Source organism: Solanum stenotomum, chromosome 4 (genome assembly GCF_019186545.1).
Source record: "Solanum stenotomum isolate F172 chromosome 4, ASM1918654v1, whole genome shotgun sequence".
NCBI lineage: Eukaryota > Viridiplantae > Streptophyta > Magnoliopsida > Solanales > Solanaceae > Solanum > Solanum stenotomum.
The window spans coordinates 2,643,976-2,715,183 of NC_064285.1; the positions used below are offsets into that span (position 1 = coordinate 2,643,976).

General features: G+C 32.3%; 8 protein-coding genes and 1 long non-coding RNA gene across 9 annotated transcripts in view; 4 read left to right on the forward strand and 5 right to left on the reverse strand.

Annotated features, from left to right (window-relative positions):
* Positions 1-1,675: 1,675 nt before the first annotated feature.
* Positions 1,676-6,593, reverse strand: LOC125862521 (putative inactive disease susceptibility protein LOV1). The gene is made up of 3 exons (XM_049542616.1): positions 6,371-6,593; positions 1,956-4,858; positions 1,676-1,796 (listed from the first exon to the last, which is right to left on the reverse strand). The coding sequence occupies exons 2-3, from the start codon at positions 4,800-4,802 to the stop codon at positions 1,749-1,751; spliced, it is 2,895 nt and encodes a 964-aa protein (XP_049398573.1). The 5' UTR covers positions 4,803-4,858; positions 6,371-6,593; the 3' UTR covers positions 1,676-1,748.
* A 4,537-nt stretch (positions 6,594-11,130) lies between these two features.
* On the reverse strand, positions 11,131-14,680 carry LOC125862523 (glyceraldehyde-3-phosphate dehydrogenase B, chloroplastic). Its single transcript, XM_049542618.1, has 9 exons — positions 14,486-14,680; positions 14,279-14,386; positions 13,493-13,657; positions 13,217-13,384; positions 12,562-12,722; positions 12,328-12,389; positions 12,083-12,132; positions 11,589-11,995; positions 11,131-11,460 (listed from the first exon to the last, which is right to left on the reverse strand). The coding sequence occupies exons 1-9, from the start codon at positions 14,582-14,584 to the stop codon at positions 11,328-11,330; spliced, it is 1,353 nt and encodes a 450-aa protein (XP_049398575.1). The 5' UTR covers positions 14,585-14,680; the 3' UTR covers positions 11,131-11,327.
* Positions 12,624-13,621, forward strand: LOC125862534 (uncharacterized). Its single transcript, XR_007446057.1, has 3 exons — positions 12,624-12,749; positions 12,854-12,924; positions 13,482-13,621. It is a non-coding gene; the product is annotated as an uncharacterized LOC125862534 (long non-coding RNA).
* A 994-nt stretch (positions 14,681-15,674) lies between the features above and the next one.
* LOC125862532 (uncharacterized) lies at positions 15,675-19,676 on the reverse strand. Its single transcript, XM_049542630.1, has 5 exons — positions 19,385-19,676; positions 17,899-18,019; positions 17,424-17,520; positions 17,135-17,221; positions 15,675-15,889 (listed from the first exon to the last, which is right to left on the reverse strand). The coding sequence occupies exons 1-5, from the start codon at positions 19,443-19,445 to the stop codon at positions 15,755-15,757; spliced, it is 501 nt and encodes a 166-aa protein (XP_049398587.1). The 5' UTR covers positions 19,446-19,676; the 3' UTR covers positions 15,675-15,754.
* A 1,772-nt stretch (positions 19,677-21,448) lies between these two features.
* Positions 21,449-25,360, reverse strand: LOC125863053 (catalase isozyme 2). The gene is made up of 8 exons (XM_049543195.1): positions 25,184-25,360; positions 23,708-23,804; positions 23,283-23,560; positions 22,412-23,188; positions 22,235-22,324; positions 22,080-22,147; positions 21,896-21,989; positions 21,449-21,798 (listed from the first exon to the last, which is right to left on the reverse strand). The coding sequence occupies exons 1-8, from the start codon at positions 25,196-25,198 to the stop codon at positions 21,739-21,741; spliced, it is 1,479 nt and encodes a 492-aa protein (XP_049399152.1). The 5' UTR covers positions 25,199-25,360; the 3' UTR covers positions 21,449-21,738.
* Positions 25,361-46,858: 21,498 nt separating this feature from the next.
* On the reverse strand, positions 46,859-50,295 carry LOC125862985 (U-box domain-containing protein 15-like). The gene is made up of 4 exons (XM_049543124.1): positions 49,936-50,295; positions 49,390-49,506; positions 48,445-48,858; positions 46,859-47,942 (listed from the first exon to the last, which is right to left on the reverse strand). Exons 1-4 carry the CDS (start codon positions 50,278-50,280, stop codon positions 46,881-46,883), a joined length of 1,938 nt encoding a protein of 645 aa, XP_049399081.1. The 5' UTR covers positions 50,281-50,295; the 3' UTR covers positions 46,859-46,880.
* A 3,384-nt stretch (positions 50,296-53,679) lies between these two features.
* On the forward strand, positions 53,680-56,774 carry LOC125862416 (G2/mitotic-specific cyclin-2-like). Its single transcript, XM_049542477.1, has 11 exons — positions 53,680-53,746; positions 53,867-53,969; positions 54,056-54,103; positions 54,205-54,253; positions 54,329-54,481; positions 54,557-54,685; positions 55,485-55,574; positions 55,666-55,887; positions 55,963-56,061; positions 56,161-56,339; positions 56,455-56,774. Exons 1-11 carry the CDS (start codon positions 53,692-53,694, stop codon positions 56,603-56,605), a joined length of 1,278 nt encoding a protein of 425 aa, XP_049398434.1. The 5' UTR covers positions 53,680-53,691; the 3' UTR covers positions 56,606-56,774.
* Positions 56,775-60,908: 4,134 nt separating this feature from the next.
* Positions 60,909-66,676, forward strand: LOC125862368 (O-fucosyltransferase 16-like). Its single transcript, XM_049542416.1, has 10 exons — positions 60,909-61,299; positions 61,426-61,476; positions 61,570-61,660; positions 61,837-61,913; positions 62,985-63,073; positions 63,223-63,406; positions 64,193-64,374; positions 64,824-64,926; positions 65,350-65,681; positions 65,767-66,676. The coding sequence occupies exons 1-10, from the start codon at positions 61,126-61,128 to the stop codon at positions 66,263-66,265; spliced, it is 1,782 nt and encodes a 593-aa protein (XP_049398373.1). The 5' UTR covers positions 60,909-61,125; the 3' UTR covers positions 66,266-66,676.
* Positions 66,677-68,610: 1,934 nt separating this feature from the next.
* LOC125863252 (uncharacterized) overlaps positions 68,611-71,208 on the forward strand; it is a 5,211-nt gene continuing 2,613 nt past the window's right edge. The window contains exons 1-3 of the mRNA XM_049543431.1: positions 68,611-68,997; positions 70,621-70,712; positions 70,841-71,034. Coding sequence (XP_049399388.1) covers positions 68,708-68,997; positions 70,621-70,712; positions 70,841-71,034 — 576 coding nt within the window. The 5' untranslated portion in view covers positions 68,611-68,707. The remainder of the gene's footprint in view (positions 68,998-70,620; positions 70,713-70,840; positions 71,035-71,208) is intronic.

Consider the following 71,208-nt stretch of genomic DNA (forward strand, 5'->3'; position numbering starts at 1 on the left):
GAATTAAAAAAATAAATTTAATATAAAAAAAAATACTAAATAGTAATAGAAAAATATTACTATTCTGTTAAATGAAAAATGGAATGAGGAGCCGACATAGTATAGTGAGCCCATGAGTTGGGCCCCCACAGTTCAACAGAAGAGTAACTTTTTGATTGGACATATCAGTCACCATATAAATGTTGATTGGTTTTTTAGTCTAATACAGAAAAAGTACATCTTCAAAGCAGGAGATTACAAATGGTTAAAGAAGGAAAAAGTAAAAAGTTCCTAAAATACCCTTGTCATACAAGCAGACATGTTCACTAAGCATGCCTGCATGTAGACTTCTAATAAGTAGGACTCCCTCTGTTCCAATTTATATGACTTACTTTTCTTTTTAGTCAGTCTCAAAAAGAATGACACATTTCTATTTTAAGTAACAATTTAGCTATAAAATGTCTATTTTACCCTTAATAAAATGATTTACAGTCACAACAAATTTCTATCATTCATTTTGGACCACAAGTTTTAAAAGTCTTCCTTCCTTTCTTAAACTTCGTGCCGAATCAAAGTACCTCATATAAAATGGGACAGAGGGAGTAGTAATTTTCACTTCAGATCGCTCACAAAAAAAATAATATTTATATTCAAATAAAACTCTATTTTTTTACTGTATTATTATTTTAAATATTACTACAAGTTTTTTTTTTTTATGTCCAACGCCCCCATAAAGTCCGTCTCAGACAGCGTACTTGACCAAATCCTTCGTAAAAGGCTGCCAAACTGACTAAAAGTATTATCAATTATAATGACAATTTAAAATATTTAAAAAATATATTTTTTTCATCTCAATTTATGTGGCACTTTTTAAATTTTGAAATTTAAATAAGTCTATGTTTGATCGTAAATTTTTCATACATGTTTTAAATATTTTGAATTGTCAATTATTGCGACTTATAGTACTTCTACCATAGTTTATAAATATATAAATTTCATTTCAAAAAATTTGAAGATTCCATGCGTAAATTGGCAGTCAAATTTAAACTGTTTGATTCTCAAAAAATAAAAAATGTCACATAAATTGAAACAATACAGTCAAAGATAGATTTGGTTAAATCTCAAAATCCAAAATGTGTCACATAAATTGAAACAAATGGAGTAATATATTTTGTTGTATTCTCTTATTATATAAGTGGGAGTTGAGGGTCTATTGAAACAACCTCTCTACCTTCTGAGATAGGGTAAGGTCTACGTCATTCTACCCTTCCCAGACCCCACTTTGTGGGACTACACTGGGTATGTTGTTGTATAATGTCTTTCCTAGAGGCATTGCACAACGAGTGAACTAATCAATATTAGTAGGAGAAGCAAATTACAGTTTTCTCTCTAAAGAGAGACATTTAAGGAAATTAATACAATGTTTCATGGATATGAGCCGAGGATCTTTTGGAAACAATCCCTCTACCTCCATGAGGCAATGGTAAGGTTTGTGTACACTCTACCCTCCCCAGAGCCCACTTAATGGGATTTCACTGGGTATGTTGTTGTTGTTTCATGGATATCAAGAACGAGAAAGTTCTGTATATATTAGAAATTACAGGCGAATCACACGTAATCATTGCAAAATTTAAAATTTTTACAGAGGATAATAAGGGCCTCACTGAGTAGACTTATAATACATAACTTTCAAGTCTAACCGATGATGAATGGTAACACAGCTTTGATTGAAGTAGCCTTGGAGATTCATTGTTCAGAATCTTAGCAAGCTACTCGTTGGTGTGACTTACATCAGAAGTATGATCAGCATTCTCCCACTGCCACGAAGAAAAATGTGTTTTCGTAAGTCCATTGATCAACAAAATCTCGAGCAAGAAGCATAAATATTCAAACCTTGTATATTATGGAAGGAATGGTGCTCGTAAACTAGTTATTTGTCTCGACAATCACATAGAGAGTTGAAGGGAGAAACTTACCGGCAAGGGGGTTAAATCATAATCTTTGAAAGTGAGAATCAAATCCCGACCCCTCATGAACTGATGGACATTCTGTTTGAACTCCTCTGGCATGTTGGTTATGATCAATTCCCTGAGACTTTGTTTTTTCCTCAGTCTTTCGGGAATGCTCATCAGTTTATTACAGCATCGGATATTTATCTCTTTGAGCTTCTCCATTGCCGCTTCCTCCACATTCCACTTTTCCAAGTTCTTCAGTTTCCAAATCTTTAGAACCAGAAGCTCTTTGAATCCTCCCTGAGGGCACACCAATTCCTTCCCCATATAGGAATCTGATAGAAGCCTGAGGACATTAAGATGTTCAAGCTTCCCAAGAATCGGCATAGGATCCTCTGTCAGCTTTGAAAGAGACAATGTGACTACTTTAAGTCCTTCAGGTAAGTCAGGCAGATTTGGTAATTTACCTAGCAAGTTTAGGTGGGAAAGATTGCTCAGACTTGACAGAGACAACGACTCGTCACCAAAATGTGATGGATGTCCTACATCATTTATGGATCGTAACCTCAATGATTGAAGAGAAGTTAAATTTGAAATCCAGTTGAGAAGGTGGTCACAATTGCTCAAACAGAAAGTAATGCCTGCCTCTCTAAGATTACACAACCGATCCAGTCCATTCTTCACTGGGCTATCATCATCTACGGACAATCCCCACAGTGTAAGGAGTGTAGGCAAAGAATCGGTATCTGAATGCTTTGGCATGTCAAGACGGATGTGACTGAGATTGAGATGCCGCAATTTCTTTGATTTCCACATGGAGGTGGGTAAGTTATTTATGTTAGTGTGCTTCACATCTAATGTCTCAAGATATGGCAAGTCACCAACGGACGAGGGAAGAGCATCCAAGAAAGTCCATCTTAATCCTAAGTATCTCAAGTGAAATAAATCACCAAGATTCTCAGGTAAACTTGGCTTATACACTCCTTCCAAGTCAAGCACCCTCAGCAATCCGAAACCCTTAGTAATTACGCGACTTAGAAGGATGCCTACTTCCTTGGCTGGGATGTCTTTCATCTGGAAATTGAATGATAAGTAAGAGCGAAGATGTTCAAACCGGGAAGCATCACTATAAATATTCTTACTGCTTGCATGCTCAACAAGCCTTCTAACATTCAAGGGAAATGAATCTTCTGTGCTTGTACTGCTGTGAACATGGAAAAGCCTGATGTTCTGGGCATTAGGCAACAGATAGTCATGGAGAACGCCTAGTAACCGACATCTTCTGGGACTGCCATCAGACCTAAATTTGGATATCTGAATCAAGCTCCGCTTGACTAGATAATCAAAGTTTTCTTGTACCACATCCTCCGGGAATTTATCTGGTTTGGGGTTTACAAAACCCTCTGAAAGCCACAAACGAAACAGCCTCCTTACCGGAATGTCGTACTCTTTAGGGAATAGCACCAGGTAGAGTACACACAGTTTCAAATGGTCAGGCAGATTCGTATAGCTAACGGATATAATGTCCTTTGTTTTCCAGTTTCTGCACAGTATCTTTTGAAGATAATGAAAGCGAGTGGTATCTCCCTCGGTCGACAACATGCTGCCAAGAAGGACAGTATTCAGGGGGAGACCACAGCACACCTTAAGAACTCGGTCCTTCAATACTTGATGTTCCTTTCCTTCCTCCCAAGTATCCCAACCAGCTTTCTTCAGGAATAAGTTCCAGCTATATTCTTCACTTAGCGTTTTCTTTTGGATATAATTCGGAGGAGAGACACAATACATCGGATTAACAGTGGTGGTGATGAGAAGTAGTATACTTCCATTTCGATTGTCTAAGAAAACAGATTTCAGTCCTTCCCACATTTGATCACTCTGTACATCATCCAACACAATCAAGTAGTTTTTTCCAATTAACCACTTCAAAAGTCTAGTTTCCAGCTCATTGGTAGCTAGATCCACAGCGTCCTTGGATTCCCCCAGCTGTTTTAGCAAGTTCTGCAATACATCTGATTTATTAGACTCTTTTGAAATGGTGACCCATGCACATCCAGACTTAAAATGTTTTTTGATTTCCCTCCTTCCGTATACTGCACGAGCCAAAGTAGTCTTGCCTGAACCCAACTCACCAGCAATTTCAACGATCCGGGCCTTTCCTTTATCAGCTGTCTTGATTAGTCTTTTCACTAAGTCATGCACTTCTTGTCTAATGTCAAACATCTCCAGTTCTTCATCAGCATAAGAATTTGTATACATGAGTCTGGCTTCTGTTTCACGGTCTAACCTCACAGACCCGTCGCTGCTGCACCTCAGAGGTTTATTTGTAGACATGAGCTTTGCTTGTTTTTCAAGGTCTAACCTCGGAGGTTTTCTATCTACCTCCAGTACTAGTTCCTCTTCATCTCTCTCTGGGATCGTAGCATAACTACATTGTGCCATTGCACGATTCTGATCACCCATATAGGTAGTTGTCCCATTGCTACACGCATGCTGTTTGCCAGTACCTTTGGGCTTTTCATCGATCACCCGTTTAATGTCTGAAGGGATTCTTTTAATCTTCCTTCTCAGCTTGTGACAAGCCATGATGTTCTTGGGAACCAGAGAGTGATTCATAAGGAAGCCCCATTTCCTGTTCTGACGGGCGATACCAAGGGTAAAAGACTCAACAGTGTCCTCAACATAGTACAGACTACACAGACACTTTTCAGCCCAACTCTTAAATGCATCACTATTTCTTTCCTCCTCATTTGTATCAGCAATGACGCGTTGCATTTTTATTAAGGCTTCCTCTATCACCGTTTTGTCTGTTATCTCGTCAGACATCTTTAGTTTCTCTACCACCACAGAAGCTATTGCTGCCAGCTCCATTTGTCCACAAGGATGCAATAGGCAAGAACAACAGCGAATATTATGAAGATCCAAACCTACAAGTTGATCCGGAGAAAATTGTCAAAAAACCACAACAACAACTGGTGAAGGTACAGTATACACATGCCTTACCCCTACCTCAGAGAGCTATAGAGGTTGTTTCCGATAGACCCTCGCCTCAAGAAAAACAGCCAAAATTGTTACAAGATCAAGGACCTGATATTCACTTAAGACTAGTTTAATTAAAACAGTGAACTAAAATAGACACTTCTTCTCCTCATGTTATTGTAACCAGGATTGTCGTGTTGATCTCACACTCAGATATAAACAAATTAAGGATGAACCGTTAAAAAATACTAGCTAGCATCAAACAATTTATCAATATATTGTATTAATTTATCAAAAATTCACTACTTTTTGAAGGATCCAACACGAACCCATCGATATTTTTGAAGAGTCTAAGAGCCCGTTTGGATTGACTTAAAAATTGATCAAATCTACTTTTAAGTCAGTTTTTTACTTCTGGAAGTATTTGACAAATATAAAAAATAACTTAAAATAAGTCAAAAATGACTTAAAATAATATATGAAGTGTTTGACAAGGTAAAAAATGACTTAAAATAAGTCAAAAATCAAAAGTAGATCTCCCTTACTTTTTATATTTTGACTTAAAAGTCATTTCAGTTTGACTTTGTATTTTTGACTTAAAAATTACTTTTTTTAAGCTAATCCAAACGGGCTCTAAGCAACATAGGTCTACATCACACCCCTTGGTATGCGGACCTTCCCGTGACCCTTCGTAAACATGGGATGTTTTACGCATCGTGCTTCCCTAAATGCCAATTATCCAAGACATAGATATAAGGACCTCTAGAACATTAACCAAACCCATCTACAGATTAAGTCACATTTACATCAAATTTTATCATGAAACTCAGAATTCAAAACTAAGCCCTTCACCATACAACAACATACCCAGTCCCGGAAAGTGGGATCTTGGAAGGATAGACTGTATGCAGATCTGATCTCTAGGTAGAACAGTTGTTTCTGATAGACCCTCAACTCAAGATAAAAACTGTCTAGGAAAAAAAGTAATGGAAATAAAGGAAACAACAAATAATAAACAGCGCAATACTACTCCGTACAATAAAATAATATTATAATCAAACTACACGAAACAACATATAATAAACAGAAATCAAAGAATAAGAAACAAGAGTAATACTACCCCTACTAGAATGGACAACAAGTTAATACCCTAAACCCTTCACCATATTAACAGAAAATTGACTATAATTATGAAATAAGTACCCATAAACTGTAAATCAACATCTACACAACATATACATCAAAAATAATTTTAACCATATATAAATAAAAAATGAGTACAGTACTTTTGAGGCAAAACATACTCTTTTAAAAATCCAATGAATTGAATACTAAAAATCTTTAAAAAATTAAACTCATAAAACTTAAATTCTAAATTTACCTTTAACAATATAGTAGCAAAACAAGAAACAATTTTATGAACAAACCAACATTAGATTTTTTTGAGAGAAAAAAAATACCTGAAAAAAGAGCTCTGGTAAAAACACTCTTTGAGAATGTCTATTGAAATGTGTACCACAAAGACTACCAATTTTTTTTTATGATTCAGAAATCTCTAAGGATTAGTGACGCACAATTCGAAAAATAGTAGTAATATTTTTAAAATGAAAAAAATTCTGAAGACAGTAATACATAATTTGAAACTCGATGAATAATGAACTCGTAAGGAAGAATATGGGAAGTTGCAATAGTAATGTCTCTCACCTCTCATTGAATGCTGTCATGGAAATAGTCAAAAGTCTAGCAGATTAGGTGTAAGTGTTCCGAATAAATTTTATTGGAAAATATCTTTCATGCATTAATTGAGTTTTTTTTTTTTTTTTAATGTTAGTTAAGTAAGTAAAAGAAATCTTTTAAATAAATATTACGAGAGGTATGGGTGGAGATGAAAGTTGTGGGGGTAAAGGTGAATTTATATTGGGTTTAATTCTTTTTCTATACTCAAATAATATATTTATTTTTAGGGAAAATGCGTAAGTACCCCCAGTCTATGCCCAAAATCTCTGAGACACACCTAATCTTTACTAAGGTCCTATTACCCCCTGAACTTATTTTTTAATTAATTTTCTACCCCTTTTCGGCCTACGTGGCACTATCCTTGAAAAAAATTGTCAACACGCGCTGGGCCCACAATAAATAACTTACAATTCAAAAAATAATTAAAATAATATTATTTAATTAATTAGATGTTTAATTTAGTTCAGGGGTAAAATGGTAAGCCAACTTTTCATCTTTGGAGCTTCCCACTTATAATAATACTAGTTCTCGACACGTGCTTTGCACGTGCATATTACACGTTTAAGTTATTATTTAAGTTATTAAAAAAGGTAAATTATTAAATTTTAATCGGGTACATATTCAAAATATTTAAATGGATTATAAGACAAATATTTGAAGTATTTAAACTTTTTATTAGTTTATTAAGAATAGAATATTTTAAAAAATATCTATAGAATTTTAAACGATGTAACACATAATTATATTGAAAATTGCTCAAAGTGGTAATAATGAGGTGACTTATTTAGTATATAAATCTTTATATGTTGGTGTATATTGTATCCTACCATTTAAATTACTTTTATCATGATTAAAACTATTGTCGCCAATATGACATAAGGGTCAACAATGCATTTTAAAATATATCTTGATTGTACATAACCCATCATAGATGCATACGATGCCAACAATAACATTTACAGAAAATAAAATGATAAATCCTTCTTACAAATACTTATCATATCCTAATAATCACGATTGAACCTGAAAAAGCTCTATTAAATTTATGTGTCAAACTGTTAATCCAAAGACAATATAATTTATACATTCTGATTATAAAGCTCTAGATCTTATTAAAATGAGAATTTAAAATCAAAACGTAAGGACAAAGACAAGGGAATGAATGTAGTCACGATTATAATAGGGTGTACACTAATTTATCCGAAGAGTAAAGTTGTATAGACTAAAAAATGTTCTTGGTATACTCCTATTAAAATCTATAGTGTATATAAAAATTTTCTAATGAAGTTCACCTTTTTTCTCATTGTATATGAAACTTCAGATGTTGTCCAAAAGAAAATTACATTATAATTAAAGTGTGAGTTACAATAAATAGCAAACGAAAATAGATATAATTATTGTATTACACAAATCAAAAAAAGTTATTTAGATGATGATATCGACAAAACTATCAAAGCAGATAGCGTCCTATTACAATTTACAATATGTAAGACGAAAAAAGAATAACTCTTCCCTAAATAAAGAATGAGAATTAGCCAAACTATTACTGCATATTCTGTCTAAATGATGAAACAAACTTTACCATCTTGTAAAATAATTGGATGGATAGTTGTCATTTACCTTCGAGTAATTTGGTTGTCATATGAAATTTAGTTTTTCAACTTCCTTTATCCATTTTAGAAATAGGAGTGGTTTTTTACTATTTTCTAGTAGTTCAATTGGAGAAGTCTAAAGGTTAGACTAATTTTAAATGTCCTACATTCATTGTAAATGAATGTGGTGTGCATTGAATTTCATCTCTTAGAATTCTTCATGCTTCAAAAAAAACGTGGGTCATTCTCATTCACATATCTTACTTAATTCCATCATCATTAAATAATTTAATGCACATTGAATACTTTTAAAACTGATTCCATCTATATATAATTAGTTATTAGAATATATATTTGGTTTTGTAAAAAAATAAAATAGAAATAGTATTTTGAAGGTAAAAAGGTATTTCAACTTTTCATTTTGATGTTCCCACTTTTAGTATAATATGATATGATATAATTATCTCACTCAAGCTTTGTTGATTACTCCCTCCGTCCACTTTTAATTGTCATGGTTTCCTTTTTAGAGTCAAACTATAAAAACTTTTGACTAACATTTTACGATATATTTTTTCATTATATTGATATGCAAAAAATTACAATTTATAGTACTTTTCGTATAGTTTTTGAATATCTAATTTTTTTGTTTAAATATCAAATTAATATACTGGACACGCGCCCATATCATTGAGTAGTTAAATTTAAAAAATCATATTATTATTTTAAGTTCTATGTTTGAGTTATGAAAATAATTAATGTTGAGTTGTTGACTACGAAGAAAATGTTCTTGTCCCATCAAAAGCCTTAAATATCTTTTTGTACTTTTTGNTATTGATATGCAAAAAATTGCAATTTATAGCACTTTTCGTATAGTTTTTGAATCTCTAATTTTTTTGTTTAAAATATCGAATTAATATACTGGACACGCTCCCATATCATTGAGTAGATAAATTTAAAAAATCATATTATTATTTTAAGTTCTATGTTTGAGTTATGAAAATAATTAATGTTGAGTTGTTGACTACGAAGAAAATGTTCTTGTCCCATCAAAAGCCTTAAATATCTTTTTGTACTTTTTGGTTTGCCTCGATGCCTTATTTTAAGTTCTATATTTGGCTCTAACAATAATAATCTTATTATGCATTGACATATACACATTCATTATAGTAAGAAACCGATGATAAATTTATACAAAGTAATTGAGAAAAATGAACATACGTTATATATCAACTACTGTTTATTTTAAAGGTGAGGATTATACATATTTCTATTTTATAAGTCTATTAAAATTATATTTAAATTTACATATATAAGCGATAATGAAACTTTAACAAAAACGAACAACCTTTATTTACTAAAGCTAATTATTATTTGGCAATCAAGGCCAATAATAAAAAAGTTTACAACTAATTGCTTGAAATTTTAGTATGGTCTCTTCTTTGATGGTGTAAAATGTGTATTTACCTCATTGAACTTGCTTAAAGTACGATTCATTTCATCAGTAGTTGCTTTCTCTATCATATATATTTGTAGTACATTTATAAACAAAAAAAAAAAGGAAAAACATAAGATTATCATTTCAAATGAAACAAACAGAAGAATGTACCTAAAAATAAAATTATACATAAAATCTATATTTATAAAGATAAAACCACAAATTTGGCTCAATCTTTGTTGCCTAAATACATATATGAAAATTTTAAAGAGAAAACAAGTTGTTTAATACCCTCTTAAGGGACCATTGGGGGAATTATCTCCAGACAGGTGATCTTCCTTCATCATGGTAGATGTTTTCAGCCATATGCCAGATTTGTAATAATATATTATCTGAACTTTTGCTTGTATGCCGGCAACCACGAATAAATAGCAACTTTGCTACCAAGGCAACAAGCATATTTGTCCAAGAAGCTAAGATGGTTTCATTCTTTGGATTCCATCCAGCCTACTTCCTCTTAATTTGTGACTATCCAAATGAGTGTATGTCTGTCATGGTACTCTGATGTAGCCATTTGAATTTCATACAATGAGCCTATTTATTTATAGTGATGTAACCCTTTAAATTCCGTACGTAACTGATTATAGTCTTCATGCACCCTTTCAAATTTCCTAATTAAGTTATTAAGTCTTTTCAACTTTCAAATTAATTGACAAAAAATGTTGCTCAATAATATTATTTAATTACTTTTTAATTTGTTGTAAGGACTAAATGGTAATTCAACTTTGAAGATGGGAAGCAGCTTCCCACTTTTAATAATATATGATGATATGATGATGATGATTCACAATCCGTAAGGGTGATCAAGTTGAACACTCTACATTGAAAAATTATAACTTTTGATTGTTTCCAGGGAATAACATCCACAACGTAGTAATTAAACAGTCTTATCTCTCCATAGTTTATTGATTTATTGTCATTCAAGGTTTGCAGTTGTTAGCTTTCGCATGACACCATGTTGTTTTGATCTCAACATTGCAAGTTGCAACCTAACATAAATAATATATTTTCTCTCTAGCATTTTATAACTTTTTACATAAAGTGATCATACAATTAGGTGCTTATCCATGTAAAAGAATCAAAAGTAACTGTAAGGATGTGTTCAATATGAAGAAAAAATGCAGATGCTTGCAAAAAAACTTCATGAGCATGCATAGGACACACAAGTTCTTCTATGGTCATGGTGTCCAAATTCTTGTACTCGTCAATAGAGACGGTAGCATAACTAAATATTGAATCAATGGATCATAGAAGTTTTATTGTCTCGTTCATCCTTCAAGTTTTCACCATATTTTCTCCTCTATGTTACCCCGGGTTTCATGACCGATGCATTGAAGCAAAATATCCTAATCGAATGTCATTAGTTTAGTTAACGAGGTGAAATTAAGCAGAGATCTTGAAATGTAAAACAGAATTCCTTGTTGAAATGCATCCTGGTTAGTGGTGAAACCAGTCTATATGACTGTACACATGATTTCGAAACTGTGTGATTTTACTGTCATTCGTTCATTTATAAATTTTTGAACAAGGGAAATAATTTAGCTTCAAAAATCATCCATGCGGAATTTCAAACAGGAAAAGAAAGCAGAGAGATTATTCGTAGACTTTGCATTCTTTGTCTGCAGGGTTTGTCTTGCAGTAGTCCTCTAAGGCGTCTCCGCTCCCTTCTGCAGCTGAACCGGGCCATTTGTTTGCTACCAGATGAGCTAAGTCGACCACACGTTGGCTGCAATTTTACCAAGTATGATCACAAGTGAATCAACGGTATATGTGTGCATATGCATGTGTATTTTTAATGTAAATGAGTTTTCAGGTTGGTTGTATAAGTATGCGAAATGATTGTGTTCAGTTTACCTGTATCCCCATTCGTTGTCATACCAAGCGACAATCTTGACCATGTCGTCTCCCATAACCATGGTTAAAGAGGAGTCGATGGTGGTGGAAACATCACTGCATCGGAAGTCAACTGACACAAGAGGCTCATCACAAACAGCCAATATGCCATTCAACGGACCGTCAGCTGCCTTTCTGAAAGCTGCATTGACATCTTCAGCTGAAATTCCTTTCTTTTCAACATTGATAACAAGGTCAACAACCGAAACATTAGGTGTTGGCACTCGGAGAGCAATTCCATTGAGCTTTCCCTTGAGCTGAGGTAGCACTAGTGACACAGCCTTTGCTGCACCAGTGCTGGTCGGGACTATGTTCAATGCTGCAGCTCTCGCTCTCCTCAAGTCACGGTGTGATGCATCCAGAAGCCTCTGCATACAACATAATCAAATCTATTCAATGTCATTGGAAGCTGCACGTTTCACAAATTCCCCTTTTGTATCGTATATAATGATTACCTGATCTCCGGTGTAAGAGTGAGTTGTTGTCATGGTTCCCTTAACAATACCTTCAAAGTGAATGGAAATAGTCAAACAACATATTCAGCGTAATCCTACAAGTGAGGTCTGGGAGGGTGGTGTGTACACAGCCTTACCCCTACCTTGTGAAGGTAGAGAGTCCGTTTCCAATGATATAAATAGTCGAACATTTAAAACCACATAAATTTGAACAATGTTTTCAACAGTATTAATCTGCTACTTACCAAATTCTTCATCCAGGATTTTTGCAAAAGGGGCCAAGCAGTTGGTGGTGCAAGAGGCATTGCTGCATTTATAAAGATAGAACATTAATTCGATGTCTTCTTGAACATTAAATATACTCCCTCTGTCCAAATTTATATGACACTCTTTCATTTTTAGTCAGTCCCAAAAAAGAATGACACTTTATTTCTTAAACTATGTGTCCAGTCAAACACGTTCACAGAAATTGCACTGACCTTACGATATTGGCAACCTCGTGAGAGTAGTCTTGTTCATTCACTCCAACAACATAGGTAGGAATGTCAGCACCTTTTGCTGGAGCAGTGATGATAACTTTCTTGGCACCAGCTTGGATGTGCTTCCCAGCACCCGGACCATCAACGAACACACCGGTTCCCTGTGAGTTTTCAAACAACATTATTAGGTAACTTAATAGGCATCTTTCCTCAGGATTCATCATGTTGAATGCTGGACTTGTTATTGATCAATCTCAACAAGTTAAATCTTGGTTGATTATATTCCGTTAAGCAAATAATGAGTAACTTTTGGAGGATCAGGCACACATCTGACAACATTTTGGAAGGGTCCGAGCAGCATAGGTATGCATCAGTCAAATGTTATGATGGGATGAATTATGACATTAGCTACGTTAATTATGTATATTAGCATGAAATCGAGAGCTAGTAGATGTGTTAATGATTCCTAAACTAGCAGAAAATCCGACTAGTTGAGTAATAGTACAAGTTTAGCTTAACACATCGGTAAAGAGACTGTTTCTGATAGACCCTCAGCTCAGATATTACAAGTACTAAAAGTAGAATCTACCAATAACCGAGGGATCAAAAATGCTATTAACGTGTCGTTTATCAGAGTTTGGTACAAGTTGTTTACCTCAATAACAATGTCAATACCAAGCTCAGCCCATGGAAGCTTAAGAGGATCCCTGCTAGAGACAACCTTAATGTTCTTTCCATCAACACTAATGGTTTCATTATCCACTATTTTCACATCAGCCTTGAATGTTCCCAACATGGAATCATACTTTAGCAAGTGAGATGCCTGCATTAACATAATATTTGCAATACATTTAGCATTGGACCGCGAAAATTTTGATAGTAAAACCAACAATTGCTATAAATGTGCTGATTTTTTGCAGGTAAAGCTCACATTCTTGACACCACCACTGTCATTGACGACAACGACATCTAGTGGTGAGTCCTTGCGTCCATGCCAACAACGGAGGAAGTTCCTGCCAATTCGTCCGAAACCATTGATGGCAACCTTCAATTTGGCAACAGTTTCTCCTTTCACAGGTCCTGCTGATCCTGTGGTCTAATTTGGGATAAAAGTAAATGAGTTTCAGGAAAAAAAGGTACAAAACACTACTGTTTTTCCGTTAAATTTTTCTATGATAGACGGTCAGAACTTCATTTAGGCCCTAAATTGATGAATGATGATCCTACATTTATTTCGTATCCTCGTGAATTGACATAGGTCATTGGTTTGGTTCTGGCTGTTTTAACTACATCTTTTAGCGTAATTGGTTATTCCTTGCCTCGAAACCAAATTGGTTATTAGAAGTGAAAACAGAACACACCTTGAATTCAAGACTACTATTTGTTATCTTAGTGTTTCTTATCTCATGTTTCACTCTATATGACAATGTTTGAGTATGTACTAAGTGTAGGTGAAAAAATAAAAAACTTAATAGAGCTTGTTACGTTTAAACATGACATGATATTTCTATGGCTATAAGAACATGCCAATAACAGTAAAACGAGACGTTATGGTGAAAAAGTTACAAATATAGAAATACGTCATTCTTCTCAGAACAGACTAATGAGGAAAGAGTGTATATTCATAAGTATTGAAAAGATCAATATTCTGTTATGTTTAGTGTTTTGCTTCGCGGTCTAAAGCAGATGTTTTACTGAGTACAGTAAAAATGCTTACCTTGGGAGTGAGTTGAGCAGACACAACATCAAAGAAGGAAGACTCTCTGTTACAAAATGTCACACATCCACTCGATCGAAGACCAGAGAACTCTGCTACTTCAAATTTCTACAAAAAAAAAAAAAAACAGATAAATTAACAAACACATTTACTAGAAGAAAGAATCTTCTTTTTTTTTCGAATTTTATTTGGAGAAAAAGTAAATACCTTAGAGAAGCATTGAGTAGGGAAAGAGTAAGAGTTCTTAGATAGAAGCCTTGTGCTTGTAGGAATTCTTGAAGGAGCCAAAGCTGCATGAGAAGCCATGGTTTTGTATATTTGACAAAAACTACTTAAATCCTTTGCTATATATATATACTTTTCAAGTTTACTTTTTTTTAAAATTGTTGAAATTAACTTTTGGTTACAAATTGAGGTTCAAAAAATGAGTGGTGCATCATCAAGATTTGATAAGAGATAAGATGATCTATGTCCTCATGTATATATGTATGTATTTTTTTTTCCCACCTTGATCATCATCAACAATCTCAACCACAAATTATTGGAAAATTTCATGTTATCCTTATTTACTTACCATAATTGTGGAAACAAATTAAAACATCCTTCCCATCATTTTACATTAAGAAAATGCATCACAAAGAGCAGAGTGATAGCAACGCATGTGACACTCTTTCTTTTTTAGTTTACTTCAACCAGAACGACTTCACTTTATATTGACATGTTTGTTACCGCAAATATCTATCACGAAGTCGTCTCAGGTTCAAATCTTCAGAGAGATTAAAAAAACTAGATGATTTCGTTTCAATTGTTCAAAACCTTGATGGATAGAGTTACCTAATACTTATGTTGATGAAAGATAGCAAGAACCTAGTGGAGTTAGCCAACTTGCGAACAAATTGACTCAAACACCACAATTATAATTCTTTTTAAAAGAATCACAAATTTCAAAAACAAAAATCCTTTTTAATTTTATTTTTTTACATGTTTAGTGAAAAACCATCACCAAAAATGGAAAGGAGGGAATATTTACTTATTTTGTTTGGCATTATTCTGGGCAACTGGAGAAGTAGTACAAGAATAATACCACTATCCATTCATTAGAGGACAGGACAATTTAGAGATGGTCTTGCAGAAGGATAATATTTTTTTTGGTATAGAAAAGAACTCTATCCACAAAACACCAGTGGTCCTCTGTGATTCAATAACCAATCACTTGCAAGTTACTCGATACTTGTGCTCGTGGAAGGTAACAGATACTTGGTAAACCAATGGAATTTGCTGGTGAATGATAGCAAATTCACCAAACGTTTCGATTGTTCTCCCACTTAATTATCCGTGTGTTATGTTAAACTTGTATTTTCACTTCATATTTAATGGTAATGTAGTTTTCAAATAGTCCAGATACAATGCTCTTGGAATTTGATCAATGTCTTCAGAAAGTTTATCCATTTACATGAAAACCAATTGAAGTGTTGTTTATACAACACTTTCAACTTCATCTAGGTTCACTGCAGCTCCATTTTCTGCATCCCCGGACCTCAACTGGTTGGAGATGTCGTCAATAGCATCATTCAGCTGGACGATCTTCTCCGTTAGTATCTTGCGTTGTTTCTGCAGACGAAACAGCATGCATACATTAGAAAAACGTAAAACAGGAATAAGAATATTGTTCTCAAACTTAGTTCTTTAGTCCTTCGGCAGCTTTTTTTGTAACCTCCGGAAGCTATATGATTCAAGCAAAGTAACAAACTCAGATAAAGGTGATAGGTTTGATGCAACAAGCCTGCTCCTCTTTCTTGCAATAGACAAAGAGAGAGAAACCGTGGAGAAGAAAGCACGACGTACTAGTATAGATCACCTAACTAGGTTCATTTAAAGACCAAGAAAAACATCGTCTTTTGGTTAGCTCCTCGAGATTGAATAGAGTCACATTATAATGGAGCTAACATTTGCTACTGTTGTATGTTTTGCATCTCCTAGATGCCAGTAATGAAACATCTTACTTAACAAAAATAAAAAATAAGAAGACCAATTGAGTAGCATCTATGTATAGATAAACGAAAGCCTTCTAAAAGGGGAGTGTCAAAGCATCGTTTAAGTAGTAATCAAATAACACTTTAGTTCTAAAACCGTAGAACATCTTCACCCAAAGGTGTGGCCCAATAGTCAATGAAGTGGGGTAAGAACCACGAGGTCTCAAGTTCAAATCCAAGGGAGACAAAAAACACAAGGCGATTTCTTCTCATTTATCCTAACTTTAGTGGACAGAGTTACATGGTACTTGCTAGTGGGAAGTGAAAAGTATCCCGTGGACTTAATCGAGGTGCATGTAAGCTAGACTGGACACCAACGTTATCAAAAACTTAGCAGTGACTGGTCCCAGAGTATTTTCTCTAGCCTGTCTTTACATCTCTTGCAAGGTACTTCGTCTCATAAGTTCATGACTACATAACGGAACTCACATAAACTAACAAATAACTCTATCATCACCCTTTTGTCCAACTAAAATACTACTTAGGAGAACCAATTGAAGCGGATAGCAGTAGCTAGTTATACAGAAGTAGCGAAGCACCAAATCTCAGCAATCAGGATTCAGGACCATTGCCCATTCACCTTAAATCTTTATAGGTGAAGATCGAGGAAGGAAGACTCAAAAGCAACAGATAGCTACACCTAAGAGTATTACACTTAAAAGGAGGGATTTATTCAGCCAGAATGGAGGATTCTGATATATAATAGGTGGATTGTTGTGTGTGTCTACACTCACACGAAGCGCGTGCATGCACCACAAAATAAAAGACACTATTTCTCTCTCTTACTGCTTCCTCATAAAAGACGTACATAATATTAACTTACCTCCAATGCTTTTTCTTCATCATATATAAACTTGGGCAATTTTCTCATGAGGTCCTTCCTATCTGTTTCGGCTAATGCCTTGCTTATCTGTAGAAGAGAAATTAAAGGGCAGTCAGCTTACTGCTCCCAGGTACACCGCAAGAGAAGAAATGCAGAGAAGGCATTTATCAATGAGTGATGTCGCAAATTCACAAGTATTTAACGAGCAAAGACGACCAAAGGCAGTGACTAATACAAGTGCTACAGCACTTTACCCGAAAATAAGCTAGTTTTAACTTAGAATGATTACCTCTGGTGCGAAGATACAACCAAGTGCACCAACGATTACTCCTCCTAAAAGAAATCCACCTACAAAGATGCTTGAATTGCTTGGCCTTCCACCATCACTGCCAATTGACAAGAAAGACAAACATCCCATAAAGTATGTTCTCCTATCGGTGGATCACCAATGTATGAAAGAAACAAAACTACAACACTCTTTTTCCTATTTAATGGAAAGAGCCAGGTTTGCTTCTGTCACTCAGGTATCAATTGGATTTATAGTTTTGCAGAATAACGGTCAGACCAAACTAAATAATTGAAGGACCAGGAAGGTTCTTTTGAGTTGATTTGGTTTAATTATAGCTCACATTAACTTATTTAGATGAAAATATCATCTACCTGAAAGACAAGTGAGTGTGACAACCAAACAAAAAGAAGTGTGATATATCATCAATGTATAAGTTGCATACAAGTAGAGAACGTAAGAACAAGAGAAGCAATACCTATATTCTGCTTGCACGGTTAATGATCTTCTAGATGAGGATGATTTTCCTCCATGCCTAGGACTGAAGGCCAATTTGGTGGTGCCACTGACACTTTTATCTGCCGACTTCAAACTAGATCCTAGCACATTGATAAAGTTACTGGACTTATACCACATCACTCATGTAGGTTTGGGTGAAAGAGGGAGCCATCAATGCAACATATGATCATGTACTACTAAAACCAATCATATCCATGTGTTAGTTCAACCAGACGCAAAATTTAAGAATGTTTGGAAAACTGTTGAATCTTGTGGACTTAAATTAGAGATGTTAACATACCAAAACTACCCTTTGGATCTTGTATCTTAAACATGTCATTCCTATAAGAGTGTCATTAAGGATAAAATAAGAATGTTGAAACGAAGGTAGTGCAATCTAAGGATAGTGTTTCTCTATTTCTTAAATTTCGTATCCAGCAAAACACTACCATATAATATGGAGGACATGAATATTTTTTTCATGATAGTGACAACTTGTGCACCTTGACTAATTCCACCTAATACCTGCTATCTCCCACCAACTCAGGTACCTAGAGTTGTACCCAACAACTCTGACTACAAGACTATCAAAAGAAATCACCTAGTTTTTAAAGCAAATTGGTGTTCCTTAAAACTGGATGTTCCATATATGTCACACTTATCACATACAAGTCTCTGATCAGAGCGAAAAAACAACTTAACGGAGGTATAACAACAACAGAGATCCTCTATCCCAACTAGCCTATAGCTATTGAGGCAATTTCTCTTTGTTCTTAGCTAAGTTCTCAAGTTCTTTCGAGACACAAATTACTCTATGCAGCACTTAGGTTACTACTTTAACAGTTAATATCAGTAAACAACAACAAAAACATACACAACGTAATCCCGCAAGTGGGGTTTGGGAAGGGTGGTGTGTACGCAGATATTACCCTACCAACGCTAAAATCAGTAGGTAACAACATACCTAGTGTAATCACAGAAGTGATGTCCGGGGAGGATGATGTGTACACATACCTTACACGTACCTTATGCTTGTGAAGGTAGAGAGGCTAGATTCTCAGCTCAAGTAAAGCATCTCAAACCTAAAATCAGTAGAGAACAACAACAACACAGTGTAATCCCACAAGTAAGGTCAGAGTAGGGTGGTGCGTAGGCCTATGGCCTACCTTACCCCTACTTTGTACTCATGAAGGTAGAGAGACAGACTTTGAAAGACCCTCAACTCAAGTAAAGCATATCAAAGCTAAAATCAGTAGAGAACAAAACACAAATCTTGAAATAATCATTCAATTATGCTATTACGAGCTAGATTAGTGAATACACAGGGTAAATTAAGCTCAAATACCAACTAATCAACACACCATACTCGAAATTACCATAAAGGGTGCATCAAAAACAGCAAATTACAACAAATAATCCAAACCCCATGAATAAAAATGTAAAATTTACAAGATTTAAAGAATTACCAGAAGTGAAATGCAGAGAAGGGATTGTTGATAAAAGCAAAGAATTCGAAATAGCTATCATCCTGTAAGGTTAGGGGAAGTGGGTAAAAATGAGGTGGAAGACTGTCACCGGAAAATGAATTAACGGCGGAGGATGGTGGCCGGCCGGCGCAGGGAAGAGTGACAGTTGGAGAGCAGGAGAAGAAAAGATAATAATATCAAGAATAGTGATAATTTGTTTCTTTAGTTTGGAAGATGATGATCAACATAGTTAACAACTGACACGTGGATATTTGGAAACCAAAGTCTCGTAATAATCCATAAAAATCAACAAATCGTGACATCTGGTTAAAGATGGAAAAATACTTATCACTCTAGCATAACTCTCGATAGTGTTGCATCGTGTTATTTATGTTAAGAAAAAAACTCAAATATATCATAGAACTTTGATAAAAAGGTTATTTACGTCACTGTTAAAAGTTTGGGTCATTTATGTCATTTGTGTGGATGAGTGTTTTTTCAAACAGAAATGACATAAATGAGTCAAGCTTTTAACGGATAGTGTAGATAAACCTTTTATCAAAATCCGATGGTATATTAAAGCTTCTTGCTAGACTTCACTCGATTGAGAATATCATTAATTAATAAAAATGTGTTCTCTCTAACCGCTTAAATTTTTAAATGAGATGATTACACACTTCAACATGTTATCAGAGCAGGTAGAGGTCCTACAATCGGATCTCATCGCCACCCAAAATAAAAAGAATTTAGTTTAAGCTTTTAAATGAAATGGTCACACACTTGGTGATAGTATTTGCTTTTTTAAGTAAATCACTCAGGTGAATGTTCTAAGTGATTCTCATGAAAAAAAAAATTGTGTGCGTAAAATCTTAATTGTTAATCTAATAATCGTATCAATAACTATCAACAATCGATAAATGGATATTTTAATGAGTCTGCAACGATTTAACATGTCTACAAATTGATAATCAAGTAACAGTAATCACTTTGTATTGCTGGAGATTGGTATGGGCCTCCGGGTACGTCATTGGAGCGGCCCAATGAGGAACAAAATATAGTGGACTGGGCCAAACTGTTACTACCTAACAAGAAGAAGCAAAGGAAACTAATGGACCCAAGCCTTGAGGGATAATGAACTTTTAAATGGAGAAACTATGTAATTAGACATACTCCATTATCATATATACTATTATTATTTATATTTTTAAAATATTGCCTATGTTATCATTAATTAAGAGTTTCCTATCATATATTGAGGAAGATACACCTAGATACATGTAATTTTGCTATCAGATACATTAAAATAGGGAAAGAGACGAGTGAGGTAGGGGAGGGAGGAAAGTGAGATACTCACGTATCCCAAATACATGTGAGCTACACTAGATACATGTATTTGTATGGATCTGGTGTGATTCACATGTATCTTGAATACCAGATATAGAGAAAAGTGGCAAGCGAGATGGGAGGGAGACTAGTGAGATTTGTTATGTATCACATATATATGCGAATTCACTTGTATACAATATATCTAAAATAAATTACACCTAATTTTGACGTCGTGTATCTCGAGATATATGTATTTGGACACACCAAACTATGGCAAGATTCGTAATATTGCAAACTAGAGTGTATCTAAGTAATTAGCTCATAAACTAGTAGGATATATGTAAGTTTCCCAACTTAAAACTGCATTTCAAACCGCACACAACTCATACTGCAACAACATCATAATCTCACAAGTGGTCTAAGGAATGGCATATACGAACTCTTACCCCAAACTTGTGAAGATAGAGATGTCTGAGGAATGGCATATACTAACTCTTACCCCAAACTTGTGAAGATAGAGATGTTATTTCAGATAGATTCTCTACCCAAGCAAAACAACAGAACTCATACTCTGCACCATCAAAGCTTATAGTCTAGTCGTATCAGTGAAATTCTCCCGTACAATAGGTGTCAATTACATTCTTAATGACCTATTTCACCTTCCTTGATCTTCTTATGTAATGAAAAAGGGAAAAAGAACAAAAATTGCTCAAACATAATCAATCAAGCTGAGATATATACTGAAATGAAAGTGATATTACTGAAATTGAGAGTGTGTTCTTCAAGCACCAAAGTGAACAAGAACTCAACATAATTACATAACTTTAGAAAGTGAAACATTGAACATACAACTGTGAACTTATTCAGGTTCTACATCATCATAGTAAAAACATAAGACATCGAAATTTGATACAAATACAACATTACGATTGAAAAAGAAGTACAGTTTATAGCACAACGCGGTCATTTTCTTGTATTAGTCCTTCAACATTTGCAGCTTGAAACCATTCCAATTACTTTCATCATCTTCACATTGTAGGCTTCACAGTGAGACGAGAAGCGACCTTCTGACCACAAGACTTGTCTGCCTGCAATGTATCCACGCGAAGAAAAGATTGGTTTTGTTTAATTACCGCGTTTTATTAGGCTAAATTGAATCATGGAAATGAAGAAAAGAACTCAAACCTGAGACAAGTATGATATCCATATGCTGCGAATCTCATGAGTGACTCGTGGATCGGATAGAGACTCAACCCATTTGGTGATGTATCTGTCTTGCCTGAAATAACAAGGATAATCAGTTATCATCGTGTGTTTACGAGGGGGGAAATTGGCGATAAATTATATGATAGATGAACCAAATTAGTACCTGTCAGAATCCCAGGATCTGTACCTCTCCCCTGCCTGTTTGAAGTTGTTCTCTTTCGGAATGACACACTAAACAAACAACAATGTATATATGTAAGTGAAAGTTAAACTCATTCATAGATCATTCAGACGAACAATAACAAAGATTTGCCTCACATTTGTACGCCTTCCATTCAAGACACAAGCAGGAATTGGGTACTGCTCAGCAGGACGACAAGGATCAAACCTCGAGGGCAAATAATCCACCTGAAACATTTAGTTATACATCAGAAGAATGAAATGTTTGAACAAAGGCAACAACATAAGGAACACCAATTGTCGAGTGCATAGTACCTCTTCATCGCGATGTGTCATGTTCATGGCACCATCGCGATGATTGTTGTGATGACCACACTTGGGAGCATTAACTGGGAGCTGCATATAGTTTGGTCCAATACGGTGTCTCTGAGTATCAGCATACGCGAATATCCTAGTCTGGAGAAGCTTATCCTCGGAATAGTAAATACCAGGGACGATATGTCCAGGGTTAAACGCGAGCTGCTCATTCTCAGCAAAGAAGTTATCAATGTTCCTGTTCAATACCAATCGACCAACTGGAATCAACGGCAAGAGATCCTCAGGCCATGTCTTGGTTACATCTAGAGGATCAAAATCGAACTTGTCTACATCCTCAGGGTCCATTGTTTGGATGAAAAGTTTCCACTCAGGATAGTTTCCAGCAGCAATTGAATCGTAAAGATCCTTGGTCGCGTGGCTATGATTAGTACCTCCGACTCTAATAGCTTCTTCCTCAGACATACATTTCACACCACAAGTTGGCTTCCAGTGGAACTTCACATAATGTGCTTTCCCCTCTTTGTTGATCAATTGATACGCGTGAACGCCAAAACCTTCCATGTGTCTGTAATCAGTCGGGAGACAAACATCATCGTAGAAGAAGGCGAATGTATGCAAACTCTCAGGAAGGAACGAGAAGAAATCAAGGATCCTCCAGTTCTCCTGAATGTGTGACTTTGGATTTGGTTTCAATGCACGAATCGTGTCAGGGAACGACTTAGCATCACGATTAAAGAACACAGGGACATTGTTTCCAACAAGATCAAAGTTACCCTGAAGCAATTAATAATTCAATACATTACAATAGAACAAAACACAATCCAAGATTCCAGTACCTAAGTTCATGTTTCAAGTAACACGAAATTACCTCTCTGGTGTAAAACTTGACAGCAAAACCGCGAATGTCCCTGATTGACTCGGGGCTTCCACGTTCATGGACAACAGTAGAGAATCGACAAATAACAGGCGTTTGAGCACCAGGAGCTCGGAGAAAATCAGCACAAGTAAGATGAGAAATGTCATGAGTAACTTCAAAGAATCCCTTAGCACTAGCACCTCTAGCATGAACAACACGCTCAGGTATCTTTTCGCGATCAAAAGTCGCAAGTTTCTCAATTAGATAATAATCCTCAAGCAGAACAGGCCCTGCCAAAAACATAACGATCCATAAAAATTGATCACTTGAACTAATACTGAAAAATGTTCGAAATCTTATACAAAAAGTGCTATTCAGACTTAAAAACACTTAAAATAAGTCGATCCAAACAAGCTCAAAGTCTAATATCAAAATACCTCTAGGTCCAACAGTCAAAGAAGAAACATTGTTGTACACAGGACCACCAGCATTTGTTGTCAAGAAAGGGGTGTCGTATGCGCTTGATGGGCGATACTGCGTCACAATCAAATCCAACAAAAATAAATATACATTGCATATGCAACAAATCGAACCTATGAACTTTATGAGTTCACAGTTAAATATGCAAATACAAGATTTGGGCAAAAACTTCTGAGATCAGGTGAACCCATAGCTTTAAGGCTAGATCTGCCTCCTAATGCACAACCAAATATAATAAAAAGAGTGGTCTCAACTATAGCTTTGTCAATTCTCAATCAAATCCACTTGATATTCAACGGATCTGAAGATTATAGGTTCCTATGGCGATGTCAAGTTAATCTATAATAATAACTAAGTTCACTGTTTATAAATATTTAGTAGATTTCTTAATACGAAGGCAAAAACTACTGAGATCACGTGAACCCAAAGCTTAAAAGCTAGATCTGCTTCGTAATAAACAATTACGCAAGGAGTGCTCACAATTTGTGTTTTTCTTCAAATGCTCCGATCGCCGGCGATCGTCGCCGATCGGATGTCGGAGAATATTCCGGCATCTACAGGAAATTTTTTTAGTAGTTCTTTTTTAAAAAAATATTTTCTATTTTTAGAAGGGCGTTAGAACACGTGACAATTTTTGTTGAGAAATTAATTTTTTCATAATTTCTTAGATATGTTAGTTTTGTTTGTTTATGTAAAGCATTTTTTGAATTTTCATAAATTGTTTAAAAGGAATTTGAGGGTTTTTTTTTCATTTAAATTTTTTTTAAAATATGCATAATTTTTTTATTCTTTTTTACAATTACAAAATATTTATTTTGCGGAATTTTTTAGAGAGTTTTAAGTTCATAATATGGTGAAAATGATACATAAATAATTCGTGAACAAAATTGTCGGTACATATAACTTAACTCACTATTCAGATGACTTAACTTTTTCCAAAGGTTGGTCACTTGTGATCTGAAGCTATTATTCGTAAGTTGAAGCTTGATCTTCATTCGATCACTTGATTTTCACTCATAAAATTTAAACATGAAATTCATGTTCAAACACAATTTCATATGACTAGTGCTTCATTTTTCTTTACTTGAAACTCGAAGGATCATTCATTATATGCATGAGAGACTATTTTAAACGTATGAATAAAGACAAAAGACACCTTATTAAGGTGTTTTCAAAAAAAAAAAAATTATAACTAAACCGAAGGCACTTCTGATGTAATTAATAAGATCTCTTTATCTTTAACAAAAAAGAAATGAATTCGAACTTTGAATGAGAATTTTTTTCTGACAAAAACGTGTTATCACTTTATCAGTGTTTATATGATACGAATCTTGATCATACGTACCTGAATAATATTACCAATTATATAGCACAAGATCAACTAAGAAAAAAAGGATCACAAAGGTTTGTATTCAAAAAAAATATTGATATACCTTAGAGGGATCCATAGTGATGGAAATGAAAGGAGAATTGAAGAGAGAGCCTTTTGATCAATAAACAGTTTATGTTTGGTGTGTTGAGAGTGAGAAAGAGCAACTTATTTATAACCTGTGGAGGGCACTTATGTAAAATTATAATACACATAAAAATATCATAATGTTGAGGATGAAATTATATCTTATATTAGTTTAAGTCATATATATCATTAATGTAATAATAATTATTAGTGGCTGATCCAGAATTTCATTAAGGGATGTAAAATATGAAGAAGTAAATGTATGATGAAGAAGTCGAATAGGGTTCAACTTCTACTATATATACATAAAAAAAAAAGTTTAATCATGTATTAACAATGTTATTTTCTGTCAAATAGAGCCCTGCCCCTAATAATAATATATTCAGTGTATTTTCACAAGTGAGATTTGAAGAAGGTGGAATGCATTTATGTAGAACTAACCCTTATCATTGAGGATTAAAGAGTTGATTTAAGATACCCTCGACTCAAGAAAAATGCTTTACGGATCGAATAAGTTTGAAAAAGATAAAAGAACAAAGAAACTAAGCTAAAAATATCAACGAAAAGAAAAATATTGACAAAAATAATAATAGAAATAACCAAATGTAAGAGAAACAAAAGTAATACTAGTGCTATATTAAAGAATAAGGTAATGGTACAATAGTACTCTTATAATACCAAAAGGAAAACATGATTTTCTACCTTAATTTTCGACATCTAAAAAGGAGAAATATTCAATTTTTTATCATAATCTTCGATGTTTATCATAAATTGTTAATGTAAGAACAATTACAATATCTAGTCCCCCAAGCAATGGCAAAGTCGAACAGTTTTACTGAAAAACTTAAAATATAAAGAAGTAAATACATAAATAAGTCAAACATATTCAACATTAAATAAAAGATACTATATATTAAACTGATATAAAAAATATAACTTTTTGATAAAAGATGTTTAATTGAACCCTTTGTGTCTCTAGTTCATCCTTGGGCCAAAGTATATCGTAAAAAAATTTAAAATGTGAAATTCATAATCATGAGAAATAAAATTAATTCTTTTAGTATATAAGTAATAATTTTAGAATAAATAAGTTATACTGTTCAAATGGATAAGATTTAGTGCATAATAGCTGTAAGATGATAAAAATGAAAGCACTATATGTGTTGCATTATTTTCATATATATTCATTGTATTTCTTTGATCCAAATATAATACTTAAATAAAGAAACTTTAGTCAATTGTGGCGACCGGCATCAACATCTATCTAATTAAATATTATATTAATGTTTTTAGTTACTTGATTATTGTTTTTTATAATGCCTTTATATTCCTCTCACAAATCATCAACTTGCATAATTATTTTTTTTGGGTTAAAAAATTTCTTATCTTTAAAGAAATTCACAAAAAAAATAAAATTGACTTCAACATTTCAATTTTGAAAATTGTCCACACATGAACACCATCTTTGATTTTTCTAGAAAGTATATAATTCATAGTAATAAAAGTGCTAACATGTTTAGAAGATAGGTTAACGGATAAGTATCGTTATATAGATCTTTTTATCGTTATATATAAAAATAGATTTTTCTCTTTCATTATATCTTATTTTTGCTAAGTTTGTATTGAGGGGCTTTCGTTAGAGACGCACGAACTTGCATGTGATTCAGGTGTCTTATCTCTTTTTTTTTTAACACCTGAACTATCTAGAGATCGATACAGGGCATAATTAAACCATCTCAAATGACATTTTCGTATTTTATCTTCGATGTATGATACGATCGCATATTTATTTTATCATTATACATTTGTATACGACATTCATCTCGTGAATATGTTGAACTTGGATATTGGATAATTTTTTATTTTAAAAAAATGTTTAAGGATATATTTACGGATTTTCCGAACTATTTGACGTATATTGGTGATAATATATTTTATTACTCCGTACTATGTATTATTGTAACGCCCATACTATATATAGCACTAATAATTCACATAGGACCTTATGACTCTTGTGTGTAAGAAAATATCTGATTTATGAAGGGGCCCTTTGCCATTGCCCTTTCTTGTTTCATTAGGATATATCTTGATTCTATCATCGATGAAAGAACGTTATGAAATGTGATATTTGACGTAAATTATAAAATCCAAGTGAATTATTAAGTCTTTTTATGTAAGTTGTGTCTAAAGTTATTAGGTTGAGTGCATATCTATTTGAGTGTTACGGATCACGTTAAGTGAACGATAGGCACTCCACATTTTTAATTTTCAATTACCAAAAGGACTTTACAAATTCATTGTTCAACTTTATACGAATGTTTTTGTCTTTCTAATTTTATTAACAATGCGCACGAATTCAAAATTTTCAATTTATTATAACATAAATATATAATTTTAATTAAAATTATTGAATTTTGTCGAATCCACGAGACTATAAGTTTTTTAAAAAAAGTTAGCCTACATGGATGTTTTTGGAGTTTTTTGTTTTAAGTTAGAAAATGAAATTTCACTGATTCAATTACACAATAGGACATTCTAAACCCACAACTGTTCGATGTGATTTGGCAGTACTGTTTGTCTTCCCAAATCTACGGGCGGATTTTAAATTTTTAGAAAAAAAAATAATAACTTGTTAGATTGTTTATATCAAATTTTAAATTTTTAGAAAAACCAAATAACTTATTAGATTGTAAATGAATTGTTTATATGCATCAATAAGTTTTTAATCGAATTTAAATATAATCGAGTTTTGATATCGAGCGAAAAATTAATAAACGAAGGCCATTTGTCCTCTTTGCTTTATGCCTTTATCCTTGACGTTAAGAGTGAAAAGGAAAAGAGAAAATTGCTTTTTTTCTTTTTTCTTTAACCATCAAAAGTATCAATAATATTTTCTTTAGAATATTATAGTCGAGGCTAAAATTTTAATTTTATAATAATAATTTTAAATAATAATAATTAAATTTTATACATATTTAATAAGTTTATTAACATAAATATACTACTATAATAAATTTATTAAATTTAACTGAATTCACGTACGGACTACTAGCTCCGCCCATAATTACTACCCTAATCATGTGCTATAGGAGAATCCTTAAAGAAACGAAAGATAACTATAACTGAAAATATGACATTTTTTTCCTTTCTTGAAGTCTATAACTTTGACTCTTTCAAAATAATGTACCTTATTATATTACTAATATAAATGGACCTAGAATATCAATTATGAATTTGGAAAAATGATTATAATTTTTATTTAAATTATATATTTATATTTTAAAATTATTAAAATATATAAATATTAAATTATGAATTCAATAGCTAAGACAATCGAATTACAAATTCATCAATGATAAATTTAAAAATTTATAAACTTCAAATTCAAAAATATACATGCATCTGCACTTAATAATAATAATAAATAATAATAAAGGATGTAGCTACGTATGGTGAATTTCATACAACTCACCGCATTTATATCAGGTCCACTCTGACGGTGGATCCGACAATTTTTTGTCTTTTTTTATAATAGTGGTATTTGAGCTAAATTATTCGTATCTCAACTAGTTTCGAATGATATATATCACCTTCAATCAGTATATATATCGAATAATTTTATTCACCAAAATTAGAATACATAGCAAGAAATCATCTAATGTTTTGTTTCTGTGGGAGATTGAATTTGATATTTCATGATGCCAACGTACTTTATAGATCACTAGACGATACACTTGAATGCTAATCAAGTGAATTTAAAATTTATGTTTTATGAATTTAATACTTAAACATTTTCATATAAAAATTTTGTAGGAATTTTCGTGAATTTTCTTTTATAAATTTATTTTTTATGTTAAAATTATTGAATTCAGATAAACATGATATTTATACTTTCCATTTGCCTCGTACAAGTATGGAGACCCATCACTTTTCTTGATAGAAACTTATGACATTTATTTGTATTAAAAACTCAATAAATATATGACATGTGTATGTATAAACACTCCAATTCCTAAATTACAATTAATTACTACGATTAATATATTATCACTTTAAGTTATGACTTAATCATGATAAGTTAATATACAAATTGAATATGAATTTTTATTTATTTTTTATTGTCAAGTTGCTTAAGATTTTTTATATAATATATTATTTTATTTTAGCAACCATTTGTGACTCCATAAATTGTTGACCCACCAAAAGAAACATGGCGTGTGGTAGTAGCAAGTTCTTCATGTCCCAACAAGTTGTAATTGTCCAAAAATAAAAGAATCTTAATTGAAAAACGACAAAGAAAAGAATACATTATACTTTTTTTATATTGAATTAATTATATTATTATAATAACACTCAGATATAGGTGGACAGAAAAATCTGTCGTTATTTTATTAATATAAAAATAATAATAATTAATGATAATAATAGTGTTATGATAACTCACAGAGAAAATGATAGAGAGGAAAATGGAAATAAGCATTAAGTATTTGTGTATAACATGGAAAAATAATATGGGAAGTGGGTCGAAGAAATTTAGTTAAGGATATTCAAAATTTAATTATATATATATATATATATCTAAAAAAATTAATTCTTGACCTATATATATTTTGTACATTTTTTATATATAGTATAATTTTTCGATGAATGATGTGTGATTGGCCACCCTAAACTATATGAGGCTACGCCACTCAGAGGCGAAGAGTTTGAAATTCTAAATTTTAGGACAGATGAGAAAAATATTGCATAATAGTGGGGTTAGAACCCACAACACTAGTGTGAAAAACATTTTCACCTTTCTTTTTTACTACCGAGCTATCAATCAATTTTTTTAAGGAGTACACAAGCTAATATATATATATATATTTATTTATTTTATTTTCTAATACAAATATAAGATCTACGGAAAATCTAGCTAGTGGGTTCGTCCGAACCCATGAACCCCACCTAGCTGCGCCTGTGACGCCACTGGTGGGGTGGGAGTAGGAGCAAAACCGCTTTGGTCTAGGGGTTTTATTTGAATCTCTTTTTTTTAAAAAAAAGTATATTACTTACATATGATTAAAATTACTTTATATATATAGTAGATGTTAAACTCCTTTGATTAGTCGTGTGTTTTTTTTTTATATTTTGAATTTCCTTAATGAAAATTATGACTCTGCCGCGAAATAAAGAATAGGGAATAGGGAGTATGGGTTGGTGGAGACGAGGGCCACTAGGTGAAGGTAAATATAAGGCATGTTGATAGATGAAAAAGACGCAATTAATATGAAATATCACTCGTAATCGTATAATTTTTTTATTTTTTTTTAAAGAACTTGTTTCTGAGAAAAATATTTTTGTAAAAAAATCTTATATACTCCTAATATGAATTGTTGACTATTAAAATATGTTTCATTGTCATGTCACTTCAAATAAATTTCCTCTCGTGTACGACACTGCGAATGAAATAATTTTATTTTTTGTCATACTATAAAACTGAAAATACTTAAATTTATCTGATACAATAATAAAATCATAAAATTATTTTATCGTATTAAAATAATTGCAGTTTACCCTCTGTAAGTTACTAAACATTATTAACCATTGCACAAAACATATTCACCAAGATGATTTTATTTGTAATTTTGATCGTGAAATATTATCTTTTAAAAAGTACTATATATTATAATAATCTGAGTAATAATTTAAAATATTTAACGTCATAAAAAATAGCAATCATAAAATAACTTATGACTCTCAAAATTTAAATATTATCACATAAATTGAGCCGAAAAAAGATAATAAAATTTAATTTTGACCATCCATAACAAGATCTAAAGGAATTAATTTTTTTAATATTTCTTTCGTTTTGTTTTATCTTATGACTCATCTATGTCCTACATATTATATATATAAAGACACAAGGCAAAACACAATCTTTTCATTCCTTTTCCACTATATGTTTGTCGATTTAACTATCTTTATTCGAAATTTACTGATCTGAGTAATTTATATTCATATTATATTCATATAGTATCTATTTTTTAAAAGAAAATTTAGACTTTAATTTGAGATTTCTAATTAAAATTTCATTGTATTCTTCCTTCCTTCAATTTTTTAAATCAAATTACAAATAATAGATTAAATTTTACATACCATCAACATTATTTGTTATATTATTAAATCATTTAAATAATATCTATAAAGTACGCCTTCTTAAAATAATGCTTTAAAATTTTAGAAATAAAATATATTACCTATTATAAGATAAAATTAACCTAATAGTACAATTTTCTTTTTATTTAATTCGAAAGGATATCCTTTTGTTTATCCCTCATAATAATAATTGAAGGTACAAATGTTAAAAGCATATGTAATTGCCTGTCTACATCACTATGTCCCAATATTTTTGAAACAATAAAACAAGAAAAAACAGACAAATCAAAAGTGGAAAATAACTTTAATAACTCTAAAGGGTAAAAATGTAAAAAAAAATAATAATTTTTTTAATAAAACTTTATGTTAAAACTAGCCGATAAGGTCTATTATTAGTTGAAGTTACTAATCACGTGAAAATTGACTACTCAAAAAAGAAGTCCTTATTATATTAGTGCCCACAAATTATTGTCATTAATCTTATCTTTATTTAACATTATTATAATGCTATGAGTTTATAGGTTCCTTGGATTTCCAGAAGATAATTTTTGAAAATCATGATAAGGATTTAAGGTTTTTTTCTAGTGCTCGAAAATAATATTTCAAAGTTTTCGTACGTTTTTTAATATTTATATGCAAATACTATATTATATATAGAGTATATAACTTTGATCATTACTGTGATTAATTTCTAATTGTATAGCTTCATCATCTATTATGATCATTATTCAATTTGAAGATTTCTCCCTTACGTGCATAATGTGAATAATAAATAAAATCAAACAAAATTCAATGATGAAAATATTATCATTAAGAACTTATTAAGACTACTAATTTTAACAAGAAATCTATAGTCAATCTTTTTACGAAGATGTTTTCTTAGCATCAAACCTATTAAAATTAGATAAAAATGATAAAATAACTCTAATAATTATTTTTTTAAATTGCATGATTATACAATTATCCAAAGTTGAACGAGATAAATATTTGTTGTCCATTCTTTTTTAGGTTGTCTTACATTTGTTATATGGTATATAGAATAATTGATTTCCTTATATAATTGTGAACAATCATCATATTTCGAGCTAATTTTGAAATTGAAACTAGATTAAAAATTTATTTGCCCGATTTAATATTTATATCAAATCAACAGACATCTAACATGTTTGTTAAAAAAGTTTTTAGTGCTTGACAATGATTAGTTAACTACATATATTACCTAACTAAATTATTTAACTATAATAAGCTTACATTATTAATTTGGTGTAAATATCAAATGTGGATAAACATGTATAGTTGAATTGAGAACTATGATTCATCTAATTTAATCTCAACAATTAAATTGTGTGTAATTTTTTTAAAAAAATACTTTTATCTTTATTAGTTTGATATAAAAACATAATTTTTTTCTCATCCTTGTTTCAATGACATTTTTCTTATACATCTATAAATCTTTAAATCCGTTAGTGAATTTTATTTAGATAGTTAATTTATGATCTGTTTCGATTGAGCACCTGAACACATAATAATGTGTTTATATTAGAGACTTCTGACTCATATTTTGAAAAAGATCTTGAGCGTTTTCACAAGCTGGAGTTCATTATGTAAATAAATTAATCACATTTTATAAAAATAAAAGTATAATAAATTAATCACATAAAATATGTTCATCTTTTAACTATACTTATTAACATTAATTGAAACATGTATGCTATTTTGCCATTTATCGAGGCTAATACATATAATTAAAGAATATAACATATTTTAAGTGGTTAACTTCTACATAATCAGTGATTGAGAATACACACATATTTTTTTTTAAAAAAAATTGAGTTTGAAAAATTTAATAGCTAGAAATACTTTATCATATGTTTAAATACTCAATTTAAACAAATCCTACAATTTAAGTGTATAAATAAAATTTACTGATAAATTTAACGGAACGTCTTTTTCTATGACAAGGTGGGCACATGTTGCATTTGTTTGCGTCGTTCAACCTACAAAATAATTATACATCCCTACCTTAGCCCATATTAGCACATCCCATATTTAACAATTCTATTATAATCTTTATCCATAAGTTTTACTAATTTAATTTAATATAAGTCTTTAATTCTTGTGGATTTTGGTATTGCGTTTTACATCTGCAACAGTATTGACATGACTTATAGTGGAAAATTCAAACTTCAAATTGACCATTCAATCAACTTGGGACATGCAATTATTTTTTACACGCAGATAAATTTAAAATTTAAATTTTATGAGTTTAATATATTGTATTGTTTATTACAAAGTTCAATGAATTTTTACACATAAATATGTGTTTCGCGTTGAAATTATTAAGTTAAGATGAATGATTATGATCGTTATATTTTATTTATTTCAATTTATTTGACCTATTTTCTTTTAGTATGTTTCAAAAAAGAATGATTTATATTTTTTTTAACAACTCTTTGATTTTAGTTTTTCAAATAACATGTTTAAAACTATAAGATTTAAAAGACATTTTAGTACATTTGACATAACTTTTTTTTTTTTTTAGAACCCTAGAATAACCCGTGACCGCTACAACCTTTGTCCTTCTGGTGAGCACTTTGTGTACCCTGAATAAACTCCCCACTGTGTAATAACTTGCAAACTAAACATGAGATGTAAACCATACTAGGCAAGCCTCATGCAACAGACTCGACTCATAAGACATTGAGGGAGGATCGATCTCGGATTATCCGTGTGGATGACTATCCTTCAAACCAACATAACTTTACTTTTAGACTATAAAATTCAAAAGTCTTCTTTAACTTATTAAACTTCATATTAAATTAAAATAAATTAAACAAATTAAAACAGAGGGAATAACGCACATACGTGACAGGTAAAAATATCTTTTGTGTATTATTTCGTGGTGGAATTAAATAGCAACCTAACTTGTCTCAATCACAAGAAGAAAAAAAGTGTGGTGATAGATAAATTCAACTTGATATTTGTTTTTTAGTTAAAATTTCAAGCACATGTATGAGAAGTCATTGGATAATATAGAAGGCATGGACCAATTAATTCCATTACTAAATTGGTCCAAATATGTACGTTGGAGTTGTGATATGTTTCATTCAATTCGTACATTTATCTCTTTCAATATGTTTTCATGGTATGATTAGGGCAAGACAGGGTAAAATCTACAAAGAAATCAGTTTAATAGAACTTTTTTCATCGAAAATTTTTTTATGTGAAAGCAAATAATAATAACCTAACTAGGAATTTATAAGTGCAACGAATGTCATACTTAATAATTTGAATCTATGATCCACTTAAATAGAATGTTGCCTTTTTGACAAACAAATTCCACGTGTCAGAGTAATTTTTCAAATGAAAGAGATTCAATAGAATTTCTTTTCTTTAACATAGCTTCGCCCTTAAAAACATGGTAAAAGAATTGAATTTTGTGCACTCACATACGCATACATAAACTAGTGTTAGAGAAGCTTCTTATAAAATTATTGTAGGTCGATTTAAACTCTAAGTATAATATTTTTATAGTTTCTTGAATTAAAAATTAAAATATCTGACTCTGTCACTGCTTCGAAGGTTTGCACTCTTGCTAATTGTAACGAATTTCAAAGAAGAGTTATATATCCTCTTTTTTCAAAAAACATTTAAAGAACTTATTTGCCTAGTTGATTAATTATTGATGACCCAACAAAGAACATATCATGTTGCATGTGGTAGAAGGTCACTTCTCCTTTTTCTTTGTTTTTTTGTCATTTTATTTTAGAATCATTACTTTTTTTCTCTCATTTTTCTTTGTTTTTTGTCATTTTATTTTAGAATTATTACTTTTTTTCTGTTTCAATTTATATAACGATATTTGATTTTCTCGTTGTAAAACTTTCAAGCACATGTAACATTCCAATACAACTATATTGGGTCCCAAATAAGGACTTAAGAGGTATGGTTGTTTCCTTAATTCGTACATCTGTCTCCTTCATCCTATTGACGCCACATGTCGTCTAGAGAATAAATACAAATTCTAAATTAATCGTATCAATAAATATTAAATATTGGATATGTTATGATAAACCAAAGAAAAAGGTATTCATCACAGGCTATGAACTTAATTTGTAAGACGGATTGCCTAATCTTCACCAGGAGAAAAGAGATTTCTTATTTCAATTCATTGTGAGATCACACACCACACATGCACTCATGTTCAGATCAGGATATTCTTTATTCGATATTTCATTATTTGATACAGAGTGTGACATTCAAGGATTTAAAGTATATTCATAATCCTTTATGGTTTGAGAGCGCACATTAGACCAATTAATCCTAGCTCTAATGTCATATTAAATTAGGTTATGAATTTAACTCACATACCAAAAGTAAGTTTAGCTCAAATAAAAGAGAATTATCTAAATCTTATAGAATGTGAGATTATTCTCATCAACACCCCTCGGTCCTCTCACGCTTAATACAAATATTCTTTATTCGAGATTCACTTGTTGAATTTGGAGCGTGACATTCAAAAACTGAGGGTATATTCACACCCCGTATAGCATGGGGGCGCACATTGAATATATATATAAACTGTTGAATTTTTTACTTTTAAAATTACTGTTGGTCAATTAAAAAAGGGAAAATATTTAAATATGCCATCGAGCTTTGAGAAAATTAAGGCTCATCTATCATCAGATAAAAGTTTGATTCATCTATGCCATTTTCATTTGAGAAAAAACTCATATTTGCTCTTATTTGTTAACTGAAAATAGTTCCGATTTTGTAAAACTATTTTTTACACGTGACTAGTCATCGATTCGGTCATTTCATTAATTAAATCATTTTTTAAAAAAGAGAAAAGACTCAAATATGTCATCGAACTTTGAGAAAAAACTCATCTATACCATCCGTTAAAAGTATTAACTGGCTCATGTATGTCATTTCAGTTAACAAATAATGGCATGAATGAGCCTTTCTCAAACAAAAATGACATAAATACACCAAACTTTTAATGAATAACATAAATAATTATTTTTTCAAAATTTGATATCATATTTGAGTCTTCCCTATTAGGAAAACTCAAAATGGAATTTTGCAAAAACCTTTTTGAGGTTTGCCTTTAATCTAGCAATTCATGTTGTGTTTGTACTTTCTTGGTCGTGGATCCAGTTGGTTTGTTTATTGTAAAGTCATGCTCCTCCTCTTCTTCTTTGGAATATTTGATTTAACATAGAATTAAAAATATTGATTTTGAGACTTACAAAAATACACAGAGAAATTTTTATGTTTATCGAAACATATCATAAAGATAAAATATGAACTTTCAAATTCAATTATTTTTAAATATCGATGCCACGTGTCCTTCATCCTATTGATGCCACATGTCGACTAGAGAATAAATACAAATTTTGAATTAATCACATCAATAAATATTAAATATTGAATATGTTATAATAAACCAAAGAAAAAGGTATCTGCCGCTATGAACCTACTTCGTAAGACGGATTGCCTAAGCTTCACAAGGAGAAAAGAGATTTTTTTTTTCAATCCATAGTGAGATCACACACCACACATGCACTCATGTTCGGATCAAGATATTTTTTATTCGATATTTCATTATTTGATGCGGAGCGTGACATTCAAGGGTTTGAAGTATATTCATAACTTTTTATGGTTTGAGAGCGCACATTAGATCCAATAATCCTAGCTCTAACGTCATATTAAATTAGGTTATGAGTTTAACTCACGTATCAAAAGTACGTTTAGTTCAAATAAAGAAGGATTATCTAAATCTTATAAAATATGAGATTATTCTCATCAACACCCCTCCGTCCTCTCACACTCAATACAAATATTCTTTATTTGAGGTTTTACTGTTGGATTCGGAGCGTGATATTCAAAGACTGAGTGTGTATTCACACCCCGCATAGCATGGGGGTGCACATTGAATATATATATATATATATATATATATATATATAGTCTGTTGAATCTTTTATTATTAAAATTACTGTTTGTTAGTTAAAAAGGGAGAAAAGTTTAAATACACCATCAAATTTTGAGAAAAGGCTCATCTATGTCATCAGTTAAAAGTTTGATTCCATCTATGCCATTTTCGTTTGAGAAAAAGCTCATCCATGCCATTATTTGTTAGCTGAAAATGATTCCGATTTTGTAAAACTATTTTTTACACGTGACCAATCATGATTCGGTCACTTCATTAATTAAATCATTTTTAAAAGGAAAAAGACTCAAATATGCCATCGAACTTTGAAAAAATGCTCATTTATACCATCCGTTAAACGTAATTAGCTCATCTATGCCATTTCAGCTAACAAATAATGGCATGGACGAGCCTTTCTCAAACATAAATGGTATAAATAAGCCAAACTTTTAACGAATAACATAAATAAGTCTTTTCTCAAAATTCAATAGCATATATAAGTCTTTTCCCGTTAGAAAAACTCAAAAAGGAATTTTGCAAAACCTTTTTGAGGTTTGCCTTTAATCTAGCAATCCATGTTGTGTTTGTACTTTCTTGGTTGTGGATCCAGTTGGTTTGTTCATTGTAAAGTCATGCTCCTCCTCTTCTTCTTCTTTGGAATTACTAATTCGATCTATCTATTTTAATTTATGTGATAATATTTGATTTAATATAGAATTAAAAATAATATTTTTGAGACTTGTAAGAAATACGCATAGAATTTTTTATGTTTATCGAAACATATCATAAAGATAAAATATAAATTTTAAAATTTAGTTATTTTTAAATATAGAAAAATATCACTATTTTTAAACAGATCAAAAATGAATTAAGAGTAAAATGCGCCAGAGGCCGGAGAGAGTACATGATAACTTATATGAATTTCATTAGTTTAAGAGTTCATTAATATATGCGTAATATTATGAATCTTATCATATTTTGGTGCATTCAGATATGTCCTGATACATGTATCTCAAGATATATGGTAAAATTATGTGTAATTTGTTCTAAATATACTATATCCAAGTGAATTTACATGTATTTGGGATACATAAACAAATCTTGCTTATCTCGCTTGCCTCCCTTTCATCTCGCTCGCCACTCTCATATCTCGCTCGCGTATCTAATATTCCCGATACATGTGAATTACACCAAATACATAGTATCTAATGTGATTTCACATGTATCTGAGCTATGCAAACAAATCTCGCTCGTCACTCTCATATCTTGCTTATGTATTTGGTGTCTTAGATACATGTGTATCTGACTTGAAATCTATAGGAAATCATATAATAATTAAATAAAATATAATTATTTCAAACTATAATATATATATATATATATATATATATATAATAAAAATATGTAGGTAATTAGATAGTTTCTACGTAAGCAAATGGTCACCAAAGCTCACAAGACATAGAATTTCCATATTATATGTTAGGGATATAGATGTCTTTTCTTAAAATTTCTATATATCTAAAATTGAGTCCTATTATACATGTGTTTAATAATAATTTCATGATATATCTCAAAGAAAATGGTGGAGAGAATAAAAAAATTAATTAATGGTGAATGAGAGATAAAGAAATCAATTTTAATTTGGAGCTCAAGGTCCAACAATCTGTTTCTTGTAGCTGCATAAATTTTTTAGTATCTCACAAAATATTTTATATCTATCTTAAGATCCTATTAAATTTAAATTCGTTATTACAGAGTTAATTTTTAAGAGCAATACTTTCAAAAAGACTTTTTTTTTTGTAATTAATAATAAAAGTTACACATAAATTAATACTCAATTCATCTTAAATTATCAAATATATTTTTATTGTACACATCTGTTAAAAATATATTAATTAGAAGAAGTTTAGACTTTTTTTATCTTTATTTGTATTCTAAGATGTAATTTCGATTCATTTAATATTTACTTTATTTATGTGTCATCAATATGTAATTAAGATGTTCATAGTCTTCAAAAATACATATTACTAAGGATTAAATGGGTATAAAATAATTAATTTTACATTGAACTTTTAAATTAACAAATACTTTCTCTATTCATTTTTACTTGTCAAGTATTGATTTAACATATTAAGAGCAATAAATAGGATGACAATTTTACTATATCACCTTTTGAATATAATAAATTCAATATTTTTTAAAAAAGTATTGTGAAATGACAATAGCTAGTAATAAGAATAATTATAAATGAAGTGATAAATTTTTAAATGAAATAAATTAAAAATAAACATTTATTATTATTAATATGATAAAAAAAATGAAAAAAATAATTTGAGATATATACTTTAAAAAAAATTAATTAATATAAACTTTTCTTTTGTCGTTGTCAATCCCATCCTCGAGGATAAGATTTAAAATGACCTTAAAGTAGAAAGTTTAATAATTTGTATTTGTAAATGATTTAGACAAAAGAAATAAACAAATTATATTTTGAAAGCAGACATTCTAGGAACTATTTTTATTAGGAAAACTAAACGTATGTAATATTATTTCGAAATGATTCACCTTTGCCATGTTAATTTGATATAATTTATTTTACTTACTTAAAAAAAGAAAAGATATTATATAATTTGAGTGTAGAATTTGAAGTTTATCTTATTTTATAGAAAATAAAAGGTAAATTTAAAATTTATGTATTCTTATTAAAAGCGTTTGTAGCTTTGAGGTTTGAATGCTAATATAATTTTATGTATAAACAAAATTGCAATTGATTATAGATATGATCAATCCATAATTTTAATAATGTAATAATTCAAAGCTATCAAATTTAAAGTTTGAACCATATTAAGTTTAATATGAATTTGCTTATGATTTTTACCATTACTATCTCAAGTTAATTTATGATAATTAATATATTTTTTACGATACATACAAGGTCGAATCAAGTAAAAACTACAAAATTTCAACTCATATATTTTGTATTTTAATTTGTCACTGAATTCATACGTAGAAAAGAATTGAAAATTGATGTCTACTTAATACAAATCTAATTTGATTAGTTTGAATTTGCACCGTATAAAGTATAATATAAAGCAAATTATTACAAAAAAATTTTTTATTTACACAACTCAAATTCAAGATATATAATTAGAAGCGATTTTTTTTTACTCTCCCACCACAATTATTAATGTAAACTGGACCATGTTAAATCAATTGGAGGTTGATATCATACCTTTAGGAAGACTTTGTGGAAGGATGAAGTGGAAAGTGATGTTACATTTTTGGAATCTTATCATTATTTTCAAAAATGGTGGACCAAGGAAACAAACAGATTAACACCATGACAAATCATGAATAATTAGTTGGATTTTGGTGATCATGCTTGATGGTCAATTTAGTTTCTATGCTAAAATTGGATTTTTTGCAAAAATAATAATAATAATAATATATCTTTACACTATACAATAGCTCAGCAAAATCTAGAATAAATAATAATTTTAGTGGGTATACAATACAACAATCGCTGTAAAGATAGAGGTAAAGATTGCCTACAATTTATCCTTCATAAACTTCATTGATGATCGAATATATTGAGTATGTTATAATAATAACATATTTATTAGGAAAAATTACCTAAATACACAACTTATTTACTATTTTCTCTAAAATTACCTACCATTTGAAAAAATTACAAAAATCCCTACTTTATGCGATGTATTAGTCGGATACATCACTTTAAGCGATGTATCGGTCGGATACATCACTTTACACAATGTATCGATCAGATACATTACTTTAAGTTGTATCGGAACATACCCGATGTATAGAGACGATACTTTACGCAATGTATTAGTCGGATACATCACTTTATGCGATGTATCGGTGGAATACATCACTTTACGCGATGTATTAGTCGAATATATACATCACTTTACGTAATGTATCGGGACGTACGCGATGTATTAGAACATTGAGTGATGTATTCGAAACTGAGACACGATGTATCAGGACGTTAAGGGATGTATCTGAAACTGAGACGCAATGTATTAGGATATTTTGGGATAAATTCGAATTTCACCAAATTTAAGGAATTTTTGTAATTTAGAAAGAGTAGGAATATGATGTAATTAGCTCTTAACAGTATGAAATTTATGTAAAATCTACTATTTATTATCCAGTATAATCTTACAAGTAAAGTTTGAGGAGGGTGGAGTGTACACACAAACCATTTCCTACCTTTGTGAGATAAATATAAGTACTATTTTTTATAGACCTCAACATTTTTTTGAAATATGGTTTAAAAAATGTAAGAGTAAAAACCTATGATGATGCAAGTATTGAAGAAAAATATATGGACGATAAAAATATTAGAGACAACCTATCTATATAGATATACACACTAATCATCACTTTTTATATAATTAATTTTCTGTTGTTTTCATTTTTTCTTTTTTCAATTACGTGCAAGAAATAACCTTTGGAAAGACGATGACACTTAACTAGCCAAATTGAAAAAGGAAATAAAAAGATTACACTTTTAATATTATTTAATATATGAATAATAAAATATTAATTATCCTAAGAGCTAACATATAATAAGATAAGAGGGAAATATCTTTTTAACGAAGTTATTCGGCGCATACCTACGTTGATGGAGAAGACATATATCTTATAAAATTAGACGATTAGTCAAGACACATCTAAATATAAATTGATTCGAATATCATAATTCAAGCAGGATGAAAATATTACTAACTATTGAAAAAAGAGCAAACGTGAAAACTTAAACTTGATAATTAGACTTGCTATCTAAATCACATTCTTAAAAACATTAATTAGGATAAAATTTTCAAACTTTCCTAAAGTGTAGATTGCAGTACTCCTTCCGTCTCATATTAGTGGTCCATTTTTTTCGACTTTTAAGAAATTATAAAAAAAAGAAGAAGATAATTTTACTAATTTACATCTGTATTTGGTTCACCCAACATGAAATGCTAGGGGTGAAAGGCGAATGACCATACATAATATTGCATAAGCATTAGGTATGCAACACAGGAAATCGCGTTGAGTACCTTTACGGTTTAAATTATATATCCTATACTATACTTTAAGGCATTTTAACTTTTTATTAATTTTATGTTTAAGTATTTCATTCTAACTTATATATATCATTATAATTCCTTGATTACTTACCTTCATGATTAAAAATTTCCATCCAAGTTCTATGTGGCAAGTCATGATAAAGAGACTCCATAGATGCACATACCAATATTGCATAATATATCTCTTCATCTCCATGATATCCATATTAACTCTTTTTTCTACTTGCTTGGTATCTCATTCGTACAAATCTTCTTTTTATTTACTGGATGGCTCTATTGAGGGGTCGTTTGATAGCTGGTTTGGAGGTAAGTCACACAAATATTTAGTTCTGCATGGTTATGAGGTAAGTTATTCATATATATATATATATAATTAATACATGTGTTACTAATACCGGTATAACTCTAACTAGTCACCAAATGAGAAACATCTTTTTTCCTAGTGAAATCCCTTAAACCTATGAATTGAAGAGTACAAAAAAATGTTTTCAATGTTGTGTATAAGATGATTATTTAAGCTTCATTCTCTTCTGGTAATTTTGATTTTTCTATGTTTTTCCTAATCAACATGCAATTAATTAAGCTAATTCCTTCTTCAACTACTTGAGTGGAACTCGTACCTAACCTTCTAGCTTCGCCCCTGTAATCTGTACACACCTACTTATGAGTAAAACAGAGCAGATATGCTAATTAGTACATATTAGTGATTAGATGTATTAATTGCATATATACTTTTGTAAGAACATAATTCATATTCGCGTCCAACTATTTAATCATATGGACTTACATCAACATACAATTTTCTACCAATCAACGTCCTCGAAGAAGATGTGATTTTCCAACCTGAACTAGGATTTTTCGCATTGAGTTTAAGCAAATTCCTTGTGTTTCTTTCATCATATGTCCGATTTACTGAAAAATTGGTACCACCAACGTAGTAGATAATATTCACCACCAATCGTCCAAAGGGAGTTAGTACCGCCAACATAGAATGCAACGTATGACGCATGAGTTTATTTGTTCAACTTTATACGACGCCAGTATTATTAATTCAATAGTCCCCTGCTAACTCTTTGTTGTTCCACTGGCATTCACCACTAGTTTACCCTCTAAACAAGTTCTTAAAGATTGTGTAAAAGCAAGACGTGTAGGTGGATCGACACCTATATAAAGGGCATCAAAGCTCCCTTGTTAGTTGACTTGGAATTAATATATGAAATTTCATTTTTGCTTGGCAATGATCAAATGAATACATTGAAATTAGAGCGAATGAATAAATGAATCCCTTGCCTCCCCCCCCCCCCCCCCCCCCCCCCCCCCCCCTTTTTTTTTGTGTTATTTGTATTTTTATACACACAAATTATATTCGATATATATGGATACAACAAATAGAATCGCCTTATAAAGAGGCGAGCCAATTTTTTTTTGGCCTAACATCTCAAACAATTGCTATGAATGTTAAATATCCAAACTACATCTATACAATACATAAACATAATCCTTAACTTGCCTTCAGCTAGCAATTATGACCTTTAACTTTGGGTGTGCACAAGTAGACACTTAAATTTGTATGAAATTGAACAAGTAGACACACATGTCATATGTAACATAATATACGTAGAACGCCACGTAGTACACAAAATTGACATGTAGGATGAATGTGTCTATTTGTTCAATTTTATACAAGTTTACGTGTCTACTTGTCCACAACAAAAGTTAAAGATCATAGTTGTCAACCGAAGTCAAGTTAAGGGTCATGTTTATATATTATGTCAATTGCTAATAAGGCCTAAACTATAGTCATTTTTGAAAAGGGTAAACTACATAAATTCCACTAGTTTAAGATTCCCGATAGTTTCAAATATTACTTTCTCTACCATATTTTGTGCTTAGGATACAAGAGTCTGAATACGTGAGATACATGTATCTGTTGACTTTTAAAATCGAGATACGTATTTCATTATTTAGATTAATTAGTTGTACCTAATTTCCTTAATTAGAGAAGTAATTGAGATACATGTATCATTACTCGCGAGATACATGTATCCATCGATTTTAAAAGTCCAGATACACGATTTATAACTTTGAATTAAAGAGGTATAACTTATTTCCTTGATTAAAGGATTAATGGATTAATAATTAACAATCAAAACTGATTTACATGATCCTTGCTTAACAACTTTAACAAGTTTTCCTAAAATAATGAAATCATAAATTATACTAGTAATTTTGTAATTGTAAACTTAATCTTCTTCATTAATTCCTTCTTTTGTATCTTAAATTTTCAAATATTCCTCAAATTTATATTACAAAAATATAAAAACACACATAAATCATAACAACTTATTGAAACCCTAAAAACTCTCAACTACTCTATTTAGTCATGATATAATATTTCTTGCCACCCACGTATCACAATCTATTTAAAGTCAATTATTATACTTAATTACTAAATTATTCCAATCAACCCTAAACCTAAACCTAAACCTAAACCTAAAAACATATTATTAGAGCTCTAATTCCAATGGAGAAGAATTCAACAAAATCTCCAATTGTTTATTTGCGAGGTGTAGGTTCTGAAAATCAAGCGTGGTATCGCATTGACATTGAATCGTTACGTTTATGTTCCGTTATCGATACCGCTAAACCAAAAACCGAATGCACCATGTGTTACGCTATGACAATACGGCCCCACCCGGAGCCCATGAAACTTTCTCCTTTCACTCACTTGGAAAATCCATCTCGAGATCAGATATGGATGTGGGAAGAAAGTTGGACTATTGATGGTGAAGATATTTACTACATTGGGAATAAAGTTCGTCAAATGATTCAAACAAATTCCGATTTAGATAATCCACCACGAAGAATTTCTAGGGATTTGCTTAAACTCAATTTGAAAAATCCGAGTTCTGGCTGGAAAATCATATCTTCCTCCAGCAATTTTTTACTGCCAGGACATTTTTCTCGATCATCGCACTTTGTTGCTTTGATTGGTAGAAAATTGTATGTTCTCGGATGGAATTACGATAGAGTGAATTACCCGAGGGAATTCGAGGAGGATGATAATTACAATCAAGAGAGGGAATTCGAGGATGATAACAATGGGGAGAATTACTGGGGTGAAATTTTTGACCTGGATTTGAAAAAATGGGAAGTGATTGAATTGGATATGAAGAGTAGTTTTGGTGATCATCCTATTAGATTCAGTTACTCTGTTTTGGAAAAAGAAGGTGAAGATTCGCGAATTGTATTGTTTCCTCGACATAATAAGGGTCGATTGATGTTTTACAATGTGTGCACGCGTGAATTTGTTATCGAGGATCATCCCTGTTTGGATTTAAACGGGGCTGCTGAGTCTCACCCAAAAGGGCTAGAGGATTGTGAAGATATTCGGTATATACAAAGGGAATTTGACAGAAAAGTAGAACTAGCTGTGAATGACTCTACGTTTTATTGGTTTACGGATGATTTATATTTGTATGGATATGATTTTGTTGAAAAAAGATGGTACCAATCGAAATGTCTGAAGACAGAACTATGGACAATTCCACCGAGTAGATGGTGGGTTGATGAAAGTTATAATTGGAATAAAAATTTTGTACATTTTACTCAACTGGTTGATCTCGGTAAGGGAAGGTTTCTTCTGATCTTTCGTAGAGACGGTGTAGAATTTGCATTAGCAATCGTTGACGTTGTGAAAGAGAGAGATTCGTTAAATGTGTCTGTAGAGTCACTTCATACTTTACTTGTTGACGATACTTGTTTTTTCCCCATAGATGTGATGGTCATGAAGTAAGTTTTAACATAAAAACTTATCGCAGTGTTTGGTTGGTTGAATTGGAATCAATATATGAAATTTCATTTTTACTTTGTGGTACCTCTCATTCACATTCATTTTGTTTTGTGGATATGGTGTTTATCATTGATATAGTTCACTCTTTTTGCATATAACTTATCACACTAAGAAGTCGACATTTTCTCCAGGATTTGAAGTTTATGGTTCCGTCAAGGATCTTTAAGTTAATATACAGGAAACTTGAATTCTAACGTTGATATTTCCTATGGCTAGAGGTGAATAACTCACATTGTATTGGTTTACCTACGACTTGTATTTGACCGATATGATCTTGTTGAAAAAAGATGGTTCCAATTGAGATAGTCTCAAAGGAAACTATATATGTAGAATTTCACCAACTCACTATAAATAACGGACTGATTGTTCGTAGAGGTGGTGTAGAATGAGAGAACGAAGAAAATCAAACAGTGAAATTATCGTTGTCACCACTTTCATGTCTGTGAATATCATAATGCAAATTAACAGAATCGAAATAGACAACAAGACGAGATGAAATGGAAAAAGCTATGTTCTTACGCCATTCTTCTGTTCTGTTGTTTTACAAACTAAACATAATGCACTATCCTAAACTATCCAAGAAGGTGAAAAGAAAAAAAACTCGAATTCTTACATGAATATACAAGTACAGCTAATTCGACTTGCATTATAGACAAGGAATCTGTTCTGTTTTACTCATATGCTGCAATATAGATTTAGCTTTTCGTTGTCCCCTATCAGTCCCACTCTCACCAATCTCTACTAAATACTCATACACACCATACTGAAGTGCCGCGAGCATATGATTTGAATTGTGTATGCTTAACCTATGAAGCACCGCCACTGAACATTCCTTGTTCTTTGGAGTGCCATCTCTCATCAGATTAACGAGTGTTTCAATGAACGTAAGTTTTCCCATTTCTTGCCTTCCGTCTTGATGTGTTGCAAGAAGTAACAATAGAGATAACGCCTCATCAACCATCTCTAAGTTTTTCTTCTCGAGTAACTGAAACAACGGTGCTACAATCCCAGCTTCATTTGACAAACGAACGTTCTGCTCATTTAAACAAAGGTTGAATAATGCAGTTATTGCATCCTTCTTACCTCGGATTGTACCATTTTTCAACAATTCTATCAACGGTGGGATACCGTTTAACAAACCTATAGCTTCTTTGTTTTCATCCAGCATAGATAAGCTAAACAATGCTGCTGCAGAGTTCTCTTTAGCACCAACATTTCCATTCTGCAATATCTCAATTATGGCTAAAATAGGTTCTTCTTTCGATATAAGTTTTTTATTTGTTTCATCAATCGATAGGTTCAAAAGAGCCGTCACAGCATGTTCCTGAATTATTGAATCTGGATAGGATAGTAGATGCACGAGTGGTGGGATTCCTCCGCGATTCACTACTAATGTCCTATTTTCAGGATTTTCTTTCGAAAGCATCCTGATCTCTTTCACAGCCTTTCTCTGCACTTCTAAATGACTAGAGGATAAATCTTGAATCAAGGAAAAAACTTGTTCATCACTTTCATCCGAGGGGCTCTCGGGTTTTGGAGGTTCTTGCTTTTGAGGAAGCTGAAAATTGTTCTTCTCACACCATTGTTGGATCAAATTCTTCAGAGCAAAGTTTGGGGCTAAGGACAAGTGCTCCAAAAATTTCCCGGTTTTCGGACATGTTTGGCAACCGGAATCCAACAAATGTTGTATGTTCTCTCTTTCATATGTCTACAATAGATGCAATATGGAAAGGAAATCAGTCATACAAAGCAAATCTATTGCTACTACACATGTCTAACAAATGAGTGTGATAAAAAAACACCTAAAGTATTCCCTTTTTTTTCGAGTTTTCATACCTGAACTATCATGTGTTCACTATTCCTACCTAAACTATCATCACCTATTTATCGCAAAACACACCTCAACTTATAATTGAAGTGTGTTATTCGATAAATATTTGGTGATAGTTCAGGTAAGAAACTCACGCATGTAATAGTTCAGGTAAGAAACTTGAAAAAACAAAGTACTTTAGGTATGTTTTTGACCCTTCACTCTTTGAGAATCGATTATTCTTTATATAAAGTAGGAAAATGCATCATCATGGAGCATCATAGCAACTAAAAATGACTACATGAAAGCAATTTCTTATCACATCTTATCTTTTTTCGCCTTTTTATTATGGTATGGTAGCTCGAAGAGAAAAATCTTATCGTAGAAGTAGTGAACTCACCTGACCGGTTGAGACAGTAACAGGATCCGCCACAATCTCTAATGTGATCGGACAGAGAAATTCATTTGGAATTGCTAAAGAAGTGGATTTCTCATGAACTTTAATCATCAAGGGTTCAATTTCTTCGAGTCCTGCAAAACTTCTGAATGTGTTTAGAAGACCTACTATTTTTTGCGTCTCTTCTGCATGACGACCTTTTCTTTCTTTAACTACTCTTCGGACTGATATTGTTTCTAACTTTAGGTCCTCGAGAGTACGCAAACCTAGCTTGTTTCCTAGTCTATCTATGCTAGCACTATCTGCATTCCTATCATCATTTGTAGACAGTGCAACCATCAAATCCATGGTGAGTTCCATGTCTTGACTATCATTTCGCTTCTTAGCTCTTCGAAATTGCCCTCTCAGTAACTCCACCTGAAAACGGTAAATGATCAACATCAACAGCAAACACAGTGTAATCCCACAAGTGGGGTCTGAGGAGGATAAAATGTACGCAGACCTTACCCCTACCTTTGAGAAGGTAGAAAGGTTGTTTCCGAAAAACCCTTAGCTGAACAAACAGTGAAAAAGACGCAGATTGGACTATCATCATAAATCTATACTTAAGCATTAGTTGATGTATTCCAAAGGTAACAAAAAATGTTAAATTGGATAAACCTTTCGGAACATTTGAGCACGCTATATAGACAGAGAAATACAACGATCTCTGAGAATTGGCTAAAACAACTAAAATTAAACCTCAACATTTTGGGCGACAAACATCAACTTGTAGCTTTCTTACTATACCAAGAAGATATACGCGTGTAATACAACAACTACGACTCAATCCCAAAGTACTCAAGAAGTTGGAGTCTACTATATGAATCCACACTAACAATGTAGATTTCATTAGCTTGAGTATCTATCAGCAATGTCGAAAAAAATGATAAATGAAATAAATCGTACCTGTTCTTTCTCTTCATCTGAAATTCCAAAATCATCATAAGGTATGCTTTCCAGAGCTTGACTTAATCTTTCATACACAGAATAGAATCTTCCCATAACAGCCTCACTTTCTATGGCCTGCATATTTGTAAGTAAAATAAACATATTCAACCAACCGAAATCGGTGAAAATGTACATTAATTAACCATAGTTAGGTGACAGAAGAGTGTGCAGAACACACACGTCATACTATTGGTTTGGTGTAAACAACCGGTGCAGATAAATATAATGATGACATAATCAACAACAACAACATAACCAGTGTAATCTCACAAGTGCGGTCTGAGAAGGGTAGAGTGTACGCAGACCTTAATCTTGCCTCGTAGACATAGAGAGGTTGTTTACACGTCAAATAGTTTGAAAAAGGGATAACAACAACGAAATAAAGCAAAATGGAGAGCATTACATAACAAACATGAGAAAGAAGAGTAACAACAACGAAATAATACAATAATATACACGAGATGATGATATACTCAATCAATTGAAAAACAGAGGGTTACTTACCAGATAAATTTTACTTCCACAATGGCAAGTTTTTAACAATTTCTTCGCAGACGAAAATGCCTTTTTCAATTTCATCAAACATTCGATACTTGATTCAGGGATCTGTCCTTCGAAATCTCTAATTTCTTCGAAAAGAGGTAATAAAAGCTTCAATCTTTCAGAGAGATTATGACATTCCTCTCTCTGTGATCTCCTATACTCTTCATACGATCCAACGGTATGAATCACACCAATAAGTTCGCGTATCACTTCTCGTTTGTCTTGTGGACTCGTTTGACAGCTTGATCCAAATTCCTCCTCTACAGTTACCCCTTCTTCAAGCTCGTGATCTCGATCCATCGCCATTTGATTTCCTCGAAAATGAAATAGAGGATTCTCTGTTTGAATGTTGAAAAAAAATGAAACGAAATCAAAACCATAACCTAATCTTTTTTAAGAAAAAGTTAAGGCTTTGATTTCGATTTCGATAAACTAATTGGAAAAAAAAGGGAAAAAATAGTTACAGTGGAAAATTCTGTTGAAAGTTGGAGGAGAAGAAAGACACTAAACGCTTTTTGCGGGTTTCGAAGTGTTGAGATTTTGAAAGTTAGTTAATTCGGTACTTTTCACAAGTTCCCCCCTTTTTTGTTTTGGTAGAACAAAAGTTACTAAGTTCACGTGATCCGTGTGATCCAAAATTATAATTTTTTGATAATCTATTTGATTTGGTGGGTTCAAAATTTATTAATGTAACACATAATACATAAACGTGTCATTTAATTTATCTTTGTCTTATATTTATGTTCAATTAAGAGTGTGTACAAATAGACACTTAAACTTATATAAAGTTGAATAAACAGACATAGACGTCCTAAGTGACATAATACACGTAGAACACTATGTAGGTTGAAATTTTCACATAGGATACCACGCAGGACGTATGTGTTTACTTGTTCAACTTTATATGAGTTTAAGTGATTACTTGTACTCACTCAGAGTTGAAAGACATATATATCAGTTGAGATAAAATTAAAAGACAAGTTTATATATTAGGCATAATATATAAATATGCCTTTTCACTTGGTTTGAGATCACATTTATGCCCTCCAACTTTGACTGTGCACAGTGGACACTTAAACTTGTATAAAATTGAACAAGTAGACACACACGTCCTACATGATATCCTACATGACAATGTGTGACCTACGTGGCGTCCTACATGTGTTATACCACGTAGGACTCATGTGTCTACTTATTCAACTTTATACAAGTTTATGTGTCTACATGTGTACACCCAAAGTTGGAGGATATAAATATAAAATGAGGTCAAGTTAAATGCCACATTTATGTATTATGCCTTATATATTATGCTCTTTAACTTGACTTCAAATGATATCTAGGACGCCACGTATGACACATATGCCTATTTATTTAATTTTATACAAATTTAACTATCTATTATCATACCCAAAAATGAAGGACATAAATATCAAATAAAATCAAATTAAAATATATATTTATATATTATGCCAAAAAGAATTAACATCTCAATTCAATAAATTGCATACAAACAAACATTTTTTACCATTGACTGTACTAGTATGGAAACAAGGTAATGATACAGCTGTAGTAAATCCAAAAAAATTATAAGAAAATTTAAAATAATATAAAATTATCATGCCTAAAATGTGAATCGATATCAAGGGATTTGAACAAATATCACTTCCTCCATTACAATTTGTTTATTTTATTTTTTAGTCCATTTTAATTTTTTTCCATAACTCTTTATAACATGTTTAATATAAGAAAATCAAATGTTACATATTTAATTTAAAATCACAAAATTAAAAAAAAAAATTAATTTTCTTAAAGACATAATACATAAATATGCTATTTAACTTGGTCTCAATTTATATTTATGCGCTCCAACTTTTGATTTGCACAAATATGCACTTAAACTTTTATAAAGAACAAATAGACACACACGTCCTACGTGGCATCCTACATGACAATTTGGGTCTTATGTGGTATCCCATGTGTATTATGTCACATACGACTCATGTGTCTACATGTTCAACTTTATACAAGTTAAAGTGTTTATTGGTGCATACCCAATATTGGAGGACATAAATGTGAAATGAAGTCAAGTTAAATGACATATTTATGTATTATACCTTTCTTAAATTTAGTATAGAGAGCTCCGCCATTCATGTTTTGTACCTATATTAAAATTCGACTAAATCCGAATTTGCATTGAAAAGTTCTACGTTAAGGAGTAAAACGCTTCCTAACTAAGATGACTATGTACTAAGGAAACTCAAATCCAATACCTCCGATTAAGTGAAATCATGTCATATTAAACTTACTCCCTCTGTCCAACAATAGTTGCCTACTATTGACTTGACATACCCCTTAAGAAACTATAAATAGAAGGGTAATTTTACTATATCACCCTTTAAATATAATAAATATAATGTCTTGAAAAATGTAATAGGAAAATTATTATAATTAATGATAAGGGTAAATTACGAACTAAGTGTAAAATTATTCATGAATTTCATAAAGTGGACAAGTATTGTTGAACATCTATTTTTAGTATAGCGCACAATATTGTTGGATGGAGGGAGTAGTATAGAAAGCTCCGCTTTTGACTTTCTGTACCTATATTGAAATTCGACTAAATACACGAATTTATTGGAAAGATGTCTAGACTGATTTCTTTAAAAGTGAAAAAAGGGAAAAAAAAGCCAAGGCAACACATCATTAAATGCCTTTAATAAGAAATTTTGAATGAGTAATTGGGAAATACAAGACTTAACCCCATATATATACTAGCCGTTGTTTTCAAAATAATGAAAAAAAACATACAAACAAAAACAAAAAAAAAACACAATTATTTTGCCTTTAGATTCTCTTTATATTCAATGAAACAATCTCAAAATTAATTTGTAGATAAAGAAATAGAGAGAGTGAGACATTTTTTATTATTAAATAGTTGAATTGTTTTATGGGGTTCTGTTCATAGTTTCTGTGTTTTCATGTTTTGAATCATTTTGGGTAATTTTTACTGAAAGATTGGATCTTTTTGAGAATCTGTGTAAAGGGTTCTTGATTTTTGAAGGTTGATGTTAGTCGTCTTTCGATTTAATTTTTGCATTTTTGATTCATTTAGGTTAGTTTCACTGAAAGATTAGATCTTTTTGATAATCTATATAAAGAGTTCTTGTCGTAGAAACAGCCTCTTGTAGAAATGCAGGATAAAACTGCGTATAATTGATTGGGCCCCGTGGGCTTCCCATTTAGTATAAAGGGTTCTTGATTTTGCAGGTTTATGTTCATTGTTTGTATTTTTTTGAATTATTTTGGGGTTTTCAATGAAAGATTAGATCTTTTTGAGAATCAGTATAAAAGGGTTCTTGCTGCGGAAATAATCTCTTGTAGAAATGCAGGGTAAGACTGTGTATAATAGACTGGCCCCGTGCATAGCAAAAGCTTAGTGCACCAGGCTGCCTTTTTAGTATAAATGGTTCTTAATTTTGCAGGTTTCTGTTCATTGTCTGTTTTTTGCTTTTTGAATCATTTTTGGACTAAAAGATTAGATCTTTTTGAGAATTAGTATCAAAAGTTCTTGATTTTGCAGGTTGATGTTTTCGGTTTGTGATCTGGGATTTTTTTTAGCTTGATTCTTGATTGTCCCTATAAAGATTGACCCTTTTTTAAAAAAAATAAAGTTTGTGTTTAATATTGTTTGTTGTTCAATCTTTAATTAGGTTCAAGATGGTTGGATCAGATGAGAATTGCCAAGGTGTTGCAAGGCCTTCAATTCTTCGAGGTATAATTTGAATTTTGAATTGTTAAAATCATGTATAGACTATTGTATCTAAATTGTATTAAGGTCTATTATAAACATGAAATTTATGAGATGGAAAATCTTTCGTTTTTTCGCTACTAGGGGTAATGGGGAATAATAGAAGGGCTCTAAGCACAATAAATGGGAACATAGTTGAAGCTCCACAGTACCCTTGCAAGCTACGCAAGAAAAATGGCGTCACCGAGTAAGAAATGATCAAATTCTTTAATTTATTGAGTCCCAAGATGTCTTATTAATCGCAATTTCAATAATCTTTCCAATTCTTTGTAGCAAGAATGTGGATGGTGATACGAATCCAATTCATCAACCAATCACAAGGTCTGACTCTAATTCTTGGTTGAGATAGTTCTTATTGTTAAATACTTTTATCATCTGGTCTGCTTTTCTTTTAATAGTATGGGGGATTCTTGCTGCCTCAGGAAGTATGCTGCACAAGTGGTTGGCAAGCCTCAACAACCAACATTCGAGGTACATTTTTCAACGAGTACCATCTTGGATTTTACTAGTTATGTTTGGAGGTGTTGATGGTGTTATCTTCCACAGGTAACAAAGCCAGTGGTTGAAACAGCACCTAACAGAAATGAACTAGAAGGTGCCTTCATTATCGATGTAAAAGATTGCAAGGCCACAAGTGACTATGTTGTGCCAATGTCTGTCCAACACACAGAAGCAATGATGGAGGAAATTGATCGGATGGTATAATTGATTTGATCTGTACTTTTATTCGGGATGATCTATGGATCATTTATTTTGTGTGTTTTTTTCATGTAGGATGAAGAGATAGAGATGGGAGAAATAGAAAAGACGTTGATTGTGGACATAGATAGGGCTGATAAAAGGAACATACTAGCTGCTGTGGAGTACATTGATGATATTCATGCTTACTACAAGAAGATTGAGGTGAGAAATTATTCCAACACGACCGCACCTTTTATAGAAGCTCAATAGATTTTTTAAAACTTATCTATTGAGATCGTATTTAAACACTATTTGCGTACATCCTACCTTCCTCAGACCCCACTTGTGGGACTACACTGGATATGTTGTTGTTGTTAAGTTTGTATATAGGTTCTCTACCTGACCACCGTATTTAAGATGATTAATTCTTAGAAGTATGTTTGAGCATTTACATAAACAGGATTAGGCATTAAATATAAAACTGACTGATCTATAGTGAAACAAAAAGCTGATCATTAGACGTTCACTTTGCTTGTTTCATCTGCTCGTGAATACCCTTAAGTCTAGTCTTTGTTCTTTCATTCTTAAATATGGATGCTAACTAGATTCCCCGTATTATATGCGAGTAATAAGATTCTCGAGAGTGAGTTCTTGATCATAATGACCAACTTGTAGTTTTTGTACCAATAGTAGCATAGTTGGTTACTTGTCCTTCCCTTTACGTATTACAATATAGGCAGGTGCTATTCATGTTGCCTTTAGCGGAAAACGAAGTTATAATGCAAAGCCTTGAACGGGGACCTACTTTAGTTAACTTTCTCCTTGAATGAGGACCTACTTTAGTTAACCTTCCAGTAGTAGTTTTTGTGCCAATAGTACATAGTTGCTTATTTTACTTGTTCAAGTTCTCTCTGTTGTTCACTCTGTACACCCCAAGAATGACCGGATGAGATGAAATTTGTACAACTTTCTCAATATCTGTTTGACGGAGTCACTTTTATAAATTTACTTTTCGTTTCAGAGTTCTGCTTGTGCCCCTCCAAACTATATGGAACACCAATTTGATATCAATGATAGGATGAGAGCTATTCTCATTGACTGGCTGATTGAGGTATAAAAACAATGACTCGCAGCCTCTCCGAATTCCATGAAGCAACAACAATGACTTCCGGCCTCACCAATGTTCAATCAAATATGTGTAGGTACATTACAAGTTTGAACTGATGGAGGAGACTTTGTACTTGACCGTTAATCTTATCGATAGATTCTTGGCAGTCCAGCCAGTGGTTAGGAAAAAACTCCAGCTTGTTGGGGTAACAGCTTTGTTTCTCGCCTGCAAGTACGAAGAAGTTTCAGTTCCTGTCGTCCAGGATCTAATTTTGATCTCTGACAAGGCTTGCACCGGGATAGAAGTGCTTGAAATGGTGACTAAAATTTCATTATATTTTGTCAAAGTTCCCCTAGCCTGCCATATGACTTTGATTGAGTACTTTCTGCAGGAGAAGTTGATGATCAATACCTTACAGTTCAAACTATCTGTGCCTACGGCATATGTGTTTATGAAGCGATTTCTTAAAGCTGCTCAGTCCGATAAGAAGGTTACTATAAACTTACTAGTACTAAATTAGCTTAGAGAAATGACAACATTTGTGAATCATGACTAAGTACTGACAATTTTCGGGTGTTTCTTGAATCAGGTGGAGCTTCTGTCTTTCTTCATGACTGAACTATGCCTTGTTGAGTATGAAACACTTAGGTTCCCACCTTCAATGCTAGCAGCTGCAGCGATATTTACTGCTCAATGTACTCTAGGTGTGGCTAAGGAGTGGACTAAAACTTGCGAGAAATATAGCAATTATACTCGAGATCAGCTTTTGTAAGTATCTTATCTATCTATCTGTCTACTTTTCTTCCTTTGCAAAGATGGTTTATTCTTACCGAATGCACGAAGAAAAAACCCCTCTGAGTGTTTTGTTTTCTATATATAACAGGGAGTGCTCAAAACTGATGGTTACTTTCCATCAGAAGGCTGCAACTGGGAGGCTTAATGCTGTACATAGGAAGTATAACATCTCTAAATATGGCTTCGTTGCAAAGTTGTTCCCACCGGCTTCTTTTCTTTTAGAGGCAAGCTTTATTTAGCACATGATGTTACTTGCATCTTCTTGACGAAACGTTATAGTTGGAGTACTGGAGAGCAACTGATCAACATAAGTTGCCTCAGACAAAATGTGTGTTTGCCTTTTTGTTTTGGTTACATGGCTCTATGTACCAAGATCCAAGTACTTTTTACAAATTGTTGCTACTATTTTGTGAATCTAAAATCTGTTTAGATCCTTTTCTATGCTATCCTTTGGTTTACATGATGCTCCTTAGTCAGATATCATCATCATATCATCATATCATATCATATATTACTAAAAGAGAAGAGCTCTAAAGTGTAAAGTTGAATTACCATTTTATCCAAACACTAAATAATAATGTTATAAAAATGTTCAATATTATCATATCATACTATTATTAAATTTATATTACTTAATGTCAGCATACTATTAAATGTAAAAGAATTTTTCACTTTCTGCAACCTCATTTTATAAGACGGAAAGGGAATGTGAAAAGTATTGATAATCGTGGTTCAATACTTCAATTATGGACGTCTTAAATGTAGGATATGCACTAATATTCATTTTTTCTCAATGATCTGTATATAATAAATATTAGAAGAGGTAAATGATTTCATAGACACATATTGAATGATTTCATATTAGTTGGAAAGAACATTTTATCATAGTTTAAGGCTTTTCGTCTTCAACACTAGAACTTTTGATTTTCTTTAGTTACCTAACTTAATTGATAATGAATGATTATCTTATCTAATCCATTAAATTATGCTCAATGATCAACTTTTATAAATGAATTCATAAATCAAGAATATGTACAACTCTCTCCATTAGGAGAAGTAGTAGAGGAAACATACAAATTTAACGAGTAAGTTCATTTTTCAGCTTTATTATTTTCTATGAATGTGTTCGTATTTTTGGCAAATAAATTTTTCTATTACCAAGTGAGAATTACAAAACAAAAAACAGTCTGGACAACCCCCAGAAACCGCATATTTCTAACATTCTATCATACTCTATCCTACCATTGCTTTGTCTACCCAAACCACTATATAGGATACCAATCCAGCCTCTCCATTTTCATGCTCAATTTCGATTTCATCCCCCCTCTAATATGAACTTCTTGTACAATCTTAAGAATTAGAGTGGCACAACTTCTAGTCTTCTTCTAAAAGATCCTATGGTCCCACTCCTGCCAGATATAATAAACACTGGCTGCAAGTGTGGTTCGAAATATTCCAGCTTCTGGTGAATGAAACTACTCTAACCGTTGAAATCGATAATCAAAACAATAAAGTGGAATACTCATTAAGAACATTACTTATGGAAGAGTATCATGTAATATATGAATACATTAAATGTTGCTCAAAATATAATTCATTATACATTTTACCTACCTAGCTAAATTTAGATGTTGAATTTTGTAGTTTCAAATAATATTTAATCATCTATTGTTCAACGAAGAAGTCATTCGAATATAAGTTTACTATTCATCTATTTTAGCTTGTACTTTTTTACTTTATTCTATTGTTCATTACAGTGTATTTTTAATATGATTTATTTTGTATGAACTACTTGTATGGGACACACGTGCAACACAAGTGTCTAGAGACTAGTATTATAAAAAGTAGGAAGCTTTAAAATGCAAAATTGGATTACCATTTTTCCCCTATACTAAATTATAATAGTATAAATCATTTAATTAATCATTAAATAATAAATAATTTAATTAATCATTAAATAATAAATCATGTATCATATTACTAGTGGAAAGACCTTAAATGACAAGTTCCATTACAATGAATCATAATATCATATTTTTACATTTTTTCACCATTTTTATAAATATTTACCGCTTTAATGACTTAATAAAATCTTCACACCATAAATGTTGAAGTAAATTCCACGTAGCAATATCTCTTGAATATAATACTAATTAAATGGGTTTGCATTTAAAAACAATTAGGAGTTTTATTATCTTTTTCAGGTGGACAAACATGCTAATTATTATAGGTAGACAAATATATCTCAAATCTAATATAAAAATTGTGTGGAATGTTCTATAAAAAAACATATTTTAAAGAAATATTGTATTCTTTTACATCATAGAGTAACATGTATGCATGTTTAATATAAAATAACTATTATAAATAGTATCAAAATTACCTTAATTTATATTTCAACTTTGTAAATATTAAATTCATTTTGTATGCAAGTGTAACGAGATTAAAATATAAGATTAATATTCATTATCCTTAGAAACTTGTATTTTTCGATATACTTTAATATCTATTTTTATCATCTAACATATCATTTGAAATTGTATAGAAAATTTTGATACCAACTAATAGCAATATACGTGCAACGTACGTAACCAAAACTAGTAGAGTAAATAGTGCCTATAACCACATGAAAACCACGAAAAGTTGCCAGGAAAAAGGTAGAACATAAATACTATCCGATATAGTGAAGGGTGTTTGATAGTAATATTCCATTCCTTGAAAGCTTGTGAATACTAGAGCTAGTAGATATGCCATGTTTAGCTGGTAATGACATGTTCTTTGAGCTTCAAAATGCCTTCAGAGCTAACATGATGATATCTTGGTCAGATAACCAAGATAATCGATGAATATCACATGTGATCGAGAAAATAATACCTACAATCACATAAAAACCACGAAAGCTAGTTGCTAAGTAATAGGTAGAAAGAGTAGTTACTAAAGTGTAAACTGATTGTTTTTCATTCCCTATAGCAAGTTCACTAGTTTACCTTGTACGAAGAAGATAGTTTCTTTGTCTAAACCTACTAGATAATTCAAATCTCTCTATAATGGCGTCTCTCCTTGGCACCGCATTAGCTCCCTTGTATGTCACTCGGGTAAAAAAAATAAGCTTTCATTCAATTTCCTCGTGAGCACCGTCTCTTTGACATTGGCTCGTAGCTCTAAAGGTACAATATTGATATTCTAGCATAGTATATTCAGTACAATCTAAAGGGCACCGCGGACATCAACAGTTTTACTTAGTATCACGTAGGAATTGATAAAGTTCCGTAGAGTTCATAAATGCATACGTAGTCGGTACAATGAGATCTTGAATTTGTTAGAAAATGACTTCAAAGTAGTGGAGCTAGTAAACTTTCATTAGTTTAATCACAAGTCCAATCTACAAATTGCAATTAAATTTATTAGAAAGTGACTTTAAGTGGGAAACTATAGTTGATGAGCTTTCAATAATTTAATCATAGATCCAATCTACAAATAACAAAACAACGAATTACTAGCTATTACACTTTGACATCCGAAATTTACTAGCTCGATTTATCTGATTCACATCAAATAAGCTCATTATAGGAAAAAAAACGTTTTCTACCAAGAAATTCCTCATTCATACTGCTCGAATACAAGACCTTCTCCGCACACCCCTTGATGTTATATGACATGTTAATACAAAAACATTGCGTGATTCTTTCCATCAATCCTAGCCTTAGTGAACAAGGTTCTGTGTCACCTGTTATTGATGGCATGTGACAACTATCTCATGAAATTAGTCGCGGACACAATGGTCATTAAAAATGTACATCTAATGGTCAGTTAAACCTACTTTTCTAGTCAAACATTTTTTCAACCCCAAATCTTACCTAATCCTCAAGTAACCAACAATTCAAAGATCTAAATCACAAACACACTCCCCTTTTTGCTTTTTTTTTTGTTTCTTCCCTTTTCTTTAATTACTCCTAATATATTAATTTACATAAACTAATATTTCTTCTTTTGTTGTCTTTTGTCATTTTCAATAATTTATTACAACTTGCCTGGTAAATAATTGATCTATCATCCGAAGATCATGGTAAAATGAATAAGATTTCTTCGTTTAGAATACAAATATGAAAAAATTCTTATAATCATCCCTTTACTTAACATTAACAATACGAATTCGAATTAATCATTAATTCAAAATTTAATAATTAATTTCTTACAAATTTGTGTGGTAAATAATTGATTTGTTATCCGAAGATCATGATGATATGAATAAGATTTCTTCATTTAGAAACGTAAATATGATTTTTTTTAATAATGAGCCGTTCACTTTAATGACACATGAATTCAAATTAATCATTCATTCAAAATTCAATCATTTCCAATAATTTATTACTACTTGTATGGTAAATAATTAGTCTGTGTCATCTGAAAATTATGGTGAGATGAATAAGATCTGTTGTCGAGAAGGGAAGATAAATATGAAAAAAAATGTGTAATGAGTCCCTCACTTTAACATTCGAAATCTAATGTGAGAACCGAACACCGAAACGAATCGAACAAAATTTGATCTTTCCAAAAGCTAAAAACAGAAAAAGAGTTTCCTACAATGCAAATCGTTGTCGTTATGGGGCCTAAAACCCCAAAATCGTCTCTCCTTGAAGAAGAAAGAATAACAAATCTGTATTTCCAATAATACCCCTAAACCCTCTCCTCCGCGACACCACCGGAGGAGGAGTCAAAACCAGCAAAAACGCTTCCGACCACCAATCATCGCCGCCGTATGGCTATTCCACGGCGGCGCCACCAGCATCATCACAGCCGTGTGCGGTTTCTGTTCCCGGCAATTTTTGCTGTTTCCGCCATTATCCTCTTCCTATTCCTCTTCCTATCAATCCTCGCGCCGTCTCCTAATGATGATTATCACCTCCGCCACCTCCGTCGTGATGATTCATCGGTACATTATATTAATCAATCACGCTCACGAGAAAATGCTAAAATGTTTAATTTAATTATGATGTGTTAATTGATTTATTAATAATATGAAAAGTATTAATTTAATTACATAATTTGTTATTTGTAGGGAGGAAAAGGCGGTGGTAATGAGATTAAAGTTCCTTCATCTCGTGTTAAGGTTAGGATTTAATCTGAATCTTATTGGTTTTATTTGTGATTTGATTTGGATCTAAGGTTGCTAAATGTGGTGTGGTTGATTGTTGAGTTCTAGATCAGTGCAGGAGTTCATAATCGTGATCTCTGGAGTTCGAAAAATTCGAAGTTTTTCTATGGATGCAGTAATGCCAGCAGTAAATTTGCAAGTGCGTAAACTCGAAAATGAGCTCAATAGCTCAGCTTCTGTTATACTATTTGTATTTGAAAAAAAAGTAATCATTTTGTTTTAGTATGTTTATGTAGCAGCAATGATGGAGTTATTAATCAGGTTGAATTTGATCATTGAAATCTGATTGCGTATTTGTACTGTTTCAAATTGCAGAAGCCAAAACTATCACACATCCGAATCGATACTTGTTGATTGTGACCAGTGGAGGTCTTAACCAACAGAGAACTGGGGTAAGAAAATATTACCAGATTGTTGAGGGACGGGCCCATTATCCACCGAGTTTAGAAGGCTATGATTGGTCCAAAGGGCGAGTCACAGACGGATTTCTCGGTTATAAAAAAAAAATTAAAAAATATTACCAGATTGGTTTTTTAGAATTGAATATGATTTCTGTTTTAATTTGTTGACTAACTAGAAATGAGATTGTGATCGAGAAACTGTTTTTTCCAACACTTAAATAAGGTAGTTGATTCAGTGATTGTCATATTTTATAGGGTAGTTCAAATGACCTTGTCTTTTCTAATTTTAGATAGTTAATGCACAAACAAGCCCAAATAAAGGTATCAGGTTGCTTTTGGTTCACAATTGTTAAAGCTAGTCTATTTATGAGGAATATCATTATAAAAATGTCTTGGGATGTGCTTTTCTAGATACGGCTACATCAGAACATGGATTGAAAAATCGGCACCCTTAATGTCTTAAAAAGACAAATTACTGTGTATTGTAATAAAGAGGTCCAAATGAAGCTGAATGGATGTAGAAAGCTGTTTTAGGCTTGTAGCCAACTCAACTAGTTTGGTATTGAGACATAGTTGTTGGTATTGTTGTAAGCACATGCACACAGTGAAAATTAAGGCATTAGATTTCACAGTGAACAATACCCATTAATTAAGAGGTTCTCTATACCAGCAAGTGGAGAAGCTTTATGCAACTGGTGGGACACAACATCTAATGGTTGTTCAAGTGTTGCAGAATTTTGTGTTCAGTTTGTGGCGTTCTGTCATATCAATGTTGTTGATTTTTGCGAGATATTCTTGATCGGTAAATGAGTGCAACTAAATGGGGACTGAGTTATAGTTGATTGATTGATCATTGATTCATTAGCACCTCAAGATGCACCTAATTTGATTGGACAGAGAAGTAATGATTACAAAATCTCCAGAACAAATTTCATATCTAGTGATAGCCAATATGTCTGCATAATCATGCTCTGGGATTTGATGATTGCACTATAGTTATTTGCACTTTTAAGTTAAATTGGTCTATAGTTAATAGTGTAAGCTTGCCCATCTTTATGGCAGATAACTGATGCTGTTGTTGCTGCTCGCATTTTAAATGCTACTCTTGTTGTTCCAAAGTTGGATAAGACGTCTTTCTGGAAAGATTCTAGGTGAGTGAGTAGTATCAGAAGAATGATTTAGTATTTTCTTGCATATTGGTTTCTCCAACCATCACTGAACTTATTGTATAGGTACATTTAAAATGCTAATAATCCTGCTTGTAACTGTGAAAGTGAAATGATCTCCTTTTCTCTTGCAGTGACTTCTCTGATATATTTGATGTTGATTGGTTTATAAAACATCTAACAACAGATGTTACAATTATAAAAGACCTTCCACTTAGAAGAGGGCAGTTATGGACACCACAGAGAATGCGTGTTCCTAGAAAGTGCAGTGACAGATGTTATATAAATCGTGTATTGCCTGTACTCATGAAAAGACATGTGAGTTTTCAAGACACTTGTATTTCTTAGCAATTTGTGAATGAATGGAAACATATCTGAGAATCACACTTTTATTAATTATTTACTGCACTGCGAGTTACTTTTTTTGGAGTATTTACATTCAATCTCAGGGGTCTGGGCTATGGAACCTATAAGATTCTGTAAATTTTGCATCCTTTTCAGTTGTTGTAACTGAACTTCCTAAACTTACTAGATTAAGGAGTCGAGTTAGATTTTTGTTGATGCTTCGGGAAAGTGATCACTGATTCAAATGGAAGCAAACTGCTATAAGTTTTTGAAGAATCATGAATTAGCTTGGTTATGAGTAGTAAAATCTCATTTATTTTCAACGCTCAAAGGAAGGATTTCTTTTATAAGATAATGATATTCCATCAGAAAACATCTTTAAGTATCCTTGTTCTAACTCTTTCAGGTTGGAGGTTGAGGAGATTATTGTTGTCTCATTGCCTCAAGTTTATCAGTCTTAAATGTTTGAAAATTGGTTTTCAAGAGAACTAGGCCCTGAGGCTTCACTAACTCTAATATGTTAATTTTGGGAACTCTTTTTTTTGAGATTTATTTTTTTGGGAACTCTTAACCCAAAAAAAAAAAACAATTGCCTGGTACAGTAAGTGGAAAACCAGTCCTCTGCTTCAAATAACAGAAAGTATCTAGCTTATTCCTGGTTGCAGGGAACAGGGGATTGTTCCTTTCTGTATGCTGTCTATTAGTATTGTGTATTATTGATATCTCAGACCTGTATTAGCAGTCTACTTCTTGTGACAGGCTGTACAGATCAGCAAGTTTGACTATCGACTTGCAAATAAGCTGGATACAGATTTGCAAAAGCTTAGATGCAGAGTCAATTATCATGCCCTGAAGTTTGCGGACCCTATACTCAAAATGGGTGAGAAATTGGTCCAGCGAATGAGAATGAGTAGCAAGCATTATATTGCCCTTCACCTAAGGTTAGTCATAAGATCTGACTTGATTTTATGATTTCTATTTCTTATTTTATTTCTTTGTCTTTTCCTTTTGTCTTCCATTTCCTTATGACTGCTGCTAGTTATGTCCTTCAAGTGCAGAACCAAATGTCATGTGCTGGATATTTTTCGTAGTGTGTTTATTGCACGTTTCCCTTCAGTAAGCTGAAGAGTTTGTCTACTACAATCACTGTTCACGGATGCTTCTATTCTGAAATGAAATGTTATGTTTCATTTGTAACATATGATGATTTTGTAGGACTTTGGTCCTTGAACAAATTGCATATGAGATGACTGGTTCAGAATTCATGATAATCTACTAGATGTATTCTTTTTTTTAGATGACATGTTCACTTTGGATGGGGAGAAATGCTTTGCTGCAGTTTTGGGAATTCTAGAGAAGAATAAGTTTGCTTATAGTGTATTGTTTACAGGTTTGAACCTGATATGCTTGCATTCTCTGGATGCTATTATGGTGGAGGGGATAAGGAGAGGACAGAACTGGGAAAGATACGGCGGAGGTGGAAAACTTTACATGTGAGATCCCGAAAATTTCAGATTTTGGTCATTTCCTAATGTATCATCAGGACAATGTAGTTTAAAGATTTGACCGTTTGCTCCACTTAAGCATTTTTTCTCTATTTATATCTCTCACTTCTGTTCAGATTTTCAATTTTTTACAATACAATGTAAAAGATCTATCGAAAAAGAGAAGTAGTGTGACACTGGATAATCTGGGAAATAAACTGGATTTCTGTCATCCTTGTGAGGCCCAGGTCTCTCTCTCAGCAGTATTAGGAGAAAGAAGTGTGTGTGTGTGTGAGAGAGAGAGAGAGAGAAAAGATTGTTTTTATGAGATATTTTTAGGTTAATGGAGGCAATTTCCCTGTCTTCCACACCATATGATAGAATAGTCCAAGGACTGAAGTGTGTGTAAACTCTTTTTTAATACATGTGCAGAACAGCAACCCAGAAAAGGCGAGGAGGCAAGGAAGATGCCCTCTTACTCCTGAAGAAGTTGGCTTGATGCTAAGAGCACTTGGATATGGAGAAGACGTTCATATTTACGTAGCATCTGGTGAAGTGTATGGAGGTGAAGAGACATTGGCTCCATTAAAGGCCCTCTTTCCAAACTTTTACTCAAAGGACACTATTGCCAGCAAGGAAGAGTTAGAACCATTTTCTACATATTCTTCTAGAATGGCTGCTCTTGACTTCATTGTTTGTGATGAAAGTGATGTATTTGTCACTAATAACAACGGAAACATGGCAAAAATTTTAGCAGGACGAAGGTATACTGCTTCCCTTTCCGGCCTTTCGAATTGTTCTGCAAATTTTATTTAGATTCTGGCTAATATATCTTTTCTTTTGATGTAGGAGATATTTCGGTCATAAACCTACCATTCGCCCAAATGCTAAGAAACTGAATCGTGTGTTCCTAAATAGAAATAACATGACAACGGAGGAATTTTCTTCTAGAGTTCATACGTTTCAAAGAGGATTCATGGGGGATCCCAAGGAGGTGAGGCCAGGGAGGGGTGAGTTTCACGAAAATCCATCAACATGCATCTGTGAGGATGCCGAGGCTGAAAAGAAAATGGATTGGGATCATCGAAAAAGTGGTAAAGACAATGTAGCTAAGAAGAAAGACGGTGATGATAGGAAGAAAGATATTGAGGCAGTTTTTCATGATGAAAATGTAGACTATGAGCCAGAAATGACTGATCCTGAGGATGAAGAAGAAGATGAAGATAACCCTCTGGGCGAAGTTTCACTTGGTAGCTCCAAATCTGAAGCTTTGTCCAATGGAACAAGTACCGATTATGACTCTTCCATGTCTGAGGATACTGAGTTGGACGAGTTGCTTTCAGATTGAGAAAGGATCAAAGATTACCTTTCGAGAGGTTTTGCCTGTATATAAACCAGCCTTCCTTAAAAGAGTTCTTCGGGCATTAACCTATTTTCAACGTGTTCAATTGTGAATGCCCGTGGCTGAAGCCTTGACCACACAGTAACGCGGATCCACTTCTCCTTGAGATATTCAGTTAAGAGTTATCGGGCACGAGCTTGAACTCATAGTAGCTTGGAGGCCTATGATCCACAATGCTTGAACTCGTGAAGTGTAGCCGCTTAGATGGAGCTCCCCGAGGGAAATTTTTTACTGGTATAGTGTTCAAACATTGTTGTATACATAGACGAGAATGTTAATTGCTAATTTACTTGCTAACTTTGTTGGGTAAACATTTGTTGAGAGTTTAAATATAACCTGCTTTAGTTGTTGTTTGAATGTTTCTGGATTTGTATTTTTGTAGATACTTACGTTTGACGATGACATGAGTTGAACTCGGAGTAGTGATGATTTATGTAGCAGATTTAACTTGTTGAGGATTGAGGCATAGTTATCGGTGTTGTAGATACATGAGTTTGAACCAAATTGTGTTTAGTCTTAGAGAGCTTAGCATCAAGAAAAGGTTCAAACATCAAAATATGACATACTTGGTAAAAAGTTATATTAGATATTTACGCCAAATAAATAAATATAAGATACTATTATTTTTTATAAATATATTTATCATTTAATCATTGTTAAGTGTTATTATTCTTATTTTAATTGTTAAAATTACATTATTTTGTCCAAAATAAACAGCACATGTGAGTTTTCTACCTAATGTACTTGTAGGCATAGGCGGAGCTAGGGATTTGGAAGGGGTTCATCCGGACCCTTTATAGAAAATTTAAAATATATATCGAATTTCTTTTAACTTCTTCCTATATTTATTTATTACAATAGTTTAAATCTTTTCTTGTTCTTCGATTTTGGTTATTGCTTGTATTTTTGTGCTTCTACCATTATATTATTTCGTTGTTACTACTATTTTTTCTTCTATATGTTGTGTAATACTCTCCATTTTCGTATTTATTTCATAGTTGTTACTGCTCTCATATTTGTATCCCTTTTTTTTTCAAACAGTCTGACATGCTTTATTTAAGATGAGGGTCTAAACAATTTTTTTAATTTCTACAAGGTAGTAGTAAGATTTACTTTCGCTCTATTCTTCCCAAACCCCTATAAAATTACATTGAATATATTATTGTTATATCTATATTTTAAATTTTTATAGTAAAAATTTTGACTCCACTACCCGTTATTTGTGGGGTAAGGCTATGGTTGATTGTGACTTGTGAGTAAGTTTAGTATAGGCCAATTGTTAGATTTCCCCAACCACATGATTTTGTGCCCCCTACTTGTGTGGGGTTTGAAATTTTGTTCACCCCTTAACTCAGCCTAATATTTTGTAAACAAAGCCTTTTTTTTCTCTTCTTGTTGAGCTTATCCAAATAGACACGACATATATAATTCTTCTTCCGTCTCAATTTTTGTGACATTTTTTATTTTTCGAGAGTCAAACAGTTTAAGTTTGAAGGGAAAATGTGCGCGTGAAATCTTCAAATTTTTTGAAATGAAATTTATATATTTGTAAACTACGTAAAAAGTACTATAAGTCACAATAATTGCCAATTCAAAATAATTAAAAGTTATACGATAAAAAATAGACATATTTGTATCTCGAAATCTGAAAAGTACCACATAAATTGAGACATAGGGAGTACTATATTTGATTATCCACTTCTTGTACTTAAAAACAACATTTTACTCTTTGTCCTATTCTCTTATGTTACAAAAATCATGTGGTCTTGCTTTCACCATGAAAAATGTGTGTCCCAGAGTCATGTGGGAGAGTTAGGAGTTTCTAACGTCAACATGTACCTTATGCCATATCACCACATCACTTTTTGTTGATGTGTCATGTCACATGTGTATATTGACCACTAATAAAGTAGCAAAGGATCGATTGGTTGCTGATTAGAGTTACGTAGTTATTAATAACAAAAAAAATTAGAAACGTAGAAATTAATTGTGTAGATAGTAATCATATAAGTATTTAGTTATCTATGTATTAGTTATAATATGTAAATACAAATCTTTTCTAACTAGCAACCAAACGATCCATATGTTTTGGAAATATTTTATCCAAAACGGGCTATGCTGAGTCACCATAAATGACTACCTGGCAAATCTTGTGTGGCAAAATGATTTACAAAGCCCATTGAACCACTCTTATAAATTCCTTAAATTAAAAATATTTCATTTTACATAATTTTACAAATCATATAATTTTTTTATTTTTGCTGATTTTTTGAGTCCTCAGTGCAGTGTAATTCTTACTCGATTTTCCACTTCCCATTTTCAATTAAACTTCAAACTCTTCAATCCCATAAAACTCAATTTTCAGTGGCATTTTCGTAAATAATTGCAATGGCGGCGGCAGCGACGGCGGCGACGGGTTCTAATGGGTTAACGGGTCCATTGGGAGGTAAGCTCAAAAGGGTCGATGTAGGAATTGGATTTGTGGAGTTACAGAGGAAGAGAAGAAGGGTTTTTGGTGTGAAGTGTTGTTGTTCGGGTTGTGTGGTACCAATTAGAGGGATTAATGGGTGTGTTGAGAAATGCGAGAACTGTAGATTTGATAGTAAGAAGAGTAGTCATAGTTATCGGGTTAAAGTGCAGGCTTCTTCTTCTTCTACTATGCCGTTTGCATCTCCAAAGTGAGCTTTTTCTCCCTTCAAAGTTTCCTCTTTTGCTTTTGCTTTTAGTATTTATATGATAAGGGTAACTTAGTAAGTGAATTCATGTAAAAAATTGTTGATCTTTCATTATGAGATAATTCGTGATGATTACTCGACTAATATTAATGATAATAGTTCAACTAATAGTTATTATCTCAGAAAGTCACTTTCTTTGTTGAAGAAAATTTAAATCAAGAAGAAAGGTGACTTTCTTATATATTAGTTGACTGACCAACTGAGAAAATAATTTAATTTATGTCAAGTCACCTCATTATAGGAGTAGATGACAATCCATGTTGAAGGAGGTAGCTTTACCATGTATATACTCTATATGTTAGAGGAACTTTGTCATAGAAAATGAATACACGATAACGAGCAACAAAGCAATTACTCCATCTGGTTTAATTTGTTTGTATGGTTTTGACTTGGCATGGAGTTTAGAAAATTAAAGAAGACTTTTGAATTGAACTAAGGATTGTACCAAAATGTTGTTTAATCTTGTGGACATAAACATGTTAGGTGGAAAGTTGAACTTAAAGAGTTGAAAATAATAAGGAAAGATGCATTCTTTCTTAAACGGACGTAAAAAGAACGTAAGGCAAACAAATTAAAATGGAGGGAGAACTACCTAAGGTGCGCCTAGCCTTGGCATAAAATCTGTAGACTCGTATGTGCTTTGGATACTTACAAAATCTCATTGTCGTCCGAAGTTGAAGAAGGGTGTTATTTATTTAAATACAAGAAGAGAACGTAAGTTGAGCAAAGGTGTTATCTTTAGTTAAAGGTCTTTCTTTTCTTTCTTTGCTTTCCAAATGCACCACATTGTAGCTTTACAAACATTTATTTAATGATTTAGCATTTGATTCATGTTCTCTTAGCTTCTAGTTGTCTTTGACTGTCTTATGCGTGAATATTTTCAGAACTTATGTAGCATGTCATTCCTTGAATTCTCCATTTTGTGATGGACAAGAGATGATTCATATCCTCTGCTAAAGCTCCTTGTAATACGTTTTGCTAAAACCTCAATAGCAGGTGATTTGGGGGGTTTTCCATTTATATTTTATAACTTTGCCATGTCTTCAACCCCATTGTGAACTTCCTAATTGATTCACTGTGAACGATACATCTGTTATCAAAATCGACATTGATAATCTGTGAAATTTTCGCACGATTCATCTTTTGTACACTATATTCATCTTACCGGTGCACTTTTCTATCTGTGATCACCAAATAAACAAAAAGTAGAAGTATCCTAACACCTCACACTTCTTTTGGATTGTAAAACAAAATAAAATGCTTGTTTGTTGCCTATAAAGGAATATATTTGTGTTGCTTGGTATCACTATTGGGTTTGAACTATTGAAATGGTCGCACTTAGCAACGTCTGAGAATGGTAAAGGTCCATAACCTGTCTTGAAGGCCAATCACCAACCTATTTATTGTATGCTTGGTAGCCTTGATATGAAATCTTAAAAGAGTCTTTGAGTTTCTGGGATACTAGAAGATGTTCACCTCAACTTTTCTCTTTCCCTCCTTTGCTATGATTGGTTGGAAAGGGATGTTTGTTTGTTTGTTTGCTTGTAATAGTTTTTTATCTTGTAGATCCCGATTTGCTTCAAAGCAAGAACAGTTCTTCCCACGCTGCACTCCAAGAAATTCAGGCCCTCAATCTCATGACTCTCCACCAAAACGAGGTACTATAATGGTTCCAGCCTCCTTGGCGATCAGAAAACTTTTCCTTCACTCTAGATTTAATCAATATCCTCTAATATTTTAAGGGCCTTAGTGGTACTTGATGATAAATTTTCTGCTTTCTTTTTAGACACTGGTATTGCTAACGAGAAAGAATGGGGTATCGATATGCTAAACGAGAATGTCAATGAATCTGGGACTAACGAAGATGGTAGTACTTGGTATCGAAAGAGCGGAGAAAACAGTGGTGAAAATGGATACCGATGCCGATGGACCAAAATGGGTGGGAAGAGCCATGATGGTGCTTCAGAATGGAAAGAAATGGTACACATGTTATTAAGGTTGTATTGCTATGGATGTCAAAAGATTGTATGTAAGAAACATAGTCAACCAGCATGCTATGTTTAGAACACTCATGCATATTATTGAGCTTCCTCTCAAGCTAAAGTTTGCGCTGGTTTTCACTTTCTAAGGAACTAACATGTAGTTGAAAAAAGT

What these genes read in the sequence shown, in the direction of transcription:
- LOC125862416 (XM_049542477.1), top strand. Translation starts at nt 53,692, where the DNA reads ATGGTTGGATCAGATGAGAATTGCCAAGGTGTTGCAAGGCCTTCAATT. An exon ending in TGGAGGAAATTGATCGGATG is followed by an intron (nt 54,482 to 54,556) that starts GTATAATTGATT and finishes TTTTTCATGTAG; the next exon opens with GATGAAGAGATAGAGATGGG. An exon ending in TATACTCGAGATCAGCTTTT is followed by an intron (nt 56,340 to 56,454) that starts GTAAGTATCTTA and finishes TATATATAACAG; the next exon opens with GGAGTGCTCAAAACTGATGG.
- LOC125862985 (XM_049543124.1), bottom strand. Translation starts at nt 50,280, where the DNA reads ATGGCGATGGATCGAGATCACGAGCTTGAAGAAGGGGTAACTGTAGAG. An exon ending in GTGGAAGTAAAATTTATCTG is followed by an intron (nt 49,507 to 49,935) that starts GTAAGTAACCCT and finishes ACAAATATGCAG; the next exon opens with GCCATAGAAAGTGAGGCTGT. An exon ending in CAGATGAAGAGAAAGAACAG is followed by an intron (nt 48,859 to 49,389) that starts GTACGATTTATT and finishes TACCGTTTTCAG; the next exon opens with GTGGAGTTACTGAGAGGGCA.
- LOC125862532 (XM_049542630.1), bottom strand. Translation starts at nt 19,445, where the DNA reads ATGATAGCTATTTCGAATTCTTTGCTTTTATCAACAATCCCTTCTCTG. An exon ending in GTTGTATCTTCGCACCAGAG is followed by an intron (nt 17,222 to 17,423) that starts GTAATCATTCTA and finishes TCTCTTCTACAG; the next exon opens with ATAAGCAAGGCATTAGCCGA. An exon ending in ATGAAGAAAAAGCATTGGAG is followed by an intron (nt 15,890 to 17,134) that starts GTAAGTTAATAT and finishes TTTCGTCTGCAG; the next exon opens with AAACAACGCAAGATACTAAC.
- LOC125862368 (XM_049542416.1), top strand. Translation starts at nt 61,126, where the DNA reads ATGGCTATTCCACGGCGGCGCCACCAGCATCATCACAGCCGTGTGCGG. An exon ending in TTAACCAACAGAGAACTGGG is followed by an intron (nt 61,914 to 62,984) that starts GTAAGAAAATAT and finishes TCTTTATGGCAG; the next exon opens with ATAACTGATGCTGTTGTTGC. An exon ending in TATATTGCCCTTCACCTAAG is followed by an intron (nt 64,375 to 64,823) that starts GTTAGTCATAAG and finishes TATTGTTTACAG; the next exon opens with GTTTGAACCTGATATGCTTG.
- LOC125862523 (XM_049542618.1), bottom strand. Translation starts at nt 14,584, where the DNA reads ATGGCTTCTCATGCAGCTTTGGCTCCTTCAAGAATTCCTACAAGCACA. An exon ending in CTGCTCAACTCACTCCCAAG is followed by an intron (nt 13,658 to 14,278) that starts GTAAGCATTTTT and finishes ATCCCAAATTAG; the next exon opens with ACCACAGGATCAGCAGGACC. An exon ending in AATCCTGGATGAAGAATTTG is followed by an intron (nt 12,133 to 12,327) that starts GTAAGTAGCAGA and finishes TTCACTTTGAAG; the next exon opens with GTATTGTTAAGGGAACCATG.
- LOC125863053 (XM_049543195.1), bottom strand. An exon ending in TTTGACTGTTGGACCTAGAG is followed by an intron (nt 23,561 to 23,707) that starts GTATTTTGATAT and finishes TGTTTTTGGCAG; the next exon opens with GGCCTGTTCTGCTTGAGGAT. An exon ending in TCAAGTTTTACACCAGAGAG is followed by an intron (nt 23,189 to 23,282) that starts GTAATTTCGTGT and finishes TAATTGCTTCAG; the next exon opens with GGTAACTTTGATCTTGTTGG.
- LOC125862521 (XM_049542616.1), bottom strand. Translation starts at nt 4,802, where the DNA reads ATGGAGCTGGCAGCAATAGCTTCTGTGGTGGTAGAGAAACTAAAGATG. An exon ending in ATGATTTAACCCCCTTGCCG is followed by an intron (nt 1,797 to 1,955) that starts GTAAGTTTCTCC and finishes TCTTCGTGGCAG; the next exon opens with TGGGAGAATGCTGATCATAC.